This window comes from Canis lupus, chromosome 9 (assembly GCF_003254725.2).
Source record: "Canis lupus dingo isolate Sandy chromosome 9, ASM325472v2, whole genome shotgun sequence".
In the NCBI taxonomy this organism is placed as follows: domain Eukaryota; kingdom Metazoa; phylum Chordata; class Mammalia; order Carnivora; family Canidae; genus Canis; species Canis lupus.
Window position 1 is genome coordinate 22243103 of NC_064251.1, and position 68379 is coordinate 22311481.

At 53.3% G+C, this 68379-nt stretch overlaps 3 protein-coding genes and 2 long non-coding RNA genes across 7 annotated transcripts; all 5 read left to right on the forward strand.

Moving 5' to 3' along the window:
- The first annotated feature begins 2678 nt into the window (after positions 1–2678).
- Positions 2679–7761, forward strand: LOC112655546 (uncharacterized). Of its 2 annotated transcripts, XR_003133760.3 has the most exons (3): positions 2679–2897; positions 6402–6617; positions 6782–7761. It is a non-coding gene; the product is annotated as an uncharacterized LOC112655546 (long non-coding RNA). The 2 variants fall into 2 exon arrangements; XR_007412875.1 differs by lacking the exons at positions 6402–6617; positions 6782–7761 and adding an exon at positions 3546–4030.
- A 26-nt stretch (positions 7762–7787) lies between these two features.
- LOC125755724 (uncharacterized) lies at positions 7788–11771 on the forward strand. Its single transcript, XR_007412874.1, has 3 exons — positions 7788–8398; positions 8987–9072; positions 9173–11771. It is a non-coding gene; the product is annotated as an uncharacterized LOC125755724 (long non-coding RNA).
- A 15355-nt stretch (positions 11772–27126) lies between these two features.
- On the forward strand, positions 27127–38580 carry LOC112655453 (keratin, type I cytoskeletal 42). 2 transcript variants are annotated; one of them, XM_025440566.3, is made up of 10 exons: positions 27127–27318; positions 30622–30715; positions 31360–31902; positions 34171–34253; positions 34377–34533; positions 35667–35828; positions 36427–36552; positions 36813–37033; positions 38098–38147; positions 38271–38580. In XM_025440566.3, the coding sequence occupies exons 2-10, from the start codon at positions 30677–30679 to the stop codon at positions 38366–38368; spliced, it is 1479 nt and encodes a 492-aa protein (XP_025296351.1). In that variant the 5' UTR covers positions 27127–27318; positions 30622–30676; the 3' UTR covers positions 38369–38580. The 2 variants fall into 2 exon arrangements, with proteins under 2 accessions (XP_025296351.1, XP_035577266.1); XM_035721373.2 differs by having other exon boundaries at positions 27161–27318; positions 31712–31902.
- Positions 38581–40419: 1839 nt separating this feature from the next.
- On the forward strand, positions 40420–45537 carry LOC112655243 (keratin, type I cytoskeletal 17). Its single transcript, XM_025440248.3, has 8 exons — positions 40420–40954; positions 42003–42085; positions 42467–42623; positions 43247–43408; positions 43994–44119; positions 44212–44432; positions 44529–44554; positions 45333–45537. The coding sequence occupies exons 1-8, from the start codon at positions 40523–40525 to the stop codon at positions 45425–45427; spliced, it is 1302 nt and encodes a 433-aa protein (XP_025296033.1). The 5' UTR covers positions 40420–40522; the 3' UTR covers positions 45428–45537.
- A 6307-nt stretch (positions 45538–51844) lies between these two features.
- On the forward strand, positions 51845–54783 carry LOC112655242 (keratin, type I cytoskeletal 16). The gene is made up of 8 exons (XM_025440247.3): positions 51845–52462; positions 52927–53009; positions 53132–53288; positions 53382–53543; positions 53635–53760; positions 54061–54281; positions 54377–54423; positions 54528–54783. The coding sequence occupies exons 1-8, from the start codon at positions 51929–51931 to the stop codon at positions 54629–54631; spliced, it is 1434 nt and encodes a 477-aa protein (XP_025296032.3). The 5' UTR covers positions 51845–51928; the 3' UTR covers positions 54632–54783.
- Positions 54784–68379: the final 13596 nt, after the last annotated feature.

A 68379-nucleotide genomic window follows, 5' to 3' on the forward strand; every position in this document is an offset into this window, starting at 1 on the left:
AGAAAATGCTCAACATCACTCGGCATTAGGGAAATACATATCAAAACCATAAGATACCACCTTACACCAGTCAGAATGGCTACAATAAACAAGTCAGGAAGTGTTGTTGGACAGATGTTGGGGATTCTGAGAAAGGAGAACCCTCTTACACTGTTGGTGGGAGTGCAAGCTGTTGCAGCCACTCTGGAAAACGGTTTGGAGCTTCCCCAAAAAGTTAAAAATAGAGCTACGGCATGACCAAGTAATTGCCCTGCTAGGTATTGACCCCAAAGATACAAATGTAGTGATCCAAAGGGACACCTATACCCCAATGTTTATAGAAGCAATGTCCATAGTAGCCAAACTATGGAAAGAGCCCAGATGTCCACTGACAGATGAATGGATAAAGATGTGGTATATATATATATATATACAATGAAATACTACTCAACCAGAAAAAAAAAAAAAAAGAGGGATCCCTGGGTGGCGCAGCGGTTTGGCGCCTGCCTTTGGCCCAGGGCGTGATCCTGGAGACCCGGGATCGAATCCCACGTCGGGCTCCCGGTGCATGGAGCCTGCTTCTCGCTCTGCCTCTCTCTCTCTCTCTCTCTCTCTCTCTCTGTGACTATCATGAATAAATAAATAAAATCTTTAAAAAAAAAAAAAAAAAAAAAAAGAAATCTTGCCATTTGCAGTAACGTGAACAGAACTAGAGGGTATTATGCTAAGTGAAATAACTCAATCAGAGAAAGACAATTATAGTATGATCTCACTCATATGTGGAATTTAAGAAACAAAACAGGATCACAGGGGAAGGGAGGGAAAAATAAGGAAATCAGAGAGGGAGACAAACTATAAGAGACTCTTAATCATAGGAAACAAACTGAGGGTGGCTGAAGGGAAGGGGCAGGGGGATGGGGTAACTGGGTGATGGGCATTAAGGAGGGCAGGTGACGTAATGAGCACTGGGTATTACATAAGAGTGATGCGTCACTGACCTCTACCTCTGAAACTAGTAATACAGTATATATTAATTAAATTTAAATGAAAAAAGAAAATGCAAGAAAAAAAGAATTTAAAACTTATTAAGCTATAAACAGATAGAAAAAAAAATAAAACCAAAGAAATGAAGAAGACATGCTGTCATGTTGGAATAAAATTGGAAATACCAGCATTCACTCATGATTTTAACATAATATAAATCTTTCCAGATCTGTACAATAAAATTACCTACTAAAGATGTCATCCTGGGGCACCTGGGTGGCTCAGTTGGTTGAGGGTCCGCCTTTAGCTCAGGTCATGATCCCAGGGTCCTCGGATTGAGTCCCATGTTGGGCTCTCTGCTTAGTGGGGAGCCTGCTCCTCCTTCCTGCTTGTGCTCTCTTTTTCTCTCACAATCTCTCTCTCTCAAATAAATAAATAAATAAAGTCTTTAAAAAAAGATGTTATCCTACTAGCATTAAAAAAATAGTCATTTATGTGACTTACAAATAAATAACTAAATAAATTTATTTATTTATTTATAGACTTAGAAATTTAAATGCTGACCAGGTATTTGATTATATTAAGTGTGATAGTGTGATGTAAGAGAAATTATATATTTGATCTCTGCCCTCTGGTTCCTGGCAAAGAGATCCTAAAATCCCTGTAATTTCCTGAATGATAAAGGTGCCGGGGCAGAGAGGCTGGAGGTTGAGTTACCGTAAGTGGCCAATGAGGTAATGCATCACACTTACAAATGGAACTTCCGTAAAAACTTTTTAAGCAATGGGGTTTGGGGGAGCTTCCAGGTTGATGAACCCATCCATGTGCTGGGAGGGAGGTATACCTCAACTCCATGAGGTCAGAAACTCCTGAGTGTGGGGGCACTTCCAGATTTTGCACCATGTACTTCTTTATCTAGTTGCTTATCTATGTCCTTTATAATAAACTGGTAATAGTTAAGTGTTTCCTCCCTGAGTTCTGTGAGCCGTTATGGCAGATTATCGAACCCTAGAAGGGGCTTGTGAGAACACTTGATTTGTATGTAGGCAGATGGGACAACTGTGGGTAATTGTGGGGCACTCTAATAAGATGCAAGAGGGCGGGTGCCAAATGTGGGGTTTTCTAATTGGGTGGGGCTGATGCGCTGGTGGCGAAAGGATTCATGCAAGACAGAACAAAAGAGAGGTTTATAAGGAGGGCTCATGTGATATGATGAGCACTAGGTGTTATATGCAACTGATAAATCACTGGACACTACATTTGAAACGAAGTATGTACTTTATGTTGGCTAACTGAATTTAAATAAAAAGAAAATAGGGGCACTTGGGTGGCTCAGTCCGTTAAGCATCTGCCTTTGGCTCAGGTCATGATCCTGGGGTCAGGGATTTGGGATCAGTCTTGTGGAGTTCCCTGCTCAGTGGGGAGTCTGCTTCTCCCTCTCCCTCTGCAGCTCCCCCTGCTTGTGTCTCTGGCTCTCTCTCTCTGTCAAGTAAATAAATAAAATCTTTAAGTAAATACATACATAAATAAAATAGTTACAAACAAACAAACCAAAAGAAGTTTATTGAATGCACTGCAAGGGAGCAGCAAGCAGGACAGGAGAGGAGAGACTGTCTTTGAGGAGGAGGAGGAGGAGGAGGAGGAGGAGGAGGAGGAGGAGGAGGAGGAGAGGCTGTGGTACAGGGTGGAGTGAGGGAGACTGGCCAGTAGGGACCTTTCCCATTTTTGGTAATCTTAGGAACTGTGCCTGCTTGCAGTTGGTCAATTAGGGCCTGAGGTTATTCCGAGGTAGGTCCCTTCAGGAACCTGTTCACACTGCGAGGCTGGGGTCTTTTCACTTTATGCAGGTTTCCAGCACTCAAGTTTGTTGCCTAAAAGCAGCCTTTACAGTGATCTTACGACTTGCTGCTTGGGATTCACATCTGAAATGGGAGGTCAGTGGGACTTGTGGGACTTGATCCCTTAGCCTGTGAGGTCTGTGCTAACGCTGGGTGGTCAGCATCCAAATTGCTTGGCGTGGAACATCCACACATTTGGTGTCGGGTACTGTGAGCGAGACCTAATTTTCCTTCATTAAGGAAGTATTATTGATTATTTTAGGTATGATGATTGTATGTGTTTTTTTAAATTTTTTTAAAAAAATTTATTTATTTATTCATGAGAGACACACACAGAGAGAGAGGCAGAGGGAGAAGCAGGCTCCATGCAGGGAGCCCGACAGGGGACTTGATGTATGCTGTTATGTTAAAGAAAAGGGGCTCTTGTCTGCTAGCTGCATACTGAAATAATATTTACTTATTAAGACTTATATATTTATTTATGAGGGACACAGAGAGAGAGGCAGAGACACAGGCAGAGGAGAAGTAGGCTCCCTATGGGGAGCCTGATGCTACTCGATTCTAGGACCCGGGATTACGACCTGAGCCAAACAAAGGCAGACACTCAGCCACTGAGCCACCCAAGTGCCCCTACATACTTAAATATTTACAAGTGAAATGCTATCATGTTTGGAGTTTGTTTGAAAATGATGTGGGAGGGGTGCCTGCGTGGCTCAGTGGGTTAAGAATCTTCCTTCTGCTTAGGTCCTGATCCAAGGTCCTGGGATCCAGCCTGGAGTCAGAGTCGGGCTCACTGATCAGCGGAGTGTCTGCTTCTCCTTCTGACCCTCCTCCGTCTCGTGCTCTTTATCTCTCTCAATATATAACATCCTTTTTTTTAAAAAAAAAACAAAGAACATTATGTGGGAGAAGGGAGGAGGTGAAGGGGGTGTAGATGAAGACTGTGAGTTGATAATTGTTGACTTGGTGAATGAGTGCATGGGGGCACGTTATATCATTTTTTCTACCTTGGCGCATGTTTTAAACTTTCCATAATAGGGACACCTGGGTGGCTCAGTGGTTGAGCATCTGCCTTTGGCTCAGGTCGTGATCTCAGGGTCCTGGGATTGAGTCGTACGTCAGGCTTCTGCATGGAGCCTGCTTCTCCCTCTGCCTGTGTCTCTGCCTCTCTCTGTGTCTCTCATGAATAAATAAAACTTTTTTAAAAATAAAATTTCCATAATAAAATACATGTTTGAGTCTCTTTCCATGCTAATAAATAGAATTCTACTACAACATCTTTAACGGCTGTGTAACTTTGCTATGGATGTAGCATAAATAATGTAACTCGTCCACTTTTGTTGAGCATCTAAATCATCTCAAACCCTCTGTTCTTGTCAGTACTGGATGAACATCCTTGTGGATAATTTGACGTGCACATCTCTCAGCATTTCTTAGGATAAATTCCTCTAAGTGGATTTTCTGGGTCAATAGAAAAGCATATCTTAAATGTGTTTGCAAAATTACCGTCCAGGGACAAATTGTTCACATTCCCTCCAGCAGCCTGCAAGAGGGAGGTCCTTACCACTCTCTCTCTCTCAGCAATTTCTCAAACTTTTCTCAAACTTCTGTGACCCAGTCTCAATCTTTGTTACTTCTCTCAGCTCATCTCAATACACTATCCTGCTCTCCCCATTCTAGCCATATCGGCTCCCTTGCTGGGCCTAGAACACGCCAGAAGTGTTCCCACCTTGGGTTCCGGAGGCTCCTCCCTAGATATTCACATGACTTTCTTTCCCAAAATCTTATAGGGAAGGAAATAATAATTTTTCCTCTATTCTCCTAAGTTCTTGACTGAGACCCCTGTAGTAAATAAAATACAGGTTAACAAGAGAAAAACAGATGGAAATTTATTATCATGTTTACTTCATGGATACCCAGGAAAAATAAATATTCCCCAAGGTGGCTTAGCATGCAAGCTTGTATACTTTCTTAATAGAGAAAGAGAGGGGGAGGATAGCTTCCCAGGGGAGAGCATAGGATTTTTTGGAAATCTGAGTGGGCCCTTAGAAGAACAGCTGTAATGATGGTCATGAGAAGTCTGTCTGGATGTGATGTCAACTTCTAGACTCTTCTGCTGGCTTCCCTGGTTGATGACTCTCCCTGCTGGGGAGGGGACTGATGATACTTGAGTCCCTTTTGAAGACTCTGTCTTTAGACAGATAAGGGGAGTTTAGAAAAAGCTTGCCCTTGCATTTACTGCTTTTCAAGTGTCAACAACTCAAAATAATCACTACAGCAAAGCTGCCCATTCTGGGTAGGTACATCCTGCTATCCTTCAGTCTCCAGAATTTTTTAAAAAAGATTTTATTTATTTATTCATGAGAGATACAGAGAGAGAGAGGCAGGGACAGAGGCAGAGGGAGAAGCAGGCTCCCTGCGGGGAACCCAATTTGGGACTCAATCCTAGGACCCTGGGATCACGACCTGAGCCGAAGGCAGACGCTCAACCACTGAGCCACCCAGGAAGTCCCCAGTCTCTAGGATTTGAGACTTGAATGTATGCTTTGTCCTGGGGTCCTTTTGGACCATCCTGCTTTAAACTGAACCCCCCTACCCTAGCCCCCTACTCTCTTTTACCTACACTCTTCCTCCCTTTTCTCCCTAGCACCTTCTAATACACTGCATACTATACTTACTCATTAGGCCTACTAGCTAATGTGTCTCCCGCACCGCTCCCCACCCTGGAATCTAACCCTGTTTACTGATGAATAGCAAACCATGTAGCATAGGGCCTGGAACATAGTAGGGGCTCAGTAAATACTAGTCAAAACATGAACAAGCCGAAGTGCTTTCTTTCTTTCTTTTTTTTTTTTAAGATTTTATTTATTTATTCATGAGAGATACACAGAGAGAGGCAGAGGCACAGACAGAGGGAGAAGCAGGCTCCCTGTGGGGAGCCCGATGTGGGACTCGATCCTGGGATTCCAGGATCATGCCCTGAGCCAAAGGCAGACACCCAACCACTGAGCCACCCAGGCGTCCCTGAAGTGCTTTTTTTTACTATGAAGTCTGTGCACATGGGAGCAATTGCTTCCCCTTTTACTCATATATTATTTCTAGTTGCCTAAAGGCATCTTCACTGGGACTCCATTTTTTTTAAAGATTTTATTTTTAAGTGATCTCTACACCCAATGTGGAGCTTGAACTCACAACCCTGAGTCAACCATTGAATGCTTTACTGACTGAACCAGGCAGCTGTAGCTTCACTGGAATTCCTGACAGCAACTCCAAGCCAATTCCTCACCTCTCCTGCTTGGCCCTGGCTTGTCTAGCTGTCAGTAGTACCCTCTTTAGCCCTGAAGTCCTCCCTACTCCTCTCCCAGCACCCTCTCCATTGCCCTGAAACTTCTTCCATTTGCCCTGTTCACTCCTGTCCCCTGCAGCTAGTATTTTTTTTTTTTTTCTTAAAGAGACCCCTGCTCAAGCTTCATCCTTGCCCTAGGACCTTTGTTGGTTCCCCAGCCTAAAATTCTTAGTACAAACTCCCTAGACCACCAGCCAAAGACTGGCCCATTTGGCTCCCAAATGATCATTTCCTCCTTTCCATATCCGACCTAGGCTTGGGACAAACTGGAATCCTTAGAACTGCTGTTTCCCTGTCTCCGTGACTTTGCTCAGGCCGGTGCCTCTCCCTGGAGTGCCTCCTGCACACTTCCTCCCGTCAAATCCTACCTGCTGCCCGCTGCCTCTCCAGATGCCTCCTCTAAAGCATGGGAGAGACCATCTTTTGGACCATCGGTCCATCTTTTGGAAACTTTTCCATGACCTGTTCTGGTGGGTATCCGGCGCTGAGTTCAGTTTTGGACATGCCATTTGGAGGCTCCTCTGCCAGACTGTGGGCTTCTTCAGGGCACCAGCTGGGCTATGTTCCCTTCTACATCCCATGAGTTCCCAGAATAATGTTCAGTTTTGCTCAATCCGTGTTATTTCCAATTTAGAGCCGGACAGGCGCACTTCCCGAAGTGGCCACAAGATGACAGCATAGACCGGGCTTCGGGACGACCTGAGGCTCCAAGTTCCAACTTCCCAGGGTCAGAGCCCTGACAGGTCAGGCCTGGTCCCCCTGAGGTGCTGCAGGAGGCTCCTCTCTGAGGGCTGGGGGTAGTAGGCCTAAGGTGGGGTGCCTGGCAGTGACTGTGTGCCTGTTTCCTGTGCTGGCCCCTCCCAAGGTGTATTCTGTGGTTCCTTTTCCCAGAGAAAGAACACTGGGTGGGGGGTCGGCAGGTTTTGGTCCTGGTCCTGCATTGCAGCCTTGGGCAAGCGTCATCTGTGGACCAGGAAAAGGCCAATCGCAGAGTCCAAATACACACAAAACTTCCTTTTTCTTTTCTCTCCCCAATGGTTGCAGTAATGCTGGGAGGCTCACCACATTGTTTCCCTTCCTGGGATTCAGTGGGGTCCAGAGGAGGGGCAAGGTGAGGCTCATGGGGCACCAGAGGGCCCTGCCCCCATCTCAAGGCCCACTTAATCCCCCTTACTGAAGCAGGATGAGCCCCATCCAGCCTGATGAAAAACACCAGGTTTCTGAAAACTCTTGTGCTGTGACCTTGAGTCAGCCACGTCACCTGTCACCCGCTGGCTGCGGCTGCCCATCTCTGGAGGGACCGGCTGCATTTCCTGGATGGCCTGGCAAACGACAAGTGCCTCGCAATGGTAGCTGTCGTTAATAACCGTAATATAATAGTAATAAAGGTCCCTCCCTGCGCTAACATTTGACTACGCTGAGGCCACCTGAGGGATGGTGGGGATTTAGGGATGCTTGAAGTGTTCGCTGAAGAGCAGGAGAGAGGAGACAGGAAGGACAAAGGTGTCCGTGGAGCCTCAGGGATGATTTGGGGCTTCCCTGTGCGAGAGGATGTGTGGGGAAGGCCCCCCCAGGTCGAGCCTCTCTCCCTGGTCGGGCTGGTCCCTGAGGCCCCGGGGGGGGGGGGGGGGGGGGGGGGGGGAGAGGGAGAGGCGGCGCCGGGCCCGCCCAGCAGAGGGCACCGCGAGCGCGCAGGGCTCAGTCCTGGGTTTACCTCCAGCTCCTCCTGCCAGTGGATTCGTCTTCCTGAGCTGTGGGCCTCTGCACGATCGCCAGGGATGCGATGGGGGTGAGGGTACCGCTGGGGTGAGGGTGCTGTGGTATTGTCACCCCCTGTGATTGTTGGCCTGTGTCCTGAGTGGTAACTGTGGGTTTGCCTGTAATCACCCCATGAATCACTCATACATTCCGCTAATGCTGCTGGGCACCCACCAGCACTGGGTGTCGGGTAAAGTGGCAAAGAAAGAGCACGCCCTGGTCACCACCTCCCATGATCCAGGTGACAGAGGTGGGCCTAGGGCGCTGGGGGAGTGCTCCCCACCATCAGCCTTCTCACTGGCCTCATCTCTCAGGTGAGCTGTTCTGCTGCCTTTACAAAGGAGAGAATCCAGGTTCAGACAGGTTAAGGAACCACCCCAAGGCCACACAGCCAGTAAAGGGATGAGTGGAATTGCATCCAGAGCCAGTTCCAGTCCTTCCACCTGCCCTGGGGCTGCCTCTGCCCAGGAACGGCCAGTGAGGCTGTGACCAGGTGAGTAGCTGGCCTAGAGGCAGGGAGGCTACTCCATCTGTGCATGCCCCCAGCAGGACAGGACCTTGTGGGCAGGGGAGGTTTTAGGGTGGCTGATTTCATCCCAGAATGAGGGAGAACCTTCCAGCAGCCAGAGCTGCCCAGTCACAGAATGGGTGAGCCCAGGGAACAGAAGTGCCCTGCCTCTTCCCAGATGTTGCAGTGCCCCCCTGTTGAACCTGGCATTCACTCAGCGTTGAAGGTCCGCCGGCACAGTCTCTTTCCCCCTCCAGCCTCCTCTTGCTCCCCTGTCCTCATTACCTTCTATGTTCTTGCCTCTCAGACTTCTTTCAGCAACTTGCTGGGTATACTCCTCACCTCTGGGCCTTTGCACATGCCGATCCCCTCTCTGTCTGGCAAGCTCACCCATTCTGCAGGCACCGGAAGCCTTTCCTGATGCCCCATAAGGTCGGGGCACCTTACGTGCTGCTCATTTAGGCTTCTCTGCTACCCCCAAATGTGCTTCATCACGCTGTACTGAAATTACTGGTCTTTTCCATAACACTGTCAGCTCCGTGGCAGGGACTACACGGTCTTGTTCTCTGGTAGTTTTTCCAGTGTGCAGAGTCCAGCGAAATGTCTCCTTTGGTGTTCAAGAAAAGCTTGTTGAAAGGATGAATGAATAATGAGTGAGGGTAAGAAAGAATGAAGGGTGCATGTAAAGACAAATGCATGGGAAGGGAGACCTGGGTCAGCAGGACGTTCCAGTCCTCTCCTACCACCCTGTGCCTGCAGCTCCTGTTCTTTGCTCAAGTCCCCAGGAACTGGACATTCGGAGCCACAGTTCGCAAGCATTTGGTAAGCATCCAGGTACCCCGCTGGGCGCTGTCACCTGTATTCTCACCCATCAAATAAGCAGGGACAGATGAAACGTTTTCAGCGGACACCGGCTGGTAGGTTTCAATCCCTGCCTGGAATAGTTGGCACCTTGGTCCCCGGAACTGGCCATGTGGGTCCCCGCCCTGCGCTCTCGCAGTCCCCGCGCCGGCTGCGCTCCCGGGATGCGCTTCCCGAGAAGGCCAGCAGATGGCGGCAGACGCTAAGAGGCGAGGCTCAGCCCGCGCCGGCCTGCCCCTGACCGCCGGCAGGGGGCACTGCTGCTCGCCCGGCACGAGGCCGGGTCTCAGGTTGACCAACCCGCGGGGAGGGGGCGCGCGCAGCCGGGAGTGGGTCCGAACCGCAGCCCGGGAGCCAGGCTGTGTGGCACCCTCGTTCTTCCTCCCTCGTTCTTCCTCCCTCGGACAGTGCGTTCTTAACCTCTGCTTTATAGGCTTTGCAGGCAAGCTTGATTTGGGAAGGGCCAGATGGCAAGTATTTCAGGGTTTCGCTGGCCCTATAGTCTCTGCTGCAAGTCCTCAACTCTGTCCTTGGCCTGTGACACAGCTCGTGGACAAATGGGCGTGCTCATGTTCCCATCAATCTCCATGGACATCGAAATGTGAATTTCATGCAGTTTTCATGTGTCATGAAATATTGTGCTTTTTAAATCTTCTATAAAGCTACCTAAAAATGTCAAAACCTTTCTTTGCTCTTAGATGGGGCCACCCCTGGTCTCAGTAAAGTCCCAGACTGGTGTGTGGCATATAGTAGGTGCTCAGTTAGTGCTAACTGGTGCCAACCATTCAGGGGCACTCAGTAGGAGCTCCGCCGACCCTCCCCGCACCCAGCAGCCCTTGGAATGGGGCAGGATACTTTCCTTCCAGGTTCGGTCCCTAAATCTCCAACACGCCTCACAGAAGCACTAAGTGAAGGGGGCACCAACCACCTTCCTTTGGCAATAATGGGTGGCGCTTTCACTGCCTCTGCTGTGACCTTTCTGTGCCAATGAAATCCCAACCCTTTTCATCTATCGATACCTGATCTCCTCGGTCACTTGGTAAAAGTCCAATTTTATTGAGCTATTGTGTTCAGCTATTTTAAGTGTGGAGTTTATGAGTTTGACAAATGTGTGTCCCCAAGGAACCACCGCTACAGTCAAGATAGAGAACATTTCCTTCATCTCCAAAACCTCCTTTGTGCCCTTTCCTAATCGGTGTTGGCTTTTATTTTTTTACTTTTTAAAGATTTTATTTATTTATTCATGAGACACACACACAGAGAGGCAGAGACATAGGCAGAGGGGGAAGCAGGCTCCTTGCGAGGAGCATGATGCAGGACTCAAGCCCAGGACTCCTGGGATCACGACCTGAGCCAAAGGCAGACACACTCAGCCACTGCGCCACCCAGGTGCCCCTCAATGTTGGCTTAAAAAAAAAAAGTCTCCCAATGATCAATGTGCTCCCTTAGGAGCTGGCCAGAAATGGAGGCTCAAACCACGCTCAGAAATTCTGGGCCGCCTAGCTGGGGTCCCAACTGTTTCTTACTGGGGAGTGGTGGCTGCATTTGTGTGCACTTCTCTGCCAGACTGTGAGCTCCCAGAGCCTAACTCATGACCTCTACCCTGCAGCCCTCACAGAATTTAATTAGTAAGAGCAGGAGGCCAGCTCACAGGGTGAGGGTTTGGGAGTGGGGACTGAGTATCTCAGGAGCTAGTGGGAGGAGTGAGGTCGGCGAGCAGGAGGGCCATCTCTCTATCCAGAGTTTGGAGGTCTGGCTCTCTATTCACTCTGGCCACTGTCCAAGCTGACTCAGGGAGTCTGGGTCTATTTGCATACATTGTGCATATCATTAGTATATCTTTCCCCGGTGCCTTTCATCCTCTCTTTATGGGGAAGGAGCAGGCTGGATTTGGGGAGTGGGTGGACAAGACAGAGAACTCAGGGTTTTGGGGGAGGCCTGGGTCTGCAGAGCCAGGCCCCAGCTCCTTGCTGATGCCCATTCTGGGAGTTTAAGGGAAGTCAAGTCCTGACCCTTTTTTTGGATGAGGAGGAGGGGCTGCTAGCTTCTGCAAATCTGGATACTTCCTATGGGAGCAAGTCAGGGCTGGGCTCCCCTAGTTTCCCTATCTGGAATGTGCTAGTCATTCAGCAGAATTTTCTACAGCAATGAGAGAATCTTGTAAGATTGAGCAAGAAGACAGCAAAGAAGCCATATTATATGAGCCAGTTATATAAAGCACAAAGTGTGCCAAATGAATCTATGCTGCCAGAAATAGTAGCCAGCCCTGGCAGGGGGCATCCCAGGGGAGGCCGCTGCAATTGTTTTGTGATCTGGGTTCTGGTTACACGGGTGCATTCACTCTGTGAAGGCTCACTGAGCTGTGTATTCGTGAGTTCTTTGTGCATTTTTCTGTCTGCAAATAAAACACTGAAAACACACAAGATCGAAATTCTGCGAAGAATCCTACACGTATTCCCCTGCTAGGAGCCCCTCCCAGGGATGTTTGCCCACCTTTTGCAGCTGTTGAGGGCCTGGCTGCTCTTGACTCACCTTCCTCTCCTGCTGGGCTGTGACCGACCTGAAGGCAGGCCGAGGTCCTGTCATCCTCTGTCCCCTGGCATGGGATTGGCACAGAGCTGAAAACATGGGTGATTGACTCCTTAACACCTCTGGGTGGCCCAAGAGGTCTGGGGCACCAACCAACTTAGGAGGGGGTGTTTCTCCTTACTACTTGCACAGCCCCCTGGGGGTCAAGGGGCTGCCATTAACACGCTTAGCTGTGGCCTAGGGCTAGAAGTGAGCTAAGGAATAGGTTGATAGAACATGCCAGAGGAGAGAGAGGTGGGACTCAGGGGTCCCTGGGTGGGCCTAGGAGTGGGGGCTCTTTACTTAGGTTGGAAAAACTGAAGATATAGCGGAAATAAGGAACAATTACTAAATGAATATATTAGTAACAGGGAAAATGCAAGTTCAAATTGCAACGAAATACTATTTCACATCAACCAGGTAAGCAAAATTAAAAAATTCTGGTATCATTCTGGCTCCCCAGCGCCCTGGCCTCTCGCTGATACTCCTTTCACACAGTCCTGTGTACTCCTGACCCTGAGGCCCCCTGGGCCCCTGCTGAGCCCCCTCTTCAGACTCAGGGATACAGAGGCTGAGGCTTGGCTTCTCTGGCCTTGGCCCTGTGCTGAGGCTGCCCTGAACCGGCCTCACTCATCCCTGCCCTCCCTGCCTTGCAAGCTGGGTTCTTCCTGCTGCTGTCCGAATTACAGGGACCTGCAAGCAGGCAGGCACAGAGACCTCTCCCCACCTTCTAGAAATTGTCACAGAAGGACTTTGGGCAATGGCCTGGCCTTTCTGGCCTTGGTTTCCCTTTCCTGTAGAGTGGGAGAACAATTCCTGGCTGCCATGAGGTGAGACGGGTTGGAGGGTATGGAGAGGACTTGGGAACCCATAGGTGCGGGGAGCAGAGGCCTGTCGGTGTGGAGAGGGGGATGATCCATGAGGGGCCATGCAGCCCAACCCCTTCGGCTGTGCCCCAGTCCGCAGGGTGGTGGCAGGTGAGGGGGTGGGAACCATCCATGCTGCTGCTCTGGGGGTTTCCTGGGAGGTGGTGTGGTGTTGGGAGCATAGGAGAGCCAGGGGCCTAGGTTCTGGTCTGACTTGACTCAGTCTACAGGCCTATTTCCCCTCTGGACCTCAGTTTACCCTTTTGTCAAGGGGACCGTTGTGTTCAGGCCCCCCCCCCATGAGTTCTGAGGCTCTCTTACTTCTATGTTCTGCTAGGCCTGCATTGGTGTTATTTTGGAATCAGTTTCTAAATCTTAAAGATTGAGAGGCTTTCCAATCCCATCCAGAGTTCCCGCTTCCTGCGTACAACTGGGATCTGGCTGTTTGGGAATCCCACATTTGCAGGCACAACCTGGGGCAGCTCCTTGGGAAGGAGCCTCGTTCCCTGCCGAGAGCACAGCTCTTCTCACTGTGCACACACTGGAGGCCACTCTTGCCCACGAGCCTTCGCTCCCAGACCTGTGGGTCCCCTCACGCCCCCCTCCCCAGGCCCAGCGGCCCAGCCCATCACTTGCACGGGCAGGTCCCTTTTCTCTTTTGTTTTGCCAACTTAAGGCTTTGGAGGGCAGGTCTGGATTGGATTGGCATTCTTAGCTCATGTACTTATCCAAAGCGGAGACCTAGGTCTTGGGATTTCCGGGTGGTGTCTAGAGCCTCAGTCAGGGCCGAGGGATGGTGTCTGCTTGTGGGGAGATGGCTGTCTCCCACCTGGGACTATGTCCTTTTCCTCCCCATATTTCCAGTGGCTCATCCTGGCCACAAGGCCCTTAAAGTTAAGCTCCTCGTCCATCTAGGCCTAACTTCCAGGCTCCCCACCCCCAAATGCCCACACACATTGTGTTTTTTATGGCATGGCCTGTCCCCACACTCAAGCCCTTTCCTCTTTGGTCCCTGAAAACCCCCAGACCCTAAGTCTGACCTTTTCCACCCCACTGGAAAGCTTCCCTGCTCTGTGTTATTGAGGCTGGTCTTGGTGCTGTCTGTGGCCTCCTGCACGGGCTGTGTCCCTGATCCTGGGATGGGGCCCAGTCTTACCTCCCCAGTTTCCAGCACAGAGCCAGGGACACAGGAAGGGACTGATGCTGTGACAAGTTGCTGATGAGAAGTTACCAGGGGGCAGGCCCAGATTCTTTTGGCTGTTGCTTGGCCATTGCTGGGAGAGGGAGAAAGGTAGCCCCCACCCTCAGGGCCACCAGGAAAGGAGACCCCCCCCTCTTCTCTAATGCTATTCCTGGCCACGGCTCTGGGTTCCTGGGGTTCCTGTGTTCAGACCCCTCTTGGCACTCATGGGTGCCAGCCCTGGGCTGGGCAGTGGGCCTGCAAAGTGGCAGGAGCCCTCAGGGCCAGGGGCTCTCAGTTGGCCATGCTTCCCCAGCCCATGGCCTGACTCCCCAATCTCTCAGTTCGTGCAGGGAGAGTAGAAGCAGGGGAACCCCCCTGGGACTACCCAGGCTAGCTCCCGACACTTTACAGATGGGGAAACTGAAGTACAAGGGACTCAATCTGGTCCTGGGACCCTCTCCTGGGTTGTCTGGTCTGTCCTGGGGGTCGGGACATGGCAGTGCCTGCCTAGTTGGGGCTCCAGCTCCCCCCAGCCCCAAATCTGAGCAGGGGAGGAGCCTGCCCTACCCCCAGCATGCTTTACCTGGCCTGGCGTGTCCCAGAGCCAGCAGAAAGGTAGGGCGGCAGCAAGTCTGAGTCTGCCCAGCGAGCTGCGAGTCCTGGCGGGCCTTCCCTGCCCGCAGGCCCTGGGAGCCGAGAGTGAGGGCCCCACACCCCAAATCCTCTGCCTTCCCTCCCCACCCACACATTCAGCCTGGGGCCCAAACACGGCAGAGAGCCAGCTTCCCTCCTTGGTAACCAAAGCACAACACCCAACACTAGAGACTATTTGTCCTGCCAACACCGCACCCCAACCTGGGTCTACACACCCGGCTGAAGCCTGGCTTGGGGGGGGGGTGAGGGGGAAGGGAGGGAGCAGGGGCCTTGTGGGTCTGGGGAGACTCACCCCTTCCCTTCCCAAGGCCAGGACAGCCAGGGCTTGTTGCTCTAGCAGCCTTTGATGGATGGTATGGCCCCCAACCCCTGAACTTAGGCTCAGCAGGATGAGGGTCTGGGACTGGGCCTGAAGCACAGGAGAGAAGTGTAGTTCTGAGGACAAAAGCCCTCCTGCGCCAGCTGGGTGATGGAAGGGTTCAGGGGAGGGAAGGTCTGACAGGGTCCATCTGTCCTGGCATGGGAAGGACTGCAGTTTGGCTGGCTCCCGGGCTGAAGCCAAGGGGGGACACTCCAAGGCAGGGGGGCTGGCTGGGTGGCTGAGTGGAGGAAGGTCAGGGCCTAGGGAAGTGTGGGTGGCGCTGGGAAGGGAAGAACGGGTTTTCTGGTCTTCACTGGCTTTGGTCTTTGTGGTCTAGGTCAGGGAACACGGGGAGATCATGAAAAGCAGACAGGGTCTCAGCCCCGGGGGACTGCTTGTCTGAAGAAGAAGTGTGGCTGCAGCCACTGGGGAATCTCCCAGCCGAGGGAAGGACGCAGCCCCCATCCTGGGGAGTTTGGAACATCCACCTGGGATGACAGGGCCAGAGGACTGGGCAGGATCACTCAGCTCTGCTGGGAGCAGCGGCCTAATCAGGATCCCCTGGGACTTGGCAAGTGCTTCTGTGATTTGGGGACAGGTGAAACCCCGGGGTCTTTCTGCTTTTCCTCCCCAAGCGGGAGCACCCTCCCAGAGCCTGGTTAAAGCTGCGGTGACTTGACCCCTGCTTGTCAAATGCTTCCAGGTTCAGCAGTAGCTCCCCCCCACCTTAGCCCTGCACTGTGGGGAAAAGCCAGCTCCTTTAACAGAGGAGGAAACCGAGGTTCAGAAGAATGGCAGGTCTCTCGCAGGAGTCGCAGGGGGGCAGAGCATCATGTTTCGAGCACCTGACACTTGGGGATCTGAAGTGGGCAGACCCCCGGGCAGTGCAGGAGAGGGGCAAGCCTGACACATTCCTAATGGCCCTCTACGTCCTGAGGCCTGATGGGAGCCCCTCTCTTGGGCAGTGTCCCCTGCTTCAGTCCCCAGTAGGGAGGGTGGGGTGGGTGAGGCTCAGGGCCTGCTGAGGCTGCAGCTTCCCGGCCCACCCAGGCTGAGTCAGGGCTGGGCAGGAGCCAGGTGGTGGCAACTTTCCCAGGGCCAGCCCAGGCGGCGTCCACATTCCTCACCAGTCGGGTGCGTCAGGGCTGGGCCCAGCCAGGTGTTCCAGGCCCCGCCTGGGGCCCCCGCCCGCCCGAGCCAGCTCAGCTTCACAGCCTTGTAAGGAACATGTCTGGCCTCCACTTGGAATGGGTGTGGGAACTGCTGGCCTTGCAGGTCCTTGCTGGGTGGGGTGCCGGCTGGCAGGGGCGGGCCTGCGAGAGCCCAGCACCCCCAGGGGCCCAGGCTACTGGGTGCCCCTGCTCGTGCCCTCCTGTAGCCTCTATACTTGGGGAGTTGGGGGCCGAGGCTTAAGACAGTTTGTGGTTTGGGCCTTGGTCTTGCTTGTCGTTCAGCAAATGTTGGTGGAAGAGTGAAGTGTGTCTGAGAGCTTGGGGGTGGCCAGGGCCCCACAAAACCCAGGAAGCAATAGGGTCACATTGTGTTTGTTGTCCTCAGTTTCTCAGGGAGGCTTTGTCCTCACCAGCTTGGAGCTGGGGTGGGGGCCTGGGGCTGGGAGGGGGACATGGGGGGGTCAACCGAGGTCAGTCCCCACCACTCACCTGTGGTGAAATTCTGCCCACAATCCTCTTTCTCTCTCTGGGCCTGAGTCCCCTCTCCTGTGATAATGGAACAAGGCCCTTGAGCTCTTGGTGGATGGAAAGTGACCTTGGGACCTAAGATGGGCTCTGCTGGGCACCCCCCTGCTCAGCTCAGCCCAGCCCAGCTCTGCAACGTTCCCCATTAGACTCTGCAGTGAGGCCAGGCGGGCTCCTGATGGGTGGTAAGGGCGGATAACTTTAAGTCTGGGATTTGTGGACTCTTTCCACTGTTCCCCCTCTTCCTCTGAAGTTGGCTGGCCAAGATAGCATTTCATTCACTCCAGGGAGTGGCTGAGGGCCCCCCCTTGCCTGCCTGCCACCCTGTTCTGCAGTCCTCAGCAGGTCTGAGCTCAGCCTGGGGGACCGGGGCTGGTCTCCTCCATCATGCCCTTGCAGGAGGCAGGGCCTGGCTATTCCTCGGGCGGGCCTAGGGCCGCTTGGGCTGCAAAAATCACTTCCCAGGCTTTGGTGGGAACAATTGGGTCCTGGCCCTGGGCCCGAGTAGGGGGGCGTGGGAATTCTGTCTGCATCTAGAGTCAGGAAGGGTGACACCAGGGTTGTGGGAGGAGAGGCGGGGGGTGGGGGTGGGGGATGAGCTGAGATGTCATGCCTGCACCTGTGCAGGGTGGCAGGCTGAGCTCCAGGCAGCAAGGGGACCTGGGTTGGGGAGAGGGGGAGTCCAGTAGGTGTGGCCCTGCCTCCAGTTAGCCCAGCACTGAGCAGTGGTGGGAAGGGCTGGCCTGGGATGTATCAGGCTGGGACAGGGACCCCTTGCCCGCCCCCCACCCAGCCCTCCTTTGGCTGAGCCCTTGGGCTGGCGTTGTGGGGTGACTTCATTCTCAGGGACCTTCTAGAGACTTTGGCTGCCATCTGTCCTCTTCTGTTCAGGGCCTTATAGCAAGAAGGTAGCACTTTGTCCCTGAGGGTGGTGCTGTTTGCAGAGGAAAAGGATAGCGCAGCTCCCTGAGAGCTCCATCTGTATCCTGAGGCTAAGGATGGTTTGGTGTGTGTGTGTGTGTGTGTGCACGTGCATGTGTGCATGTGTACCTGAGTGTGTATATGTTGGGGGGAGGCAGTTGTCCCAGTGGAAGAGGGATTCTGGACATTTGCACCAGAGTCTCTGTAGTTGTATCCTGAACCCTGAAGGATTCTGGGAGTTGGCACTGAATACTGGGGCCCAGGGCAGCCTGGGAAATCATGGGAACAGGTGAGAACAGGCTGGAGGGGTGTGGCAGCCACTGGAATGTGTGGACTGGAGTTGCCCCACCCTCCCTCCTCCAGGCACGGGTCCTGGCTGGAGGGTCAGTACAGCGCCCTCCCTGAGCTGTCCCCAGCCCTGCTCTGCCAGCCTCCCCGCCCCTGCTCCCTGCTGCGGGGTGCCCCCACGCCCCCTCACTTCAGGCTGGGCTAGAGCAGATGGCCTGGCTGAGTCAGGCTGTTTGGGAGAAGCTGAGGACTTTTCCTGAAGATTGCCAGGTTCTCGGTGCTCTGTGTTTGTTTCTGACCCCTTGTATGGACAGGTCCTTTGCCACTCACAGGGACTCGTTCTGACAAGTTAGGGAAGCATCTGTGGGGGTTCCACGGACCAGTGGATGTGGTTTCGGGGTCAGCTCTGTTCTGGGATGGGGGCTGAGGGCACCTGCCCATCCTGGAGCTTCTGGACACACACCATCGGCCTCAGCACTTTGTTCTCTCCCGTAGTGCACAGTTGATCAGGGCTTCCTTAAGAGGAAGGACACACTCCTTCGCATGGCACATGGGGCCTTCCACAGGCGAACCCCTACCAGCCTCTCCAGCCCAGGTTCCTGTCTCTGTCTCCCTGGCTAATTTCCCTTGTCTGAAATGTCTCACTCTTTCCTGAGGGTGCCAGGCCCCCGCCTGGGAGGCCAGTGTGTGTACAGGTCCTGCTCAGACCCCTTCTCCAGCTGTCCTGCCCCTTGAGCTGTGACAGGGGCCCCTTCTAGGTGCTTCCACGGCTCCACTTGCTTGTCTCTGTGATGCCCTGCTCAGTCAGCTCATGAGGTCTGGGTGTCTCCCCTGGAGACAGAGCTCCCCAAGATCGGAGCCCGCTGCATGTCCCCTGTCATGCCCCCAGGCCCTCCCTCACCTAGGTCAGGGAGTGAGAGAATGAACTAATGAACAGATGCAGGGAGTTTGGGGACTCCCTCTGAGGCATGGGGACTTGCAAAGAGCTGTCACATGAACTGCTTCCTTCATTCTGAGGAGAAACACCTATCTGCCTTGGGATTGGGTCTCCTGGGAAGATCCCAGAAATCTCTCTTGAGAGCAAAGAGAGCACAAGCTTCTTCTCTCTGCCTGCGATGACTCAAGGTTCATGGGCCAGAGCATGAGCAGCAACTGGCTGCTTTGTGTAAGTGTGTGAGAGAGTGTGTAAAGCAAAGCAGTGGGAGGCTGTGTGAGTGTGTACAAGTGTGAAAGCACACAGGCCTGTCCATGAGCGTGGGAAAATGTGAGTGTGGGAGTCTGAATGTGTATGAGTGTGTCAGGCCATGAAAGTCTGCCTGAATGTGTGTGGATATGAGTGAGTGTGCGTGTGTACGTGCGTCTGTGAGTGGGAATGCATGCGAGTCTGTGGGAATGTGCGTGTGAGCTGACTGGAAGTGAGTGTGGGAATCTGTAGGTGTGTATATAAGGTGTGTGACTGTGTATGAATCTACGCGTGTGAGTATGTATATGTCTGTGATTATGAACGTGAATCCATGAGCCTATGTGAGTGTGATTATGTTAAGCTGTGGATAAGTGTGAATATGGGAGTTCTGGGTGCACATATGTGAATGCATAAGTATGCAAGTGTGACATTGTGAGTGCAATTTGTGTGAGAAGGAAAGTGTGAATATGTGTGAGCTGTGTATAAATGTGAGTGTGAATGTGCACGTGCAAGAGTCTGAAGTTGAGTGGATATGCCAGTCTGTGAGCATGTGACCGTATGTGTGTCAGCTGTGAGTGTGTGTCTGATGAGTGTGTGAATGTGCATGTGAGCTCTGTGTAAATGCTTGTCCTGGAGGGAGGTTGGAGGGAGGCCCAGGGCCTCAGAAGCTTGGTTCTCCCCTCCCCCAAGGCCAGGGTCAATCCCAGGGAATCAGCCTCGCAGGAGATCTGGGGAGTCCCAGGGAGCTGGAAAGCATGACTTACTCAGAGGAATGAGGGGTCTTTCCCGTCCTAGAGAATTCTTCTTCAAAAAAGTACTTCTGAATGGATTCAAAATAACATCTACAAAATGCGAGTAGGGTTTAAGAATTAAGATACCGCAAAGGCCTGCGATCCCAACACTCAAGCCTGGAGGCTGTGCGAGCGCCCCTTCCCCCGCCCGGCCCTCGCCCAGCGTGCTTTGCGGACCTGGCCCGGCCCTCGGGGCCCTGAGGCCTGCGAGGCCGGCGGGGCCAGAGCGGCTCAGTGCTGCCCCCTGGGGGCGCGGGCGCCAGCTTCTTCCCCCTCGGAGCCGGCCGGCAGCCCCGGGAGCAGCCCCACCCGGTCCCTGCAGAGACCCCACGGCGGGGGCGGGGCCACTCACTGAGCCCCACGCATAGGGCGCGCCTGGACACGGATGCACACGCTGGGCACCCACAAAGGTTTGCACAGAGAGACGCACCCCATCTATTGTGAACAGCGTGGGGGCCGCACTCTGAGCGGGGAATCCCGACGAGAGCGAGCCAATGGCAGCCGCTGTCCCTACCGAGCTGGCTGCAGGAGGGGAGTGGTCTCCACCGACTGGAGCACGGAGCACGGCCTGGAGAACCTCACTCGGGGCTGGGGAAGTCAACCACTGGGGACTTTGGTTTGATAGAAGTGGTTGAATAACCTAGGGGTGGGGGGGTTGCTTAGGGCCAGACGCAGGGCAGTGTTTTGAGATGGAGAAGCGGGGGGGGGGGGGGGGGGGGGGGCAGGACGAGACGTACAGGCCGGCTTTAGACAGGACTGGGTGGCGGGCACTGAGGGGGGCACTTGACGGGATGAGCGCTGGGTGTTATTCTATATGTTGGCAAACTGAACACCAATAAAAAATAAATTTATAAAAAAAAAAAAAAGGAACTTCGTCTCCCTCGGCCTAGAGGCGGGGAGTGCACGCAGAGGCGCAGCCTGCGTCCGCGGTGCTGAGCGTCCGGGAACTGGAAAGGGAGGAGCCGAGGATGGCGAGGTGGAGGACGCCCCAGGCCCTCCTCCAGCCGCGGCCGCACCCCCAGGACTGCGGGGCGGAGGCGCGCGACCCAGGGAGGCCGGCAGAGGGCGCTCCCGGTACAGATTTGAGGCTCCGGCCCGAGCTCCCGAGGGCGCCGGGGTTTAATCCGGATGGTTCTTGGAAAGCCCTGGGCTTGGAGTCCCGAGAGTCCCGACGTCCCGACGTAAGCATTCCGGCTTCCCCTTTGGGAGCTACCGAGCGTAGGGGTGAGAGTAGATGGCCTTAGGACGTGGGAGCCACAGTGTCCTCTTTCTCCCCGCCCCCTGCTCCTGGGTCAGGCGCTGTGTCTGCAGCCCCGGACAGGGTATCCTCGTGGGGAGCTGGAAACCACGCCCAGAAACGTGACTGGCCGGTCTCGTGGGCCCTGGAGGTCTTCCTCTGGACCACTTTGGTCTGCAGGGGCCAGCCAGTCTTTCTAGAAGGTTCTCAACGGTTCTAGCTCCAGGGCTCTGCCTCTGCAGTCTTCCTGCTTCCCTGGTTCATCTCCAGGTGGAGGACTTCCTGGCTTGGTGTCCGGCGAGGGCCCTCAGCAGGTCATATCCAAGGAGCCGGTGGATTCTAGAGTCCTAGGACCAGATGCAGCCCCTTCTCTTTTGGCACGGGCTGGTGGGCACAGCCAGGTCTGGCTGGCTCAGATGAGGGGTGGCCAACCCCATCAGCTCCTTGGGGGGCAGGGAGGTGCATTACGGAAATAAGTCCCTTGAGTTGTGAGTGTCTCCTTCTGCTCCGGGGCAGAGGCACCTGGCACTCAGCTCATTCATTTATTCATTAATGTCTATAGTTATCAAGCACCACATGCTGTTTCTGTTCCTGGGGACAGAGAGAAGAAGGAGGCAGGGGAGGGTCCCCGCCTGTGTCTAGAGGAGGAGACAGGTAAATAGGTGTGACCACACAGGCTGGTAAATGCTCAGAGAGCAGGGAATTGTTTTCTTCCTCTGAACCTTGCTTTTCCCTCTGACTGGGTGCCTCAGCAGCAGCATTACCCTCCCACCCACTCTACTCAGAAAGTGCAGAGTCATCCTGCTGCCTCCCCCACTTGGGCCTGCCTCCCCATTGGCCACGGGGCCTGTCCTCACCCTCAGCAGCCATCACTTTAGCCCCAGAGCTGACCCTTGCCCCCACCGAGCTTTCACACTGCCCCCAAAGCAAGCCCCTGCTTCAGACTACCTGATACCTAGACGCATCCAAGACGCAGTGATCAAATGTGATCTGAGGGAAATCGCCTGTTTGGAAAAAGACACTGTCAACAAAGTTGGAAGACTACGAGCCAAGTAGGAAAACCCCTTTGCAGCTCATGTGCCAAAGGTCTCATTCCCACATTTGCCAAAAGCTCACATAAGATGGGGAGGAAGAGACCCCACAGAAAAAAAAAAAATAAGTAAAGAGTAGGTACAGTCTGTTGGTAAGAAAGAAGGAAAATAAGGGGGGACCAAAAAATATAGGGAAGGATGACTCCTAATCTTAGGATTAAAGAAATGGCAGCTGGAGCAAGTGAGGACTTCAACCATCAAAAAGACAAAAATCAGAAAAACAATAGCAACAAATAGAGCTTCAAACCTTGATGAGACGCAGTGCTGGTGGACGTGTGAGGAAATGCTCTCAACGTGGCTGGCGGGAGTGAGAATTTGTAGAACTTTACCAAGGGGTCTTTTATTTTATTTTATTTATTTATTTTTTACTGTGGAACATTTGAAATATACACAAAAGTAGGGTGATGAGCCAAACCAATGACCCTTTGTCCATCACTGAGTTTGACAATTGTCCTTGTGCTGTCACTCTTATTCCTTCTGTCTCCTGCTACCATCTTGGGTGGAGGGGGCCAGAGCATCTGCAAGCAAACCCTGTCTCTCATTTCAGTTCCCTCTGGGAAGACAATTTGGGGGTGGCTATCCAAGTAAGTGATGGGTTTACCCTCTAACCTGGTAATCCCACTGCTAAAATTGCCCTCATGGAGGTATTTGCAAAAGTTCACCCTGTTGTACGTTCAGGGAGGTTGATTTCACTGTTGTGTGTAAAAGCAAAAGAAATTCCTGGTGACCAGAGAGGTGGTTGGCAGGGGCAGGAGTAAATAAGTTACAGCTCATAGTCATGAGGCATTAAATAGACTGAGGTGGCTCTCCGAGAGGCATGATTAACTGGGAAACTGAGGCATTGACAAGATTGATACTACTCCTTTTATAGGATTAAAATCTCTATAAATAGACACAATAAAAATAAAACAGAGGACAATGAAGCTTGGAAGACTCTCTAATGCTGCAGGATGAAGTCCAAACTTTTTAGTGTGCCTCTCATGCTGGTCTTCCTTTCCAGCCTTCGTTCTAGTCATCTCTCTCACTTACGTGCGCTAGGAATTGGCCCAGAGATTCCCAAAGTGGGTTCCACGGAACCCCAGCACCATCCGCTCTTCCTGGGTGAAGAAGTTTGAGAAATGCTTAGCGCTTTACCTCCCCGCCCTCCTTGGACAGTCACAATGCACTTTAGCTTGTTAAGGACTCTGGGAAGACTGCGGTAAAGCAAACTAACCAGAAACTGATGAGAATGTGCCCTGGCCTGGCCTACCAGGCTCTCAGCCCACCCATCTCTCATGAGCACCCACTGGGCCCTGCTCTGATGTATCAGGGAATGAGAACCACTGCTCTGTGGGGTTGGCTCTGTCCTTTTCTGGCGTTAGGTAGCTCCATTTTCTCCCTTGCTCACCCACCCTAGCCACACTGGCCCTTCTCTCCAGTCCCCAAAGAGGTACACCTTGATCTAGCCTCAGGGCTTTTGCACTAGCTCTTATCTTGGCCTAGACGGCCTTTCCTGTACATGACTGGCTCCTTCCTCCTTCCCTAATTCAGTTTCCTGCTTGACTGTCACCTAGAAGAGGCCCTCCTTGGCCTCCTGCAACTCTCATACCCCCTTTGTGTTTCCCTAGAGAACATACATTCTCTGGTTTGATGACTGCCCATGTCTCTCGCTAGAATGTCGGCTCCAAAGAGCAAAGATGTTGTGTCTTGTGCTGATCATCATACCCCCCCCCCCAACCCCGAGTCTAGGACAATGTCTGGCACACAGTAGGGGCTCCACTAAGAGTGGTTGAACAAAGGCGTTTCCTTACAAGGTCTGTCTTCCTTCCTATTCCTATGGCACCTTCCTGGCTGCAGCTGTGGCCTCCTGGTGCTCCCCGCCACATCAGGTGCGTTCCCACCTGCGCCTGGATGATTTCTCCCCTTGTCCTCTCTACCTGCAAAGCCCTGCCCTGGCTTTGAAACCCAGCTTTGTTGTCCCTCCCAGTGAAACTGTCTTCAGCGGCCTGGTCTGGATGAGTCGCTTCCTTCTGCTCCTCCCAAGGTGCTTGTACACACATACCTTTATCAGCACACAAGCACCACTGTGCCGCGATGGGCTGTTTGTGCATCTGTCTCTCCATCACCGGCCTGCGCTCATGAAGGGCAGGGCTTGGCTGACTCAGTGTTGAATTCTCAGCACCCAGCCCGGTGACTGCCGCACAATGAATGCAGTCAATGGTGCTGAGTGAATTCCAAGCTTGGGCTCTTACTGCCTGCCTCCATTCAGCAAGCAGCAACTGGGTACCTATGGTGTATACAGAGTGCTGAGTTAGAACTCGTATTGGGCCCGGGGATGAACAGAAAGCTGTCTTTTGGCCGTGAAGGATTATAATTCTAGAAAGGGAACAGGTCCACCCCCAAATAATTCTAACACAAGTGAGAGTGGCTAGTACATGTTGGTGCTAGAATGGGCTAGGGGAGTGATTAGTTCCCTAGTGCTGTTCTAACACATCACCAGGACTTAGGGGTGAAAAGTAACACGCATTTGTTATCTTAAGGTTCTGGAAGTCGGAGGTCCGGAATGGGTCCTACAAGTTGTCAGTAGGGCTGTGCTCCTTCTGGAGGCTCTAGGAGAGAATCTGTTCCTTGCCTTTTCCCACTTGTTTTTTTTTTTTTTTAAGATTTTATTTATTTATTCATGAGAGACTCAGAGAGAGGCAGAGACACAGGCAGAGAGAGAAGCAGGCTCCCTGCAGGGAGCCCGACATGGGACTCGATCCCGGGACTCCAGGATTATGCCCTGGGCTGAAGGCAGGCGCTAAACTGCTGAGCCACCCAAGGATCCCCCTTTTCCCACTTTTAGTGGCTGCCCACATTCCCTGGCTCATGGCCTCTTCCCTCTGACCTTCACTTCTGTTGTCACATCTCTGACTCTGACCCTCCTGCCTCCCTCTTATAATGAATGACCCTTGTGGTGATAGTGTAGTCTCAGCCAGGTCATTCAGAATGATCTCCCCATTGCAAGTTGCTTAACCATATCCGCCAAGTCCCTTTGGCATGTTCTGTGTATATTCCCAGGTTCTGGGGGATTAGGATGTGGACTTGCTTGGGGTACATTATTCTACTTGGGACAAGGAGGGAAGGATCACATCCCACTGCTGGGAGGCTTCACCAGCCAGCTTTGGAGTCATCGAGGCTTTACTGAATCCCCAGTAGGAACGAGGCACAGTGCCAGCTGCCGTGACGTATACCTCATTTCAGCCTCATGAGTATGTCATGGAAGACTTGTGGCCTCATTTTATAGACGATGGAGGGAGCTGAGGTTGGGGGAGGGGATGTGAGTTGCCCAAGGCTACACAGAATCTTCAGAGACCTCAGGCCCTTGGATTTGGGCTTCTGATCACAGATACTTTGTGCCTGACCCCGGGGGCCTGACAGATTAAGAGCTGTGGTTCCTCCCTGATAACACCTTGCTGGGGAAATGTGTCACCCCTGAAATGTTAAATAACAAGGCTTCAGGGCCCCAGGTGCTGAGGCAGCACAGCAGCACAGCAGGCTAAGTTCAGCAGAGGGAGCTGGCTTCTGGCCAGCAGGTTGGGGCAGCTTCAGGGGCCAGGCAGGCCTTGGTGGAGAGGAGCTGGTGGGAGGCCAGGGGCGGAGGTTGGGGGGTGTTGGTGGACAAAGTATTCCATGGAGCCCAGGCCTCTGCACAGGTCTGCTCCTGCTCTGTCCTCCTGTTTTGCCCTTGGAAAGGACAGATGCCCTACCTTCCCAGTGTGACCTCCTCAGTTGGGATCGAAGGCCCCCTTCTACCTCCTCCTGCCTGCCTTTTATCTGCCATTCCATGATTCTTTCCTGCTCTTCCTCTCCCTGAGCTCTCCTTCCTTCATCCTCCCTGCCTTGGTCCTCCACCTCCTCTTTCCTGATCCTCCTCCCCTCATCCTCCTCTCTGATCCTCCTTATCCTCCTCTGTGGTCCTCCTCCCCTCATTCTCCTTCCCCTGGTCCTCTACCTCGTCCTCCCTGAGCCTCTTTTCCTCTTCCTCTCTCCTTTGGTCCTCCTCCTCCTCCCTGATCCTCCTCCCTGGTCCTGCCTCCCCTGGGCTTCCTCTTCTTCCTCCTTATTTCTTCTCCCTGATCTTCCTCTGTGATCCTCCTCCCCCTCATCCTCCCTCCCTTGGTCCTCAACATCCATCTCTGTGATTCTCCCTCCTTTTTGGTCCTCCTTGATCCTCCCTGTCCTCCTCCATGATCCTCCCCATTCTCCTCCTTGATTTTCTCCTGTTCCTTTTTCTATGAGCCTCCCTCCCTCCCTCCTACCAAGGTCATCTTCCACCCCACTCCCCCCACTGCTCCTCCCCCCTTGTTGGTCAGGGTCACAGTGTGGTGGACTGGGTGGTCGGCACAGAGACAGAGAGCCAAGAGACATTGCCCCTCATCCTGCCAGCCTTGTTACGTGAAGGAAGAAGGAGCCAGGCCACGCTCAGAGCATCCCTGGGCTCACACGGGGAGGCACAGTCCCCAACCCAACTGAGCTCCCAGTCTGATGGGGGAGACACAGCTGTTGTTGCGAGGAAGTGTCCAGTCTGAGGGGAGAGACAAAGCCTCTCCCTGGGAGACTGGCCCACACTTGCCCCTGGAGATCACTCTAGGAGCATTAAAGATTAAGTACAAATGGGTGTGGATTGATAGGGAGCAACTGGCCAGTCGGGGGAAGAACAGAGTGGGCAGGTGGGGCAGGGCCTGAGGGTCTGGGAAGGCAGGGAAGGAGCCTGGACAGGTCCCTTCAGGATCTGACTTCTCTTCCCTCAGATTCTAGGGCCACCTCAGCCAGTTTGTAAGATAAAATGGGGAGAGGGTGTGAGCCCCAGGCCTGAAAGGGGAACCCAAGAGGCTGCTGCCCTCAGGCCAGGGAAGGTGGGGTTAGAAAGAGGGAGGGAGAAGAGGAGAGAGGGACAGGGAGGGAGGAACGGGAAGGAGGAGGGTGAGAAGGGCAGAGGAGAGAAGTCGGTCCTGTCAGGCTGGAGCCTTCTAGGCTGTGGGAAGCAGCAAGAGTTCCCACACATGCCTCCCTCAGGCCCAGACTTCCTCTCCACCCATTCCCGCTGGTTCCCTGCCCTCCTCCCTTGCCCTGTCTTCCTACCTGGGTCCTGTCTGGACCCCTAAGGGCTCTGGGTCCTTTTGGGGGAGGGGCCCCGGACAGCTGATGTGGCTCTCCTGGAACGGTGCGGTGTTCTGGGCGCTGTACGTACCCTATGCGTTGGGTCCCCCCCCAGGCTGATGGTTCCTGGAAACCAGTCAGAGGGAGGTGGCTGAGTCTGTTGTCCCTGAGGAGAGCGTACTCAGAGGCCCCTGATGTGTAAAGGGACACTGGGGGACCCCTGCCTCCAACTCCCCTAACTGGGAGGAGAATCAGGAGTCCCAAGAATGTTCCATACTCCCACAGCCCCTGGGGTGGAGGGGAGAGGCTCTCTTTGGAGCTCCACAAAAGTCCTCAGTGGGTGGATCTGGGTGGGGTGGGCCTTGGGCCTCAGGACAGAGGCTGAGGAAATGGTAGAGGAAGAGGAGGCTTCCACCTGAGGGCAGGTGTGGCTGGGCATGGAGGCCCTTCTGAGGGCATGCTGGCCAGGCAGGGGACCCGTGGGCTCCTTCATGGCCCTGCTGCTCCCATCCCAGGCAAGGTTCCCACACAGGAGGGGTGAGAAGGGCTCAGGGTCTGTGGTATGTGGAAAGGAGCAGATAGGTACCTAGTAGCAGGTGTCTGCGGGTAGCATCAAGCTCTTTGGGACCCCTGAAGGATTTAGGGCCCTTTCTTCCTCAGTTCAGCCAAGGTCCCAGTGGGGAGCCCCCCCCCCCCCCCCCCCCCCCCCGCCCGGACTCCTGGGCCTCTCACTTCCTCCACCTTACCTGATATGGACCCTTTCCCTCGGTGGAGAGTGGGAGATAGCCATGTGTTTCCTCTCTGGGCCCGTCTCCACCCCAGTCATGGTCCAGCAAGCACTTTAGAGCTCCTGCCTCGTCCAGGCTGTGCCCCGGGTTCTGGGTGGGGTGGGGGGTGGGCACTGTCCTAGGGGGTGACAGTTAATGCCTGGGGGGTGAGCCGTAGAGCCAAGGTCAGCTGGGATGATGTGGCATGACCTTGGTCAGTATTAATAGGCATCTATTTTTTTTTTAAGATTTTATTTATTTATTCATCAGGGACACACACAGAGAGACAGAGAGAGGCAGAGACACAGGCAGAGGGAGGAGCAGGCTCCATGCAGGGAGCCCAACATGGGACTCGATCCTGGGTCTCCAGGATCACACCTTGGGCCTCAGGCGGCCCTAAATCGCTGAGCCACCCGGGCAGCCCCGGCATCTATTTTTTTTTAAAAGTTTATTTGTTTATTTAAGTAATCTCTACACCCAATATGAGACTTGAACTCATGGCCCTGAGATCAGAGTTGCAGGCTCTTCCAACTGAGACAGCCAGGGGCTCCTTAACATGCATTTATTAGACATCAACTGTGTACTGGGGCCCCCAGTTACTCCACACTCTGAGCCTTCCATCAATATCACAGGGGTGATATCACAGGGGTGGTTCCAGGGACGCTCTCCCCACCCCCTGGTCCTGCTCAGATCGGAGGCAAGGCCTGTGTCTACTCCACCGGTGAGCACACTGGCTTCTCAGCAACCTCTGGAGATGAGACCCAGGGCCTGTGGGCTTAGGCAAGCCTCAGGCTGGCCTGACGGCCCTGGGGACCCTGGGGGTGATCCCAGCCACTCCCTGACTTCCTCGTCTGGTCCCCTCCCGCACTGTGCTTGACTCCCAGCAACCTCTGGGGCTGGAGCTCTTCCTCCTTTTCTTCTCATCCTCCATGTGGGCCAAGCTGCTGATGACTGCGGGGGCTGTGGGCCTGGTGCTTGGCTGCCAGGGGCCTCTCCCTGCCGGGGGTGGAAGGCAAGCCTGGGCAGGAGGCGTCATGGCCGAGAGGACCTCTGTGCAGCCCTCTGGCTGGCTCCTGTCCGACCTTCCTCCCCTCTCGCAGGGAGAGTGGGAGCTGCTGGGGCCCTGGCTCCGGGCCTGGCTCTGTTGCTAATGCCGGGCCACCCCACCTGGCCCTGCCTGCCTGCCCGCCTGCCACTCAAGTGTTGTGTGCCTCAGTTTCCTCTCAGCACTGCTGGGAAGGTGTGGCGAGGGCTGTCCCTGAGCTGTGTAGGTCTCCTTGGCCAGGGATAGTCAGGTCCTGCAAAGTGTCAGGGAGGCTTCCCTGGGGTCTAACTCTGCCCTTTCACTCAGCCTGTGAGGCCTTCCTGGGTTGGGATGCCCTTGGGGGATCCGTAGATGGTGGATCTCTCTCCAAAGAGCGAGACAAAAGGCCTGGGAGTCACCAGTGTGGGGAGACAAGCCCAGACTCTGGCATGCAGTCTGATGTCAGGGGTGAGGGAGCTTGAGGGGCCCAGGTGGTGGTGATGGTAGGTGGGGCCTTGGTGATTTGGCAGGGAAGAAGGGAGGTTCATGAACTCTCTGCCCCCTGACACTGGGGCTTGAGCCTAAGATCTGGGAGCTTTGGAGGTAGGGTGAGGGCTGAGCTGTGGGCTCCAGGGAGAGGCATGCAGAGCCCCTGGCTGTGCTCCAGGTTCTGTGTGGAAGGCAGACGCTCAGCCTAGGGAGGCCTGCCTGGAGGGGACAGGTCAGTCGGCTCCTGGAAGACGGGGATCCCTGGGAGTGTGGTTCCCGTGGGGAAGGGAAGGGTCTGCTTTGCGTGTCCTCCTGTGAGAGGGCGATGGGCTGGTACAGGGCCTGTCTCTGGCCCACTCAGGTGACCCTGGGTCTTCCCGAGGTCCTGGATGGCCAGGAATTCCTCCCTGATGTCTATCCTCATGTGAGAACCCTGCTGGTCTGACCTGGCTCCTGTACCTTGGCTTCGAGCCCCCTCTCAATCCTCCCACCCTAGCCACACTGGGAGCCCCCAGAATTCACAGGCAGGGCCAGAGTAGGGTTAGGTTGGGGTTCGTCCCCTTTCTCCCAGATAGCTTGAGCTGTTCCCACTTCCCCAGAGAGGAGACATCTTCACCTGAGAGGCCCCCCCACTTTCTAAGCAAGACGTCCTTCTGGAAGTCTAGCCTCAGCACAGCAACCTGGCTTACGAGGAAACCCTGATTCCCACCCTGTCCCCGTGTGTGGGCTGAGAGCCCAGGCCACCCGCATGGGCTCCAGGTTCGCCCTCACCTGCCTGTCCCTCAGGCCCTGGGCGCCCCTGGGAGCTCCCCATTCAGACAGGCCCGGTGCAGACGCCAGTGTCCTGGCAGCACCTAAATCGTTAGCGCCGAGGAGATTAGGCTGTAATCTCTTGTTGGGCGGCGGGCGGGTGCCAGCTGCCAGGATGTGGGATGCAGCTTCCTCACTGGGGCGGCCCTTCCCTGGGGCGCAGCACACTAGCTAGGGGAGGCACCCTGCTTCTCCTCCTCCAGGGGGGCCCTCAGGAGTGGCTTTCCTTTGCTCTGGGGGCATGAACAGAAGTGGTCACCCTAACTCTCTGCTTCATTTTTTCCCTCTGGTTTCAGACCTCTGACCTCAATTTCCCTGATGGCACCGCCTCTCTAGATTCCATCAAAGACCATGGGAGACAGGAATTACCCCATTTTACAAATGAGGAAGGTGAGACTTGTAAATTGACTTCCTGGCAATTTGCATCCAAAGCTCCCTCGGGCCAGAAGAAATGTCTGTTCCGCTTAGATCCCGATCCCCCAGGCCAGGAGCTGTGTCCCCTCCCACAGCTGTGGACTCTTCAGCTGGAAGATCCCCCTCAGCCTGGGGGGCCCTCGCAGGGCCATGTTGTACCTGGGAGAGGGTGTCACCCTGAATCTCTCTACCCTCTCTCCCTGGGGCCCAGGAATGCTGGTTGGGGGGCCAGACCAGCCTCGGGGCTCCAGGCCTGTGGAGCCTTGTTCCAGGCCCCGTCTGGCTCCCAGGGCTGGGTTCTCCGGACTGCCCCCAAGAATGAGCTCAGCTGCTTAATTGTGGCTGAGGATGGAGGTTCACCCTACCCTGGGGCTGTGGCTCCAACACCACCTTTGTTTCTGAACAGACAATGGGCTGCTAAGAGGCCACCTGCCCCGGCCCAGATCAGGCAGGGGAGGGGTCCCCGGGGATGCACTCAGCATGTCCAGCCTGAGCCCCGGGCCCTGGGCGGCTGGTACCGAAGCAAATTACATGGCTGGGTTTTGGCTCTGACTTCAAGGGCCGGGGGCCCAGCCTCCCTTTAGCCTGGCTATAAAGGGCTGCCCGGGGTCTCTGTCCAGACCAGACCCTGCTCCCGACTCGTGGACACCATGGCTGCTACCACCACCAGCATCCGCCAGTTCTCAACCTCCGGCTCCGTCAAGGGCCTGTGCGGGCCCGGAGGGGGCTTCTCTCGGATGTCCTCAGTTCGTGTAGGGGGCGCCTGCAGGGCCCCCAGCCTCCTGGGAGTCGGCAGCTGTGGCACCATGTCGGTCACCTCGTCCCGCTTCTCGGCGGGCTTGGGGGGTGGCTACGGTGGCGGCTACACCTGCAGCCTGGGTGGGGGCTTCGGCTCTGGCTTCGGCTCCGGCTTTGGAGCGGGCTTCGGCGTGGGCTTCGGCTCCGGCTTCAGCTCCTCGGACGCCCTGCTAGGGGGCAGCGAGAAGGAGACCATGCAGAACCTCAACGACCGCCTGGCCTCCTACCTGGACAAGGTGCGCGCCCTGGAGGAGGCCAACGCCGACCTGGAGGTGAAGATCCATGACTGGTACAAGAAGCAGGGGCCCGGGCCCGCCCGCGACTACAGCCACTTTTTCAAGACCATCGAGGAGCTGCGGAACAAGGTGTGTGGGCCAGGCAGTTCCCTGCCCTCTGCCCTCTGTCCTTACTTAGTGCCCTCTCAACTTTGGACCTTTTGGTACATTTCTTCTCTGCCCTGGGTCTTCATTCATTCATTCACTCTTACTCGCTCAGGAACCCAGCCCTGTGCCAAGGTGCCAAACCTGGAGGGCATCCCATGCAGGGAGACTGGAGTTCTCCCTTTGTGGGGGGGGAAGTATTTGTGGGTGAGTGATGGAGGAGTGGGTGGGGAAGGCTTCAGAGCTTTGAAGGCAGCAGACGGCATTCCTGGTACAGAGAACACTGTGGGCTCAGGCACAGAGGTGGGGGAGTTTGGTGTGGCTGCTGGGAGATGAAGCCGGCCGTCTCCTTCTCACTATTCCATTCGTCTCTGGTTGTGGCTCTCTGCCTGTCCCACCTCCTCCAGGGAGCCCTCCTGAATGGGTGGCACTTGCTTTCTATCCCCAGATCTTGAGGTCCCTTCAACATTCTGTGGTTCAGTCAATGCCCTGTTCACTGCGCTGGTTTCACGGAGTCTGGCATATTCTCACAGCTGGTTTCACTGTGGGTCATCCTCAGTCTCTCCGTGATGGTGACTCTGAGGGTCCCAGAGGGAAGGAGCTATGTATTCCTACTCAGACTGGAAGCTCCCAAGGGCAGGAATTACTCTAAGTCCGAAGGAGAACACAACACATGCCCACATGCTCATGACCTCTGAGAACATGGCCTTGGGCTTCTGTGCATGAGGCATCTGGGTCTTCTACACAGGCCTTGCCCTTGGAGGGTCCTCGGGGGGCTGTAGCCCCCAGAGGTATGTGAGACCTCAAAGAAATGTGGAGCTGTTTAGGGGAGGCCACGCTGGGGCCTGCTGTCTTCTGGTGGAAAACCAGGTCTGGTGCTGCCCTGTGAGGGGCTTTGCCCGTTCCTGCCCGGGACCTCAGCCAGGAAGGGAATTCCTGCAATTGCCCCCTGGAAGCCCAGCTAGTGGGAGTGCCAGATCAGATAATGGGCTTGGTCTGGGCAGTGGGGAACCCAGGGGAGCCCTGGTGAGTCAACGTTCCAAGCTTTGGGGTCAGCCAGCTCCTCACCACCAACCCCCAGTGCACCACATCAGGCCTCTGCCCTTCTGAGTCATTGCATCCCTCGGGGGTTTGCACAAGGGCCCCTTGCTAGGCCCAATCAGCCTCCTGAGCAGGGAAGTGACTGGGAGGCCGGTCTGTAGGCCACCGAGGCCAGGGATGGGTAACAAACTGGCCCTTGGGCTTGCTCTAGAAATAGGGCCTGACCCAGGGTCACTTCACAGGGCCCTCAAGGGGGCTCAGAGGCCCAGAATGAGGCTATTGCGGCTGCTTTTCCCTGCTGGGGCTGTCTCCTCTTATATGGTTCTGTGTGTCTGCCTGGAGCCTTAAAAACATCCAGAGGTTTCCTAGCTCGTCTGCCACCTCCACGGAGTCCTCCTCTCTCCTGCCTCTGGGTGGCATTTGGGGGCCTTCGTGTCCTCCCACCCACATGGCACTTGAGTAGACCCTCTCTAGGCATTTCTCACAAAAACAATGACAGTAGTAGTAATAATACCCAACCCTCTGCTCCCTCCAGAGCCCATTCCCTGTTCTCATTTAAACCTCTGAGATGATCCTGCGGGGGGGGGGGGGGGGGGGGGGGGGGGGGGGGGGGGGGAGGAAACTTTGTTAAAGGCTTGAGGTGGGGCTGGTCATAATCTTATAAATAAATAAATGAATAACTTAATTGCTTAATTAAACTAATGTTTCCTGGGGGCTGACTGTGGGCCAAGTACTTTGCTCAAGGCTAGGGATTCTGAAGAGAATGACCTTGACCTCCTGGAGCTCAGAGTCCATTGGAGGAAATAACCAAATAACTCATGGAAAAGTCACAGTTGTGAGAAGTGTTGTGAAAGAGATGGGCAGGGAGGAGGTGTGACTGGAAGGAGGGATCCAGAGTCAAGGAGCGCTTCCTGGAGGAGGTGGCAACTGAGCCTTGAGGTCAATTTAGTTGGGGAGGAGAGTGTGAAGTCCATGCAGCTTGGCCAGTAGAGGGGTGAATATGTGTGGGTCTATCTCCTGGCCTTATGATTACCTGTGGCTAGGCTTTGTGCCCCCATCATTCTGGGAGCCCTCCAGCAGGGTGCTCAGAGGGGGAGACTGCAAGGAAGGACCCTCACCTCCTCTGTCTGGTCTACTCTCCAAAGGGCTGCAAGGAGGGCATTGCAGGGCTTTCCCATAGTGCTTGTTTATCTAGCCCACTATGCCCCCCAGATCCTGGCGGCCACCATTGACAACGCTAGCCTGGTGCTACAAATCGACAACGCCCGCCTGGCAGCTGATGACTTCCGCACCAAGTGAGTCTGGGCCTCCAGGTCTGCCCCTGGGGCCTGGTGGTGGGTCTGTGCACATCAGAGCTCTCTGTGTGTACAAGGGGGTGTCCTGGGGTACTCCTTGGCTCATGCCTCCACCCTTTCCAGGTATGAGACAGAGCTGAACCTGCGCATGAGCGTGGAGGCTGACACCAATGGCCTGCGCCGGGTGCTGGACGAGCTGACCTTGGCCAGAGCTGATCTGGAGATGCAGATCGAGAGCCTCAAGGAGGAGCTGGCTTACCTGCGGAAGAACCATGAGGAGGTGAGGCTGACCCTGGGGAATGCAGGAGAAACTCCTACAAGGAGCAAGGCTGGGATCCTCAAATCTTCTTGGGCCAGGGCCATACTCTCAATCCAGTTCCCATCTCTGGTGCGTTCCTGGTTCTGATCCTGAGAGACCCTTGGAGGGGCCTGCATGAAGCCTGGAGGGCTCTCTCCCCTCAGAGATATTTCCCTTGTCCCTTGAGGCACAGCCTCTTGAGTGGTGGCAGTTAACTATCTAATGAGCAAATCAGCCTAAGAACATGCATGCTAATTACTCTAATTAATTGTAATAGTGATAGTCATAACAACAACCAAAATCTGCTCAGCACATTACAAGTGATTCATGGCAATTATCTCAGCTGATCCAGTGGCGCTGGGGGTAGGGAGCTCTGTCCTCCCTTTACTGGTGAAGAAACAAGCTCAGAGAGGTTCAGAGATTTATCCAAAGCCACACAGGTCTACCTGACCCATATCCACACCCAGGCCACCACTTTGCCCCCTCTCCCACCTCCCTTTTTCAGAGGGTCTTGGGGCCCTGGGGACCCTAAGACTCAACCCAAGGATGGGGATCCCAGGCCCTATAGGGGGACAGCAGCTTCCTTCTCAGCTGACCTTTGGGCTGGCCTGAGATTAGGGGAACCTAATCTTAGAGTAGCAGGAACCCAGAAGATATCTCCACTTGGCTTTGAGGCTGGTCATAGGGATTGCATCCCCCCAGCAGATTAACATTTCCTAATGAGGTTTGGCTCCTCGCTGATACCAACATGGGGCTGCTTCCCCTGTGCCCATACTGTGTGGTTGGTGGTGGGGGATAAAGCAGGCAGTCAGGGTGGTGAGCAAGGCTGTCCTGGCTCATCCCCTGACATGTTGCGGAGTTGCCATCTCTCTTTGCCTCGCATACATTGGAACTGGGCAAAGTCCATCCCCGAGGACACGTTGAGGGAGATGGTCCATATTCACAACCCTGTGTGTTTGAGACAAGATCACATCTGCCTCCATCTTCAAGGGGAGGAGCCATTGAGCTGTTTGTGTCTGTCTGCCATCTGTGCCTGTCTCCCTGAGGCTGAGAAGGCAGGCCCTGGGGTCTCTCCCCCAATGGCCTTGGTGAGCTCCTGCTCTCCTCTTACCTAGGAAATGAATGCCCTGCGAGGCCAGGTGGGTGGGGATGTCAGCGTGGAGATGGACGCCGCCCCTGGTGTGGACCTGAGCCGCATCCTGAATGAGATGCGCGACCAGTATGAGAAGATGGCAGAGAAGAACCGCAAGGATGCCGAGGACTGGTTCTTTAGCAAGGTGGGTGGCCGTGGGTGAGCAAGTGTGCACATGTGTGCATGCATGTGCTGGGTGTTGGGTATGGGCTGGAAAACTTGTAGATCTACAGGCAGTCCCAGCTGGAAGGACCTTTGGAAACCAGTTGGACCTACTGCTCATGTCTGATGCATGATGTGAGGCTCAGGGAGGCCTCAGGCTCACACAAGCCATACTGCAGCTGGGGGAACAGATCCAGATCTCGTCATCCCTGTGTAGGGCTTCTCCCAGCACATTTGTAGGTGTGTGTGTGTTTGGATGAATAATTCATGCCTGTAGTAGATTCACACTGAGTAGCTACAGCGCCCAGGATGGTGACAGGCACAAAGAGAATTGAACCTGTCTTTGAGCCGTGCTCGGTAGGAGTATGGGATGCAAAGCAAGGTGCATCTGCTAAGTTCTAGGGTGGACAGAGAGGGTGTCTGTGTGCACTGAGTCTGTAGCCCCACAAAGGCCAGGGAGAGGCAGGGGGTGGAGTGGGGTGGGAATTGGATCCAGCAGGTCAGGGCTCAGGGGCAGACCCTGTCCTCTGCCGCACCTCTGCAAGCCTTCTCAAGCCCCTGTGGCCCACCCTGCTTTTCAGACGGAGGAGCTGAACCGGGAGGTGGCCACCAACACCGAGGCTCTGCAGAGCAGCAGGACGGAGATCACGGAGCTCCGCCGCTCTGTGCAGAATCTGGAGATTGAGCTGCAGTCTCAGCTCAGCATGGTAGGGCCTTGACCCAACCCCCAACCCCGGCCTGTACCTGTCACCCCAGGGTGGGCTCAGCCTAGCAGACTTCCACTTGGAAAACTCGAATTCCCACCCACCCCCAGCCTGTCATTCACACTCAGTGACACGGGCCCCACCCTGCCCCATGGCACCAGCAGTACCCATGACCCCACACCGGTGAGTCCTCCTTCTGGGTCCTTGCCCTGGAGAAGGGCCCCAGCTTGGTCTCACCCAGCCACCTCTACTCTGGCCCACAGAAAGCCTCGCTGGAGGGCAGCCTGGCGGAGACCGAGGCCCGCTATGGGGCCCAGCTGGCCCAGTTGCAGGGGCTCATTAGCAGCATCGAGCAGCAGCTGGGTGAGCTCCGCTGTGACATGGAGCGCCAGAACCAAGAGTACCAGGTCCTGCTGGATGTGAAGACGCGGCTGGAGCAGGAGATTGCCACCTACCGCCGCCTGCTGGAGGGCGAGGATGCCCAGTGAGTGGGGGCACTGGGGCACATGCTTGGTTCCGCTGGAGCCACTGCATCCAGACAGGGACATTTGTACTGAGGGGACAGCACAAATGGTGTAGGAGGTGTAGGAGGACAGGAGGTGTAGAGGTTTGCAGGAGGTGGAACTGAGAACACTGGCTGGTCCCACTGCTGAGGAACACTGAAGGCCAAATTAAAGCATCTAGACTAGATTGTGTGGAAAGTGGGGAGCCACGGAGGGATTTTGCACAGAGGAGAGTTTCTATCATCAAGATGTCTTAGAACATTCACTCTGGCTGCATCAGAGGGGCTCCAGTGGGGTCAGGGAGACCTGTCAGGAGGCTGGAGGGGGAAGTCAGGCCAGAGCAGCCCTACTGTAAGGCAGGGGTGGAAGGCAGGGAAAGGAAGGTGGTGTGTGAAGAAGATGTGTTATAGTTAAAAACAGCAGGGCTAGCTGTCTGAGCGTGGGAGCAAGCGTGGCTCGCTGGCAGCATGCAATACATGTTGAGTGAGCACATGAAGTAGTGGAGAACGATGACCCTGGGTTTCTGGTTTTGATGACTGTGTGGTTGGTGATGCCATTATCCGGGATAAAGAGCAAGGTGGGTGGAGCTGGGCAGGTAGATCAGGGCTCTAGGGTAAAGTGGCTGAGAATGTCCTGGAGTCTCCATGCTAAGTCACCCACCCCAGCTTTTTGCTCCCTGACGATAGTGAGGTCCATGTATAGTCTAACCACAGTCCTTCCTGCTTTAATAGAGTCTATCTGTTGGGCCCTTTGGGATATGGAAAAACCACTTACTCAGCTTCTCCTTGTAAATCCATGGTTAGCCACAAAGTACCTCTGGGCCCTCTTTTGGGGTGTCCCCTTTCCTTAGTCCTGCCTACTGGGCCTTGACATTTGACCCTTGTGGTTGCTAATCTTTTCCATGTATTCTCAGCTGTGAGTTCTCTCTGGTTTGCTGGGGACCTCTCTCCCATGGTCCCAGGCCTCCCTAGCTGCTCCTCCCCCAGGGGGCCAGGCTCCGTGCCAGCACCCCTGAACTGACGGGTCCCCCTTTCCCTCCCTGCAGTCTGGCCACCCAGTACTCCTCTTCCCTGATTTCACAGCCCACCCGGGAAGGTAAGAGCCTGCCCCATCTGGCCCAGAGGGAATGGGGAGAGACTGAAGACCCTTCTGTGGTGGGGGGACTAGGGGAGGGGCTCCAGCCTGAGGTTCTCTGTGGCCCCCCTCGTCCTCCCACAGCCACAGTGACCACCCGCCAGGTGCGCACCATCATGGAAGAAGTTCAGGACGGCAAGGTGGTCTCCTCCCGCGAGCAGGTCCACCGCTCCACCCACTGAAGCCCCTTCTGACCTGTGACAGCCTGGCCTTGAGGGTCATGGGGCAGCCATCGCCTTGGGCTCCCAGCATGCTACTGCCGCACCCTGAGTGCCCATCTGGGCCACCACCCAAGAGCTGTTGCCTTTCTGTAACTGGTTCCTGCAGCCCCTCACTGAGGGGGCCTCCTGGAATTGCCCTAGTAACTGCTATTAAAGCTTTGCCTGAAGTTCAATGCCTTGTGTAATTTGGTCTGATCATTGGCTTAGGGCAGTGTGTGCTGAGGGATTGGGGAGGAGGACAGCTTGTTAAGTGTTTGGGTGCCACTTGTCAGCTGCCGGTCCATTCTGCCCACATCATCCAGGCCTGGGACTCCTGGGAAGGCAAAAGAGAAGGCAGCAGATCGAGGGCAGAGGGTTGGGAGAGCCCATCAAGCTGGGACAGTTTCCAAGAATCAGCCTGTGGGTCCCTGTGGGTCCCCATGGATTGGTCCCTAGGAGGGCCCCATAGACTTTCAGGGGAGCCACACCTGTTACAGGGAACTCCCTGCCTCAGCCTGGGGTAGGTCTGGGTTTAAGATCAGAGTGAGAGGGGCTGAACAGGGGGTTTTCCAAAGGTGTGGTCCAAGGTGTTGATGGATGAGAGGGGGTGGCAGTGGCACAGCTGCCAGCCCCGGAAACCAGCTCGTCCCGGTCAGGATGTGTGTGGGGCGGGGTTGCTCCTGTGCATGTGAGCGTGGGGGGCGTCCTGTTTGCTTTGGTGGCTTGGCAGCTCCTGGGCTGTTGGGGAATCTCTCTCAGCTGCTGGCTGGGGCTGTCTGGGCCTGTCTGGGAAGTGGAAGCCATCCGCATTCTAAGACATGAGCACATTCTATCCAGCAGGCCTGTCGGGACCCTGGGACCCAGGTGGGCAGGGAAGGGTGGGGCTGTGGGTGGCACAGGGCCAGTCTTGAAGGGCCTCATCAGGGACCTGGTGTGGGCCTCTGCGGGAGATGGGGGATGGGGGGGAATGCTGGCTGGGGGTTCCCAGGAAGACCCTTAGACAGTGTCCTCTACATTTCCAGCGGGCTCAGACTTGAGTATATGCCCCTCACCTCACCCTGAGGCCTCTTCTGGCATAGGAGGACTAAGACGGGTGGTGGGCGACATGGCCCTCCCCGTTTTTTCCAGTCCCCTTTTACCAGGATGCTCTCCTGCCAGGCTGTCATGTCCCATCTATAGCCAAGCTCTTCTTTGCCCACCCTGGTCCAGGATACTTCCCTACAGGAGGATGGTGGGGGGAGATTAGAGAGGAGCCTGGGTCACCAGGGTTTCCAGGGATGGGGGTCAGTGTCAGAAAACCGGCCAGGTGGAATCACAGCTCCTGGAGTACTTCCTTGGTATCAGGGTTCTGCAGAGAGTGGGAGCAGTGTGCTGGGGCCCTGGGAGGAGTGTGGGTGCTGTGGAATAATGGGGACAAAAGATGCAGGAACCCTGCCAGCCCAGTTCTGCAGTTAGGTGGGGCAGTGGGGCACTGTCCCTCTCTGAGCCTCAGTTTCCTTATCTGTAAAATGGGGTGGTAAATTGAGGGTCATTGTATTGTATGATGAGCCCAGTGGATTTAGGTCCAGTTTCCAAGGTGGGACAGGGTCTCAGTCTGTGTGTGTGTGTGTGTGTGTGTGTGTGTGTGTGTATGTGTGGTGGAGGAGAGCACCCTCAGGCTGGGGGCTACCTGGTTCCCCAACCAGTTTCCCCACCAGACACAGGGGCCAGGTGGGCTGAGCTGGGGTGGCAGCTGCCTGGGAGGGCCTGGTGACGGTGACGTCCTATCTCTCCTCTTCTCCGTATTAGGTCATGGGAAAGCATAGCTGGAGGGCCTGCCTGAATCACAGATGACAGGCTTGAGACCAGAGACACGCACATGCGTCTGCAGACACCCAGCACGAGGGTTCGGAGAAGGGAGGCACAGCCCCGATGGTGGGAGGGGAGGGGGCCCACAGCCACCTGGGAGCTGGCTGGCGGCCAGCAGTGATGAAAGCTCAGGGGAATGGAAACAGAGGAGCGATCCTGTTGTAATCGCTACGCCCACTTGGCGGCCTATAAAGGACGCGGGCGAGCCCCGGCAGCAGCACGCACCTTGGGTCTCCCTCCTCACCAGCCCTCTCGCTCTGTGCCTGCCTGCTGCCCGCTGCTGCCACCATGACCACCACTATCCGCCAGTTCACCTCCTCCAGCTCCATCAAGGGCTCCTCGGGGCTGGGGGGCGGCTCGTCCCGCACCTCCTGCCGGCTGTCTGGCAGCCTGGGTGCCGGCTCCTGCAGGCTGGGGTCTGCTGGGGGCCTGGGCAGTGTCCTGGGGGGCAGTGGCTATTCTAGCTGCTACAACTTCGGCTCTGGCAGTGCTTACGGTGGCAGCTTTGGAGGTGTTGATGGGCTGCTGGCGGGCGGGGAGAAGGCCACCATGCAGAACCTCAATGACCGCCTGGCCTCCTACCTGGACAAGGTGCGCGCCCTGGAGGAGGCCAATACCGAGCTGGAGGTGAAGATCCGCGACTGGTACCAGAAGCAGGCCCCGGGGCCTGCCCGCGACTACAGCCACTACTACCAGACTATTGAGGACCTGAAGAACAAGGTAGGGCCTGCTGGTGGGGCAGGGCCTGTAGGGCGTATGACTTTTCCTTCTCCATCTCCTCCCCTTGACTGTGGCCCAGAGTCAGCCTGGATGGCTGTCACAGGGTCTCAGGGAGCCTTGGTCTCAGGGAGCCCACCTTGGAGCCACTGTGTGGCATGTTCCCCTTTGAGGGGCAGCAGCTGGACCAGGGAAAAGCAGGCCTCGTGGAACTGCTTTGAGCCTTGGTTTCCCCATTGTGGGGCTTACTGCCACCACCTCAGGTAATTGGATAAGATGCGTGGATGCATGTAGAGTCTGGGCTCCGGGGGCTGCTGGATACGTGGGTACTTCTCTTCTTGAAGCAAGGGGGGTATTTTGGGCCATGGTGGGGTGAAGGCAGCTAGTGAGTTCCTGATGGCACCTGCTGGAGGAGGAGGTGGAGAGAGGGGGCGGGACCTCGGAAATTCCTCTGTGTGCCTTATTTGGTGATTTTTCTGGCTTCCCCATCCCTCCCACTGCCCCCCTCAAGAATAGGACTCAGCAAACCTCTAAGGGCAGAGCTGCCTGCTGGAGTCTGGGGTTGAGGCCTAGCCAGGGTCATGACTTCTGATTTGGAACTCTTCTTTGGTGAGGGGTCCTGTAGGGCCCCTTCTGAGGGAGCCTCTTAGGCACCATCTCCCCAACTGTAAAATGAGGGGATTGTTTACCTCTCCTCCACTTTTTGGGATTCTGGGACATCTACTGCCCCAGGGACCATTCTTGTCTCCCTCGTTGGGCACTCCCGTCTGTCCACCTGTTCTGATTGAGGGCAAACCCCAGCAAGGGGGTCCATGTGGGGGGAGGCAGGGTCCGGGAGGAGGAGAGGCAAGTTTTCGCCTATCAGACTCCTGCTGGCCCCGCCTCTGCCAATAATTGCTGCCCAGTAAAGGTGAGAGGCTGGGCAGGAAAGAAGCCTTCCTGGAGAAGGCAGCCACATCCTGGCCTCCGGGCAAGAAGATCCATCTCATAACCCTGGTCCCGGCTGAGCTCCTCCCCACCAATGACCTTACCACTCTCCTGTTCTCCCCAGATCCTCACGGCCACTGTGGACAATGCCAATATCCTGCTGCAGATCGACAATGCCCGCCTGGCTGCTGATGACTTCCGTACCAAGTGAGCCCTAGCCAGTGGGCTGGGGGGAACTGGGGCATCCCTCCTCACACTAGGACCACAGTTGCTGTGGGAAGGGTCAGGAGCTGGGGGTGGAGGAGTCCACCTCTTAGTCACAGATGTGGCAAATGCAGTAAATTCTGAAGGTCACTGGGCTTAGGCAGGGAGAAGGAGGAGAGAGAGGCAGGGGGCATAAGAGAGAGAAGCAGGAAGCCAAGAGTGGTGGTGGGGCTTTGCCTTACATGGTCCTATGGCCCTGGGGCTACAGTTTGGTTCCACTCCACCCCTTTGCCCCTATCAACCCTCACAAGCTCTTAGAGCCTTGGCCAGGACATGGACCTGCACCACCAAGCATCAAGACTAAGTCTCTGGTTCCTTTTGCAGGTTTGAGACGGAGCAGGCTCTGCGGGTGAGCGTGGAGGCTGACACCAACGGCCTGCGCAGGGTGCTGGATGAGCTGACCCTGTCCAGAGCTGACCTGGAGATGCAGATTGAGAACCTCAAGGAGGAGCTGGCTTACCTGCGGAAGAACCATGAGGAGGTGAGGTGGTAGGGCAGCAGGTCATAGAGGCTGCAGGGGGTCACAGGACTCTGGGGCTTTGCCAAGCCTGAGACCATGGGAAGAGCACAGAGCAGGTGCTCCAGGGCTGTTGCCTTATGGGGCTGCCCTGTCTGCGGAGCCATGATCCCCATGTAAGGTAGCCTCCTCCAAGTACCATCTTGCTTACCTGCTTCTGGGGATCCTCCCAGCGTCTGCAGAGGCCTCTTCTGCCCATCCTGGCCTCCCTCATGAGGACAAGGGATAGGTGAGGAGGTCTCTTTGCTTCAACTCAAGCCTTTGAACCTGGACCCTATGTGGGAATTTGGGAATTAGAGGGGATATTTTAAGGGTACAGGCCTAAAAATTAGATTTTATCTTTGGAGAACCCTTGGTCTAATGGAGGAGACATAGAATCTGTCCTCAGGGAACCCCCAGTCTGATGGTAGGGACAGAGCCCATACAGAGCAGATGAACAAGAGTCAGCAGGAGGGGCAGAGGGTAGAGGATAGGCAGAATGAAGGAGAGCTCCTTGGGAGGGGTCTGGAGAGCTTGCCTGGGAAGGTTTGGAAGTAAGAGATCAGGACAGGCCGAGTGCCCACACCCACAACCCTCTCCCCCCACAGGAGATGAATGCCCTGCGAGGCCAGGTGGGTGGTGAGATCAACGTGGAGATGGATGCAGCCCCCGGTGTGGACCTGAGCCGCATCCTGTCTGAGATGCGTGACCAGTACGAGAAAATGGCAGAGAAGAACCGCAAGGACGCCGAGGACTGGTTCTTCAGCAAGGTAGAGGCTGCAGCAGGCCAGAGGCCTCTCCCAGGGGGTGGGGAGCAAAGACCGAGTCCTGGCTTATGCCTAGTACCTGGCATCTTGGGGTGCTCTATCCTCAGTGAGCCACATGGATCCCAGGGGACCAGGGTCACCCATTGCATCAATAGGCTAGGAGCTTGGCCAGAGTTGGGATCTAGGGGTGGGAGGAGAGCCCCCCGCAGGAATAAAGACCCCAAGAGCTTCCAACTTTTCACGAGGTCAGGAACTGGCAGCAGGGGACTGGTTGATATCTTGGCTGGTCCTCAAGTTGCCTATTTTAGGACCTTCTACTTGGAGGGACTAAAGATAAAGCTTCACATCATTTCAAAGGTTTCTCTCATTTCTGGAAGTGGGATGCCGGTGAGAAGGCACTGCTCCTACAGTCAAGTTTGGGAAGGGGCCCAGGGGAGGTCAGGAAGGTGATCACATCCAGGGGAGTTATGTGGAGTGAGGAGAGACTGGGATGCCCATTTGGGCCGAGCATATGGAGACCATGGGGGTCATCTGACTCAGAGAAGAGATCCCAAGCTAATGCTGCACTGTCCTGTGTCCTGTCTGCAGACAGAGGAGCTGAACCGCGAGGTGGCCACCAACAGCGAGCTGGTACAGAGCGGTAAGAGTGAGATTTCCGAACTCCGGCGCACTGTGCAGGCCTTGGAGATTGAGCTGCAGTCCCAGCTCAGCATGGTAGGGGAGCTGCTAAGCCTGGGGCACATCTGGGACCCTGGAGGGGGCACTGAGCATCCTTGGTGACCCCTGGTCCTCCTGCCTTCCTGCAGAAAGCATCCCTGGAAGGTAGCCTGGCTGAGACAGAGAACCGCTACTGCGTGCAGCTGTCCCAGATCCAGGGGCTGATCGGCAGTGTGGAGGAGCAGCTGGCCCAACTGCGCTGTGAGATGGAGCAGCAGAACCAGGAGTACAAGATCCTGCTGGATGTGAAGACAAGACTGGAGCAGGAGATCGCCACCTACCGCCGCCTGCTGGAGGGCGAGGACGCCCAGTGAGTTGGGGGTCAGGAGCCAGGGCTGTGGACCTGGGGTAGGGGTGGAAATCTCAGACCCAAATCTAATCTCCTCTCTGTTTTTTTTCCCCCCAGCCTGACTCAGTACAAGCCCAAAGAACGTAAGGATCTCGGTAGCTGAGGGTGGGGGTACATGGGGCTGGCAACCCATCTGCATATTGTTGGGGAGGATCCCCAGGAGCTCCAGGAAATGATGGTTGATCCTTAGCAGGGGTGGGGGAAAGGACCTGTTAGGGTCCAGGGGGTTGATATTCAGGGGAATCAGATGAGGGGGCAGGACAGAGAGATGGTCCTTACCTAGAGATCCTAATCTGATGTGGAAGATGTGGTCCTAGCTCTGGAGACTCTCTTCCGACGGGGAGATTAGGGATGTGGTCTCATGGTCTTTGTTCTTGAGACCCTACAGATGCACAAAGGCAGCCTTGTCCCTGGGGTCTCTAGTCTGATGGGAGAAAGGGACATGTTCCTTGTCCTCCAGACCCTGGTCTGATGGGGAAGATAAGATCCTGGCCCTGGGTATCTAATCTAATGAGGGTGATGTGGATCTGGTTCTTGTCTTGGAGATCCCAGTCTGGTGATGGGGGAGACCAGAGACAGACTCCATTGGGAAGTGTCCAACCTCACAGAGGGACACAGTGGGTCAGGATCATACCACCCATCTGGGCGGCTGGATTCACACAGGCGCAACAGCACAGGGATGGGATGGAAGAGGGAGTGGCAAGAGCAGGAGGGACACAGGTCTGGATGTGGTATTGAGAGGCGAGTAGAGGCATGGACAGCAAGCAGCGGCGGAGAAAACAGCTGGTTCCACCCGGGGGGCTGGGGGCTGAGCCAGGGTCTCCTGGCCCCTGCCCACCTCCAAGTGTCTGTCTCGTACAGCCGTGACCACCCGCCAGGTGCGCACCATCGTAGAAGAAGTCCAGGACGGCAAGGTCATCTCCTCCCGGGAGCAGGTGCACCAGACCACCCGCTGAGAGCTCTGCCTTCCTGGTCAGCCGCTCAGAGTTCCCCTGCAGCCTCAGCTCCTGGCTTCGGTCCCTTTCCCATACCCCTCCGCCTGACCAATAAAGCTTGTTGACTCAGATATGGAATGTGTCCTGATTATGGCCACTGAGGTGGGCCCTAGTGAGCAATGGGTGAACTGGGGGAAATGAGGGCAGGAGAGGAGTCTGTGGACACAGACTATTGTTGACTTGGAGGTTAAGGGTCATCTAGGATCGTGGTAAAGAGTAGGTCTGGGCAGAGCTTGGGGAACCATTTGTATCTCCTAAGGGTCAGTGATCCTTGGGACAGTGGTCCAGGCAATACCAGAACCAGGGTGGGGCCAGCATATCTGGGAATGTCTCGGGTGACCTCTTCTTGCCCGGTAAGGAGGTCCATTACCTTGGGCAGTGTGGCTTTGCCTTGCTGAACTTCATTTCCTCATCTATAAATGGCCGAGGAGATGTCAGGTGGGAGCCGGAGTCCTAAAGGATGACACATCCAGTCAATTGCTCTGAGAGGGGGCAGGGGATGGGCAAGGATGGGAGTCAGGATCCTCCTGGAAAAGGCACGAGCATAGGGAAGGTGAGGAGGCAGGCTGGGTGGTTAGGGCTCAAGTTCCTTTGTGAGTCTCAGGAATCCCCCCAAGGGAATTTGGGGGCTTCCAGGGGTACTTCTATTTCCTCACTCCAGGACTATGGGTTGCAGACTCTGCTTCTAGAGAAGGCTGTGGGCCTCGGCAGGTGTGGGAGAAAGGGTGGGACTTACCTCAGGGATATTTCCTCAAATGGTCAGCCCGTTGTTCAGGATGGGGTGGAAAGGGGGCTGTGCCAGGGTAGGGCAGGGAGAAGCACCGCCTCCCTGGTAGCCTGGGAGAGGGGAAGGTGGGAGGAGCAGTCCTGCCCTAGCCACTCCCAGGACCCTCTGGGCCCCAGCCCTTTTCACTCTGGTGTCAGGCAATGGGCCAGTTGAGGAGGAGCCCCAATACCTGGAAGTCTTCCTTTGAGTAAATACGGAAGCCACAGAGCAGGGCGAGCCTTCCCGGTTTTCTTCAGGAAATGAGGGTGGGTGGAAGGGGTTAATGAGAGGAAGGGCGCTCCCACCCCAATTCACTGACAGGTCAGGCTTCTGTTGTGGAATCAGACTAGGGCCCTCCTGGTGCCGGAGACTGAAGGTGGGGATCAGACCCTCATATGGGCCAGAGCCGCGAGACCTGGCGGGGTGCAGGGCTCGGGACTAGTGGTGGTTAGAGCATGGTCTATGAGGTGTCCAGGTGGGTGTGGGACTTTGGACAGGTCCCAGGCCTGCTCTGGACCTCAGAGACTTCAGTAACTGGGGAGGGAGATGAGCCCAGCTGATGGTCCTTCCAGCCCTGATCCCGGCGCGATGAGGACAGTGAGTTCCTTGCCTTTGGCAGGGACTGCTGGCTGGAGTCCAGAGCCCGTGTCTCAGAGGCAGCTGCAGTCACTCAGGGCAGCCTGGGAGTGTGGACTCCGCTCGGCCAGCAGCTGGCGTCTCCCACCTGCCTGAGCAGCAGTAAAGGATGGAGGGCAGGGGGAGGCACTGTACCCACCAGGCCCCACTGCATTTCCAGCTACAACCAGAAGAACCAGCCCTGGGTTGAGGATGGCTCATTGAGAGAGTGATCTCATTTGTCGGAATGACAGTCCCAGGAAGTGGGGAGGGCCTGGGAAGAGGTGCCCCATTGTGTGGATAGGGACACTGAGGTTCCAAGGAACAGTGACTCAGCCCTTGTCTGGGTTGTGCTGGGAAGAGGAGATGAGAGTCTCACCTCCTGCTCTGCCCCTGGCTCTTAGGCAGGGGGCTTCTCTCTCTGCGGATTCTGGGGGCCCACCCCTACTGATGGCGTTAGTGAGGAGGGGTCACAGCGTGGGCGTGGCCAAAGATAGCTGGGACTTGGCTCTTCTGCCCAGGAAGAAGGTCCTGCCCACAAAGTGAGTGGGTGGGTGGCTCAGGAGGCCAGATGGAGAGAAGGCAGGTGCGGAGAGCTGGGCCAGTAGAGGCAGAGGTTGCCTGCTAAGGATGGGAGTCCCCAGGGGGTGGTCCTGGGCCCAGAGAGGGGAAGCCCCACTCTTTCCAAGAGTGCTCAACCCACACCTGGGTAGGTAGAGCCACAGGATGGTGTAGTGACTGGGGGCTGAGACCTATGGTCCCTTTGGGGATGGTGTAGGGGAATTTTGGTGGCTGGAATTTTTTTGTCCAGGCACCCCAAGCCAACCCAGGTTGCTGGGGATGTGTGCCTGTGGCCAGACTGGGGGACCCAGCTGTGGGACTCCACGGTTCATCCATATCCACTCATTAGCCTGCACAAAATATTTCACCTCCATCAGGGAACCGGTCTATAACCGCCCTTGGCACTGCTTTACCCGCTCTCATGTGATGGACACACACACCTGATTTCCAGGCCCAGGCCAGGCCCAGCAGTAGCCAGGCCCTGTGACTCTTTCTATGCCATGCCCACACCCTGAAAGTGTGACCAGGCAGTGCTTTCCATAAGGAGACCAGGCGGCGGTAACCCTCTGTCCATGACATGGCATCACTCTGCGCTTCTGCACTGGCCCTGGGGGGAAGGAGGAGACACATGCCCTGGCCTGGCGGGACCCTGCAGGACCCAGTTTAGAGGTGGTGGGCACAGTGCTGAAGCTGACAGTACTCCTTCAGTCCTTATGCAGTGCGGTGGGGGTGGGGGTAGGAGGTTGAGGAGAACAGGGGGACTGGAGCCACCAGGCGCAGAACAAGGCTCTAACTGAACTTGATCTGGTTCTGCTGAGGGCCCCTGGGTGGTGCAGACCAGCATGATGGGCTGTGATAGTCCCCACCCTTGGAAAGGGGGCAGGAAACACACGTGAAATGAGAGGACCACCTGCCATCTGGCACTCACAGATTCACCCAGAGCCTGGGACCAATAGTGGGGCCAGAGCCCGGGCTGGGGACACCTGTTCATCCCCAGGGAGCCTGCCCCCTCCCTGCAGGCCCCCCGCACTCCATAGTGGCTTGGCCACACAGCATTGGGGTGGTTTATAAGTATGCCCCGAGGGCTTCTCTGTCTGGTTCTTTGTATCTGAGTGTCCAGTCCAGATCTAGCTCCTGCTTGCCTGACCCCAGGCCACTCTGTCCTGGCTCCATCGGGGATCTTCTCTTTCTTTACCCTGCCCTGAAGCCTGTGGTTCGGACTGCCACTGGGGGCTGGGGCCCTGCAACAGCCCCCTCTCACCCTTCAGTCTCCTTAGGGTCTCCCTACCTTTCCTTCCTCCCCCAGGCTGCCTCCTGCCTCCCAGCCTGGCTGGTCACCAGAATTTCCTGGGAGCTCATAAAATGTCCCTACGACCAGGCTTGTCCTGGGCTATGCTGAGACTGTGGGTCAGAGCAGGTCGGGAATCTGTATGAAGATCCTGGTGATCAGTCAGGTTGGGGAATCACTGCAAGTTGAGGCATGCCAATAATATTTCCCAGCCAACTCAGGTATGAGATGACCTCATACCTGAGATGGGGCGGGTGAAGGAGCAAAGAAAGAGGCCCCGGGTTGGGGGAAGGAAGCCACTGCCTGGAGGGATGCCAGTTTGGTGGGACTCTGTGCCCTGTGCCCACAGACCTAGCGATCCCAACTCTCAGCAACCTTGGGCAGGTTTGCCTCGCTGGCATGGAATAAATGTCCCCTGCTCTTCTCTGTCGGTTCAGATCTTCTGAGGCCCAGCTGGAGCCTCTCCTGATTACTCCCTCCTTTACTGCTGAGGCTCAGGGTCGGGTAATGCTCACCCAGCTGCATTCCTTGGGCCAAGCACCCCAGGGTTTCTTGCCACGTGGTGCCATATTCCAGGCCTTAGCTTTCTCTCTGGGATCAAATGGTAGGTTCCAAGGTCAGAGACTGTGTCATCATCTTCCCCCATCTTGCTCAGGCTGGGTGCTGGGCACACGGTGGTGGGTGCTTGGTCTGCCGTATTGCCTGAGTGGTTGGATGGGTTGGTCGGCAACTTCCTGTAGCTTCTCAGCCTCAGAGATGTGCGGCCATCAGTGTGGGGCCTGTGCGTGAGGCCACTCCGACTCCAGGAATGATGGCAAGGGGCAGAGCTCCAGCCAGAAGGGAGGGAGGTGGAGAGCATGCCGAGGCAGGGGAAGAGGAGCTCCCAGAGACCCCTGGGAGAGTCTGTGTGAACCTCAGGAACTGCACTGGAGCTGGGTTCAAGTTTCTGCTCCTCTGTTTCTGTACTCATCAACCTGGGACAAGTCTTTCTCTATCTCTGCTTGGTGGCCTTTGGCGGCCTCAAATGTGATTTTTAGTTCTGATGAGTCAGTCTGTAGTTGGACTGAAATCCAGACCCATCTGGACACCAGAGATGGCAGGGGTTTTGTTCAAGATTCTAGGACCCATTTTTGGGGGTTAGGAGAGGGGAGCATTGGGTCCTGTCTCCCAAGCCTGGCCCTGAAGGTGTGTGTTGGGCGCCAGCTCTGCTCAGACCTCTGGGCCCTGTTCCTACAAGCTGAGTGACTGACAGGGTGCGATGTGGCAGCAATAAAGTTCTGGTTATGCTGAGACAGAATTTCCTGTCCCTAGGTTCCAGTAGTATCACCCAGCAGTGCTCAGGCTGGGACAAGCCCTCTCTGGGCTCCTCTCAGGGCCACAGAGACACTTCACAGCAAGGACCGTGGCCAGCTCAGGGCACCCCGAGGAAGCTCCTGTTTGGGGGTTTAGATCCCCTCTAGCCCTCAGGCCCAGGTCATGCCCACTGTGGACAGAGCTCATTTCAGGCACTGTGGGGAGGTAGAAGAGAAGAGACATACTGGTCCCAGCCTGCAAGGCATCATGGGAAAGTGGAGACGTCCTGAGCCCAGGGTTCCAGTCTTGCCTCCACAATTTGAAACTGAGTGACTTTGGGCAAATCACCCCCTCACTCTGGTTCTCCCTCTCTCCTTCCCAGTTCACAGGGTTTATTCAAGACAATTATGCATGTTGGTGATACATGGATAAGGTGGTTCAGGATGGTGGGAAGGGCTCCGACTGGGCCAGCAGATAGGAAGGGGTTCAAGCCTCATCTCGCTGCTTGGCTGGGGTCCCACTTAACCTACCAGTTCCCCTGTCTGTGAACCTGTAGCAGGAATATTGGCCCTCACAGAATTGTGTGGCACACATACAGCATTCTATCCAATACCCAAGCATGGCAGGTGACAAGAGAGGTCACCTTCCCCCGCCCCTTGACTGAATGAATGAAGCTGCCAAGCGCAGTCCAGCATCTGGGGACACTCGAAAGAAAACTTGAGAACAGAGCCCTGGATACAGTGTGGGAACTTAGAGGGCTGTGGTGGGGTCAGAGGTCACACATGGCAGTAGTGGCAGGATGGAGACTCCTTCCCACCCCAGTTTATGGTGGGTGTCCATGATTAGGTAGGGATATGCACTGGGGGTGGGCTGCTCAAAAGGCAGGAGTGTTGGGGTACAGAGGAAAGGGCAAGGTTGTGGGAGGGAAGTGCCAGAGTGCAGAGGTAGGTGTGGGGAGGCAGGTAAGGGGGCAGCTGGCTGCAGAGGAAGGATGAGGAAGCTGAGGGGCAGAGCCACCACTGGAGAGGCACAAATGGGGTCCTGTGTACATGTTCCTCTGTGGCATGTCCTCCCCTTTTACAGATGAGAAAACCGAGGCCCAGAGGGGCTAAAGGGCTGGCTGCTATGCTACATAGCTTGTAAGGGGCAGCGTGGGGAGCTGTCACCTATCTGGCCCAATGGTACACGCCTGAGTGACTGACTGGTACACAACACTTCTGAGGACCTGGGGTCTCAAAGGCAGCCTCTGAAGCTGGGATTGGATCCAATTAGGGAAAGAGAATCAGAGGATTTTTAGAACAAGAAAGGATTCTAAGATCACCCAGTCCAACCTTTGTCACTTTGCCGAGGGAAATCAGAAGCCCAGAGAGGGGAAGCAAGGGGCCTCGGGTCACGCAGCGAGCAAAGCAGAGCGAGACCATGAATCCAGCTCTGCTGTCCTGAGTCGGGCAGGTAGGATCCCCACAGCACATCCCGAGACAGCCCCAGGCTGGCTGTCCCGTGGGGCAGGGAGTCCTTCATGGGCTGACTCACTGCCTGGGGACGCAGGCGCCACAGAGCTGCTGGTGCCAAGGCCCCGCTGGCCCCTGAGGCTCCAGGAACAAGAGCCCAATTCCTGCCGCCCAGCCTGAGTCATGACCGACTCGCGTTTGTGTGTTTTTCTCTCGGCCCCACACCCCCAGAGCTGGGTGGGAACTCCAAGCAGCACCCAGCAAAGTGAGTCGACCCCGGGCTGAATAATCCTGATCTGGAGTGGGGAGTTGGACGGGACCTGGCGTGATGAAATCCAGAGGGGAGCCCGCAAGTCAGCAGATGGGAGGCCCCGCCTGCCCTGGTGCATATAAAGGTTCCTGGGAGTTGAGCAGCCCCAGCATCCTCCCAGCCTTCCTGAGCACCTTTCTCTCCTCTCTGCTCACTCGCTCACCTCCTTCCCGGCACCATGACCTCCTGCAGCCGCCAGTTCACCTCCTCCAGCTCCATGAAGGGCTCCTGCGGCATCGGGGGCGGCTCCAGCCGCATGTCCTCTGTCCTGGCTGGAGGGGCCTGCCGGGCCCCCAGTGCCTACGGGGGCCTGTCGGTCTCCACCTCCCGCTACTCCTCCGGGGGGGCCTGCGGCCTGGGGGGCGGCTATGGCGGTGGCTTCAGCAGCAGCAGCAGCTTTGGTGGGGGCCTGGGTAGCGGCTTTGGTGGAGGATACGGTGGTGGCCTTGGTGCTGGCTTCGGTGCTGGCTTCGGTGCTGGCTTTGGTGCTGGATTTGGTGGTGGTGATGGCGGCCTCCTCTCTGGCAATGAGAAGATCACCATGCAGAACCTCAACGACCGCCTGGCCTCCTACCTGGACAAGGTGCGCGCCCTGGAGGAGGCCAACACTGAGCTGGAGGTGAAGATCCGCGACTGGTACCAGAGGCAGCGGCCCAGTGAGGCCAAGGACTACAGCCCCTACTTCAAGACCATTGAGGACCTGAGGAACAAGGTGTGTGGGCCAGGTGGGCGGCACTGGGGGGTGGAGCATGGAGAGGTCACGACTGCAGTGGCTCTTAGAGAACCACTTTCTAGCATCTTTATTTTACAAACAGGAAGATTGAGCCCACCTTGGGGAAGTTGGCCAAAGGCAACTCAGAATTGGTGGCAGAGGGTCCCTTTTCAGCATCTAGGTTTCTGAGCTGGGACTGGAGCCCTGAGGCTCTTATTCCCTGCAAGTGTGCTTTGTACCCTCAGCTTCTCTCAGCCTGGGGTGGAGGATGGGGTGATAGGAGACTGGGGTGCGTCCCTCACATCTGGGTGGAAAAGACACCCAGGCTGGCTGGGGGAGCATAGGGCCTGACCTGCTAGCCAGGTGACCCTCCCATTTGGGGAGATACCTTTCTCCCCTCTCTGCTCTTCCCCCTTGAGCAGCTGTCTTGACTAACCAGGCCTGTCCTTCTACCCTCTCTGTAGATCATCACAGCCACCATCGAGAATGCTCAGCCCATTCTGCAGATTGACAATGCCAGGCTGGCAGCTGATGACTTTAGGACCAAGTGAGCAACTATGGTGGTGGGCTGAATGTGGTGTAAAGGGCGGGAGGCAAGCAGTGGGGTCGTTGGTCTTCCCTCAGAAGCCTCACAGATGGTACCTGATGCCTTGACTTCTGTCCTGCCAGGTATGAGCACGAGCTGACCCTGCGCCAGAGCGTGGAAGCCGACATCAACGGCCTGCGCCGGGTGCTGGATGAGCTGACCCTGTCCAGGACTGATTTGGAGATGCAGATCGAAGGCCTGAAGGAGGAGCTGGCTTACCTGAGGAAGAACCATGAGGAGGTGAGGTTGCTGCTGGCGTTGGCAGTGGGAAGCTGGTTCAGGGGCCAGGAAAAGGGTCCGCTGAGCTGACCACCTCCTGCCATCCCTTCCTAGGAGATGCTTGCTCTGCGGGGTCAGACTGGTGGGGACGTCAGCGTGGAGATGGACGCCGCCCCTGGCGTGGATCTGAGCCGCATCCTGAACGAGATGCGTGACCAGTACGAGCAGATGGCGGAGAAGAACCGCAGAGACGCGGAGGCCTGGTTCCTGAGCAAGGTGGGGCCCAGGTCCTCAGCCCTCCTGCAGGACTTCCCAGCTGGGGAGCAGCTCAGGAACGCCTCACACCTGCTCTTCTTTCCAATCGCAGACCGAGGAACTGAACAAAGAAGTGGTCTCTAATAGCGAATTGCTGCAGAGTGGCCGCAGTGAGGTGACTGAGCTCCGGAGGACGCTCCAGGGCCTGGAGATTGAACTGCAGTCCCAGCTCAGCATGGTACGAAGGACCCCACCCAGCCCCAGTCCCCAAGTCACCAGTAATGGCCACAGCCCTGTAACCCTGCTGCAATAAGTTCTGCCTCTCTTATCCCATAGCAGGATGGAAGGGATCATTATACCCATTACATAGACACAGAAATTAAGGCCCAGCACAGTAGAATAACTTTTTTCCACATTGTCTGGCTCATCAGTAGTCCAGCTGGGGTCAAAATCCATGTACCTCTCGGGAAAGATGCCCAGAGGTCTGAGGGGACAATAGCGACCACCTCTGTTGACTCTTTCTTTCTCCCACCCACAGAAAGCATCCCTGGAGAGCAGCCTGGAGGAGACCAAAGGCCGCTACTGCATGCAGCTGTCCCAGATCCAGGGGCTGATCGGCAACGTGGAGGAGCAGCTGGCCCAGCTGCGCTGTGAGATGGAACAGCAGAGCCAGGAGTACCAGGTGCTGCTGGATGTGAAGACAAGGCTGGAGCAGGAGATCGCCACCTACCGCCGCCTGCTGGAGGGCGAGGATGCCCAGTGCGTGCCCCCTCTTACCCTCCTGCCCCCACAGAACCTGCGGCCCCACCGTTGCTCCCAGCACATCTAACTGTTCTGCCTTTTCTCCCCCACAGCCTCTCCTCCCAGCAAGCATCCAGCCATTCCTATTCTTCCCACAATGGTAAGGCTCCTGAGGCTCTTCGGTGCCTCAGAGACCCCCAGCCCTCCCTCTGTGAGGCTTCTTAGCTCCAGAGCCCTTCTCATGCCCTCTCCTCTCTCCCACAGTCTTCTCCTCCTCCTCCTCATCCTCCTCTGGCCTCCAGACTCGGCCCATCCTCAAGGAGCAGGGCTCTTCCAGCTTCAGCCAGGGCCAGAGCTCCAAGCACTGAGCTGCCTGTTCCAGAGCCTCCTGCCCGCCTACCGGCCCCAACCTCCTGAAGGCCTGGGCCACGGCCCTGCTCTCCCAGCGCGGTTTCCAGCTGTCTCCCCTCCCCCTCCGCTGGTGGTGGGCTAATAAAGCTGACTTTCTGGTTGATGCAAACCTGTGCGATCTCTGTTTTTGAACTAGTGGGAGGGGGTTGAAGGTGTCTTCCAGGGACCCTCTGGGATGTCTCAGAAGCACTGGTAGGGTCTTCCTAGAAGAACCTTCTACTAGTGAGGGTGTGGGAGGTGGGACACAGGATGGGAAGGAGCTCCCTCGTGTCGACAACCACTCTGTGAGGAGGGTGTGGTCAGACCTGTTTTGGAACAGAGACAACCCTGCCTTTCAGAGAGGTTAAGTAACTTGCATAAAGTCATGCAGATAGTAAGAGGTGTGACAATGGTTCACACTGGGTCTGTCTGGTTATGAAGACCATGACTTTTTTTTTTTAATGCCACTCTCTCTTTTTAGGTATTTTAACCCTAAGACTCCAAGGCTTGAGCTCTTTACCCTTTGGCACCTTACACTTGCCCAAGTTCTGTGTTGGATGGTGGGAAAGAGAGCTTTCTGCCACGGGGATGGGCTCCATGGTTAGAACTGAAGTTTCTTCTCCAAACCTGCTCCTCATCACCCCTTAGTAGACCCTTCTTTCTCATCCCCCTTGGGCAGGGGACTGAGTACTGTGGAGTTCCCTAGGAAACATCTGTCTCTCATGTCCTCCTCTTTATCTCCACACAACCACCCCTGCATTCAAACTTGCTACCTCTCTCCCTACAACTGGGTACAGCCCCCTAGGTAGGCCTTTTGCTGTTCATTTCTCACATTTCTGCCTGATGGCCTTTCTAGCAATAATATGGTCAAGATCAAGAACAAGGACATCAATCAGGACTCCTCTGGTTAACTTTTCCCTTTCTCCTCTGATGCTCAGCCCTCTGTCTCAACCTGCTTTGGTGCTTTCCCACCCTGCCCTCTTCTGCCCCCAAGAGCCAACCATCCTGTCCCACACCTCTCACTTGCTATGGGTGCCTTCTATATTAAAAAAAATTAATTAACAGAAGTTATTCATGTATCATATTCATGTATCAGCCTTTTTATGAAAAAGAGCTATCCCCAGGCTGTGTCACATGCCTCTCTTCCCATCTCCCATTTTCAGCTCTTAGGTGTTACTTTTGGCATTTGCCTTATTTCTAAATCATAGGCTTATACTACCATTTCTTAATTTTTTTTTCAATTTTAGTTTTTTTTTAAGATTTTATTATTTATTTTGGGAGAGAGAGAGAGAATTATGAGAGCATCTTGGGGTGGAAGAGGTAGAGGGAGAGTGAGAGAGTGAATCTCGAACAGACTCCACACTGAGCCCAGAGCCCAATTCGGGGATTGATCCCATGATACTGGGATCATGACTTGAGCTGAAAACCAAGATGCTCAGCCATCAGAGCCACCCAGGTGTCCTTCTATTTTAATTTTTAATTGCTTGACTTCCTGCTGTGGAGGAGGGAGGGTCAGCTCTTTTTTACAGTATTACCCCTCCCTTCTTCTTCCTATCCTCTCAATGTATCCATATTTCACTAGTTACTTTTACATCATGACAATTTAACTATTCTTTATAGTCAAAAATATTTTATACTGTATTATATTTCTTGGAAATAAATATCTTTTTGAATTTGTTGAGGTTTTCTATGTACCTCTCCTAAATGTATTCCCTCGTTCAGTGCCAGAAGTATAGATCTCCTAAAATGTTAAATCACTGAGTATTCCATTAGTTTTATCTTCTTGAGAATATTTCTCTGGAGCCCATTGTCCTGCTCCAGCATGTTCTTGGTGCTATCTGTGCCACCTGTCATCCTGAATCTTCCTTTACTCTCCTCTTGGATATCCCTTCTTTCTGCATTGCTTCCATCTTTCTGGATCCCATGTCTCCCCTTTTCTTTTTCTTCTTTCTTCATTTTAGTGAAAAACATCCTCTGGCAGTTTCCTGAGACAGGATTCATAGACTTTTCATATCTGAAAACATCATTAGTCTACTCTCATTCTTGACTGATAGTTTGGCTGGGTATGCAATTCCAGGGTGCAAATAATTTTCCCTCAGCACTTTGAAGGTATTGTGTCACTATTTTCTGGCTTCCAGTTTTGCTACTGAGAAGTCTAATGTTGCTTTGATTCTAGACCTTTTATGCTATCTGATTCCCACCCCTTTCCCCAGAGCTTTTAGGCTCTTCTCTTTCTCTCTGCAGGCTGCAGTATCACTTGTCCTGCCTCAGTGTGGCTGTGTTGGCTCTGTTGGGCACTTGGCAGAATCTTTCAGTGTAGAAATTCATGTTCTTCAGAAAATTTCCAAGAAATTTTCTATTTATTTCCTCATTTCCTCCATTTTCTCTCTCTCTGGAACTCCTCTTTTTCCTATGTAGTTCATTCTATTTTTCATCTAACTTCTCTTTTTTTTGATGTCCTGAGATTTTCCTAAACTTTACCACTTAATCTTATTATTTAATTTTTTTTTTTATTTATGATAGGCACACACAGAGAGAGAGAGAGGCAGAGACACAGGCAGAGGGAGAAGCAGGCTCCATGCACCGGGAGCCTGATGTGGGATTCGATCCCGGGTCTCCAGGATCGCGCCCTGGGCCAAAGGCAGGCGCCAAACCGCTGCGCCACCCAGGGATCCCTTATTATTTAATTATTTAATTTTTAAAACATTTTCAGTACCCTATAGCTCCGGATACTTTTTTTTTTAAGGCTTTATTTCAGTTTTCTCTTAGCTACCTTTTTCCTGGTTTGTCCTGTCTCTTTCCTTTATGCCAGAGGCTTCCCTCCAATGTCTGTGGTTCTTGGTCATCAGTTAATATTTAAGAGTAAGTCACTAAGAAGGTGATTGGAATGTGAGTGTGTGTGTACTGCAGGGGGACTTTTCCCTTGGTGAGGCTCACTATAGAATAATCTAGTGGAGAATATGCTGTTTTATTGGAGGATCTCAAATGTCAGTATCTGTAGGCATTTTCTCTTGGGTAGGGTCTTCCTCAAGAAAAACGCCTCTAATTTCCTGCTTGGCTTGTAAAAATCTACCAGTTTTAGGAAGCTATGTGGGGGAAGGAGATGGAGTGGGTCTCAGTCTCAATTATCTGAGTTAAGTCAGTTTATTACCCCACACTTAGCTGTGCTTCATCCCTCAGGGTTTAGTCCCTCTGAGTAAATTCTCCAGAGTACCCCTCTAGTTTCTTCTGAGGTAAAGGAGGAGTGGTTGGCATCAGGCAGGATTGGGGTAGAAAGGAGCTCTGAAAATATCTCTGCTTTTTATACAGACATTTGACCCATTTATCCTTCTATTTCTATTCCACTTGCCCTCATTTTCAGAGGTACTTGGTGCCTCCTATTCCAGAGGCTTCCCAAGGTCCTGCTTGCTTCTGGCTTCTCCCTGGGAAATACCACAATTACTTTTTTGTTTGTTTTCTAAATTCCAAAATTTTGTTACTGTGATCCCTTCTCCTGTTCTCTTTGTCCAATACAGGTTTTATCTTACACTAATTTTAGGGGTGCTTATAGGGGTGGTGATAAATGACACATTTAACCTCCAGTGTCATATGAAGTCCCTACTTCACATGGCAAAATATTTTTCATCTTTCAAGGCTGTCAAGCCTGATTCATCACTCTGTAATGCATAATCATTGTTGGTTGTTCAGCAAACATGTCTCCTTTCTTATGGTCAACAATCCTGTCTTCTGGGCCATAAGTGAGCTTATGATTCAGATTGGACCCTAAATCCCAATACCCAAAGGCAACCACTAATAACATTTTGATGAGTTTCTTTCATATATATATTATAGGTCTATTTGTCTACCTACCCATCTGTCTATCTACAATGACACTATATCATTTTGTATTCAGTTTTTATTAATATTTTAAGAGAAGCATTTCTCTGTGTTATTAAAAGTGTTATACATTTCAATGCTGTTTCTACTGGTTTTTGTTGTTGCAAATTAAAATAATAAAGAAATAACATCTTTCTGCATAAAGCTTTTACAAATATTTTACATTATTTCCTTAGGGTTGATTCCCAGAAGTATAATTACTAGGTGAGAAGATAACAAATATTTTAAGGGTCTTGACTTGAAAAAAAAAAAGGGACTTGACTTGCACTGTCAAATTGATTTAAAGAAAAGTGGTACCAATTTACATATTTTGCCAGCCTATTTCAAAACTGCTCACCAACTTTGAGTACTATCTTTCAAAGATCTCTTTTATTAATTAATTCATCTGTCACTTTTAAAGCTGACCTTATGAAAGGACCCTCACACAGAGAGAGTCCTGGCCTGGGTTGCTAAAACCTCTTGGGCTGGAACACATGCTTATGAGTTGTTCAGTAACGAGTTGTCAGAGTAGAGGATGCAGAATGCCCTCTAACTAACAAAGTTGTCCATGCCCAAGTCTTCACGATGAGTATCACCCATCAGTGAATCTTCTGGAAGCTCCATGAGAAAGGCCTCCATTTGACAGATGGGGAAACTGAGGGCCCAACTAATTAAGGGGAAAAAAAATTTGTAAGGGTCTGGTATCTTAGCTAGTTATAAAACTACCTGAGCGCAGGAAGCGTGTTTCTGCCTTTCATTGTTGTATCCTGTGGAAACAAAACACAAACTCCTTTTTAAAAGATGATTATCAAGGCAGAAATGTGAGTTTCTGTTTCACTGGGGGAACTAGCTTTTCCATCTGGAAATGTCTTACTGCTTGGCTTCCCCAAGCTAAGATTCAAGTCCCAAATCAGACATCAACTTGCTCTTGTCTGGCCTTTCCAACTTCCTAAGATCTTGGCCCTGAGATGAGGAGGTTGAGTGCTACCGAATGTTCCTTGTAGCTTTATTTTGAACACACCCTTAGATTCTTTATGCTTGAGTTAGTGTCAAAGTTTGTGAAATATTGTTTTAGATAATTGCATAAAGAGCTAAAACAATGGCTGGAGTGAGAATTAATGATAGCCCATAAAGTGTATCTGCTGATGTAAATAAATGAGTAGTAAGCTCATCAGGTTTTGCCTTCTTTGGGCCCATTGTTTCTGAAGGCTATAAAAAACATGGTGTCACTCCTAGTGTCTGAGATAAGCCATTTCTTATGTTTGCCTTCCCACCTCTGAGGCTTGTTGTTTAAGACCTTCTGACAGCTCCCTGAGACATCAACACAAATGAAGCTTTTTGTTTTGCTGGTCTGTGCAACCCTCAGACAGCACCCAGTGCATTTGGTATACTCAGTAAGGATTTGTGGAATCAGGCCTTGGGTCTGGGGTAGAGACCTTACCTCCTTCAGGTTTCCATGGAATCTTCTCAGAAACAAGCTTGCTTTCTTTCTTTCTTTCTTTCTTTCTTTCTTTCTTTCTTTCTTTTTTATTTCTGGTTTTATTTATTTGAGAGAGAGCATGTGAATGAGCAGGGAGGAGCAGCTGAGGATGCAGGGCTCGATCCCAGGACTCTGAGATCATGACCTGAGCAGAAGGCAGATGCTTAACCCACTGAGCAACCCAGCCATCCCAGAAGCAAATTTCTTGAGGATAGACTTCTCTGGATTCCATGTGCCCCTTGGCAGGTTGGCACGAGGCAGCCACCATGGTAGGTGTTGATGAGCTGCATGGAAGAGAAAGCGTCTTCCTGAGTCGTTGAAGGATGGGAGCTTGATCTTGCAAAAGCTGATACACTGAGACAGGAGAGTGCTTTATATGGCCCTTCCTCTGATGTGTTCTGTGCCCACTGTCATGGGTGGATGGAGCTCTGCATCTCCCTTTCCCCAACAGTCCAGGACCCCTGCAGGGCTTTGAGCAGGTCAAGGGGTGTTAAAGTAAAGATGTCAGCTATTTAGAAAAGAGAGTCCATTTCTGACTTAATTCCCTGTGAACACATTGCTGGAGTCTGGGGTCCCTTTCTGTCCTACAACTGATTATATTGTTACACATAAAACAGGTAGCTTTTATTTGGCATATGAATCATGTGACAATGTAAACAGAAATATAAAAAACAAACACATTCATCCATGGTTCTGTCCCTAGAATTTTTCTTCTCTTAGGCTCCTTTCTGGCTTCATTATGTGTGAGTACATGTCAAAGATGATTTTCAAATGATCAAAGGGCTTTATTATTAAGTGAATAAACTGATAGAAATAAGAGACCAGTGTAAAAGGACATAAGTGCAAGAATATCTGTTATTGCATTATTTACAGTGACCAAAAAGGGAAAACAAAGTGATTACTCATTGGTAGTATGTAGCTGAGTAAATAAGGATCCACTCATACAATGGAATGTTAAGCAGCCACCACAATCCATAAATTGGAGCTATGTCAGCTGGCAAGATGAGATTCTTCAGGGTATTGGGGAAAGGGAAATAAATGCACGATACAGAACAGCACAGGTAGTATATTGATCTCACGTGTATGAATAAATAAATGAGGAAAATATCAGTTCAGAAAAAAAAACATAGAAAATTTGGTAAATTAATTTTACTGGCAGTTATATTGAGTTGAAAAATGGTGCTTGGCCCACTGGTTAGGTCAAAATTATTGAACTAATTGTTTATAGAGACATAGTTTCACTAAGCTTTACTGTCCCCTATTTATGTAAATGCATATGTGTACATCTATATACAAGCACCAAAAATATGAAAAGGTATATATGTTTTTTTTTTTTTGAAAAGGTACATATGTTATTAACATGGGTTACCTTGGGGGTAGAATGGGAGGCCAAGGGGGTGTAGGGGATAGTAGAGGGAAAGAAGAGATACAAGAAAATAGGAAAGCAAAAAAAGACTGTACCCACTTTCATTTTTTTTGTATATTTTTTTATTGGAGTTTGATTTGCCAACATACAGTATAACACCCAGTGCTCATCCTGTCAAGTGCCCCCCTCAGTGCCTGTCACCCAGTCACCCTGTCCCCCCCACTCACCTTCCTTAAACCACCCCTTGTTTGTTTCCCAGAGATAGGAGTCTCTCATGTTCTGTCTCCCTCTCTGATATTTCCCACTCATTTATCTTCTTTCCCCTTTATTCCCTTTCACTATTTTCTATATTCCCCAAATGAATGAGACCATTTAATGTTTGTCCTTCTCTGACTGATTTACTTCACTCAGCATAATAAACTCCAGTTCCATCCACGTCAAAGCAAATGGTGGGTATTTGTTGTTTCTAATGGCTGAGTAATAGTCCATTGTATACAGAGACCACATCTTCTTTACCCATTCATCTGTCGATGGACACCGAGGCTCCTTCCACAGTTTGGCTATTGTGGACATTGCTGCTATAAACGTTGTATACCCACTTTCATATATAACGATAGAATTGTGTCTGTGCATATATGAACAAAGAAAATAAATAAAAAATTTAAAGACCATAAAATCAGTTCATTTTTTGAATCCCACATCAACTTCCTAGTTAAAAACATGGGTGCCTGGCTGACTCAGTCAGAAGAGCCTGCAACTTTTGATCTTGGCGTTGTGAGTTCAGGCCCCACATTCAGTGTAGAGATTACTTAAAATAAATAAACTTAAAAAAAAAAGAACTAAAAAACCTATATTGCACACACCAATATCCTGGACTGTCAGTTTTATATTACCACGTAATAGATTCTTTTTTCCTTTTTTACCATTTTAATAATTTTTAAGTGTTGCGTTCTGTAGTGTTAAATATATTCACAAAATTATACAACAGATCTAAGCTCTATACTCTCTATATCCCAATTCCCTTTTCTCCCTTGCCCCAGCCCTTGCTAATAAACTTTCTACTTTGTTTCTATGCTTCTGCCTACTTTAGGTACTTGAAGAGTGGAGTCACACAATATTAATCCTTTTCATGACTGCCTTATTTAACATAATGTAATGTCCTTAGAGTTCATCTGTGTTGTAGCATGTGATACTATCTAATAGACTTTATTTATTTATTTTTAAAGATTTATCTATTTATTCATGAGAGAGAGAGAGAGAGAGAGAGAGGCAGAGACATAGGCAGAGGGAGAAGCAGGCTCCATGCCGGGAGCCCGATGCGGGACTCGATCCCAGGACTCCAGGACCGTACCTTGGGCCAAAGGCAGGTGCTAAACTGCGAGCCACCCAGGGATCCCCATCCAATAGACTTTATTTTATTTATTTATTTATTTTTAAAGATTTGATTTATTTATTCCATGATAGTCACACACAGAGAGAGAGGCAGAGACACAGGCAGAGGGAGAAGCAGGCTCCATGCACCAGGAGCCCGATGTGGGATTCGATCCCGGGTCTCCAGGATCGCGCCCTGGGCCAAAGGCAGGCGCCAAACCGCTGCGCCACCCAGGGATCCCCAATAGACTTTAAATTAACTTTTAATTTAGATAAAAATATGACTACATAAATCAAAAGTGATAACCAAAAGGGGGGAAAAACCCTAAAGTTAAATTGTAGTCCCTTGCAGAAGGTAATGTGGAATAGTGAAATGAGGCAAGAGGTCAACCAGGGGTTGAACCTGGAGTATGGTCCCTTCATCCCTGAATTTTGGCTCCTTCTTCTGTGAATTTAGGGTATTAGTATCTACCTGAAGAGGACCAGTTATTACCTTTGATTCTTGTGGCTAGGATGGGAGCAGGCAGTTGTGTCCTGTCTCCTAAGGATGAGTGGGATCAAATGTCTCCTTCCTGCCCACTTTCTGCTAAGACTCCTTGTTATGTCCCTGCACCATACTCATCTCATTTTACAGGTGGGGAGACTGAGACTCAGGGAGGCTGAGCGACCTGCTGAAGGGTGCATGACTAGTAGGTAAGCTATCAGAATTGGTAGGTACACTTTCAGGTAAGTTGCTACCTCTATGTTGATCTTTCAGATGAGCAGATTCCTGGCCTCACTGGACTTGATCAAGGTTGCAGAGAGGGCGAGTTCCTGCGAGAGTGAAGTGAACTCAGCCTTCATCGACTAAGAGGTTACTCAGGGCTAGGAGTTGTGTTGGACTCAGGGTGGGTGGTGCCTATGGTGGCCAACTTCTTCTTTGTCAGCCCCTCTCCGACCCCTCCTCCTCCCCCCCTAGGTGATGGTAGGGTATTTACAGAGTGGAAATAGTAAATGTTACAAATCAGGCCCATATTTGTTGTGTTTTATTGATTGTCTAGACTTGAGAAAAACTAGACTTATGATTTAAAGAAAAATTGTTAAAAATAATGACGATTAATCTTAAAAGTGTGTCGTGTCTCTAGCTGTTGCATAGTTAATAGCAAAAACTATAAGAAAGTAAGCTTTCTGTATTTTATTTTATTTTTTGCTTTCTGTATTTCAAATCTGCAATCTGGTTCAGCAAAGCAGACACTTGTTTCAATGATGAATGGCTCAAGTTAGGGCATATGTCTGTGCTGCTTCTCTTTTTTTTTTTTTATTTATTTATGATAGTCACAGAGAGAGAGGCAGAGACACAGGCAGAGGGAGAAGCAGGCTCCATGCACCGGGAGCCCGACGTGGGATTCGATCCCGGGTCTCCAGGATCGTGCCTGGGCCAAAGGCAGGCGCTAAACCACTGCACCACCCAGGGATCCCTGTGCTGCTTCTCTTTGATCTTCCTCTCAACATAAACAAAAATTTCAACTATATTCATGTCAGAACTATACTTGCTTGTCGATTGCCACTACAGGTTGCAAGAGGTGGCAAAAATCAATGAAAGCATTCTATGGAGATCTATGGAATTTACAATTAAGAATACTCTTCTTATTTGTAAGTTAAGTGCTATATATCTTTTATATTAGTACAATTTATAGTATTTGTTATATTATTATAATGTCTATAAGATAATATATTTTATATATTAGTAAAATATATTCTATACAACATATATATTTCCCCTCTTGGGTGCCTTGGTTTGGGTTCCAGAAGCAGACCCTTTTTTTTAAAAAATAAATTAATTTTTTATTGGAGTTCAATTTATCAACATACAGAATAACATCCAGTGCTCATCCCGTCAAGTGCCCCCCTCAGTGCCCGTCACCCATTCACCCCCACCCCCCGCCTTCTTCCCCTTCCACCACCCCTAGTTCGTTTCCCTGAGTTAGGAGTCTTTTTCTTCTCCCTTCCCTTATATTCCCTTTCACCAGAAGCAGACCCTTAAACAAAAACTCAAGTGCAAGAAGTACCCTTGGATGGAGTCTCATGAAACATCATTAGGGAATGGGTAGGTGAGATGGGGAAGGGGAGGAAGCTAATAAGGGATGTATGATCAAACAAGTGAACACTGTGAACCACTGTAGTCTAATTCTTAGGGACACTGAAAAATAAGAACCTCAGAGTTCCTCCCAGAGGACAAGGGAATTGAGGTATTTACCCTCATCCTGATAGGTTGAGGGAACTCTCAGGCAGGGGAGTGGTGTTAACTCTCCAGCACTACAGCCTGCCCTGTGCACAGGCACGATGGGCTCTGATGGCCGGAGAAGGTCCTCAGGCAGAGGTCTCTGGTGCTGACAGTTGGAAGTCTGGCCAGTAAGTGCCCAGGAGAAGTGGCTGGAGATTGGTGCTTACAGGTGGCATGCTGTGATGCTGCCAGTGTTAGAGAACCTGGCTTTATGGAGCACCTCAGTACCTTTGAGACACCTCCATATTCAGTGGCACCTGGGAGGTGCCTGGCTCTTGGGGAATGAGGCTCAATGGGGCTTCCCTACCTTTAGTTCTCTATGTCTATGAGTTGGACACAGTAACACCTTCCCCAGAGGGCTTCATAAAATTAAATGAGAGTATCACTATCAGTATTCAGGGTCTAGCATAGTGTCTGACAGAGCAAGACTCAGTGAATAGAAACCTCTTTGCATCCTTCAGAATCTCTGAAGAAAGATCCTTCTCAGCTCTCAGAACTTAGAAGACATTTGTGTCTCTGGACAGGCAGACAGGCCTCCTTGTTAGTGAAGTTTCATATCCATTATGTTTTCCTTTTTGTCTTGGCCGCTGGGAAACCCAGACAGATGTCAGGTATAGGCAGCCTCTCCCCCTTTTTTTTTTTTTTTTAAAGATTTTATTTATTTACTCATGAGACACACACACACACACACACACACACACACACACAGGCAGAGACACAGGCAGAGGCAGAGGAAGAAGCAGGCTCCATGCAGGGAGCCCGATATGGGACTCGATCCTGGGTCTCTAGGATCACACCCTGGGCTGAAGGCGGATGCTTAACTGCTGAGCCACCTGGGCATCCCAGACAGCCTCTTCCGTATAGTTTGGTGGTGGACACACATGGGGTAGCTGCTTCACTTGTAAAGATTGGAGCCACGTCTGTGTCTTCCTTCTTCTAATACCAGATCTCTTTTCCTTGGTCATGGATAGAGGACTAGTATGCCTGCTGGGTTGGTCATGTAAGATTCTAGCCACTATCCGTATCAGTCCTCCCTGAGATTTGTCAAATTTGAGCTGTTTCTCTCAGGCCTTGAGACTGAAGGGTGAGTGCAGGGCTGCCTCAGCTATGGCTGCAGCCTCATAGGGGTGGCTGGTCTGTGCAGGTGAAGTCAGGAGGCAGATCAAGGCAGGTGTGTGTGTGTGTATGCGTGTGTTTCTGTGCATGTGTTGGGGCAGGAGGGGAGAGTGGGAGAGAACAATGAGTCAATGAATCGCCTCTTTTTGAAACGAATTCAAGTTACTTCTATTGCTTGCAATCAAAACATGTTTATCAGTATACCTTATTACCTAATTTTGATTTGTCTTTGGCCCTTGCTGGATATTTTCAGTTTTATTATACATGTGTGTTTTGTCATAAGCTGATCCAGCTCTCTGTTTTGGAAATGAGTGACATAGAAATAGTGTGTGTACGTGTGTGTGCGCGTGCGTGTGGGCACTCAGATGTCGCCCCCATTGCACCAATAGCCAGGGCTGGGAGGAGAAGAACCAGGCCTTGGGTGATGCTGAGTGGCTAATGGGGCTTCCCTGACCTTGAGACCTCATTGGAACACCTGAACTGCTCCTTCCTTGTCCCCTTCTCTCCCAGTCCCTCTTCAGAATGTGGGCCTCACAGCAGCTCCCATGCCTTCTCCCCTCACACCCAAACCATCCTGCTGACTCTTCCCCAACAGGGCTTCCGGGCCTGCCCATTCCCATCCGCTCCACCCTAGCTGGGCCCTCACAGACTCAGCAGCTCATCATCTGTGTCTGCTGGCCTCAGCAGCTCTCCTGAGGCCTCCCTCCTCCTGCCACTCCACTGTCCAGCACTATCCTAGACCCCTCTTTGTTCTTTGACTCTTGTTGCCTGAGTTTTGACACTGTTCTCCATTTGAGTTTACCCCCTACCCCCATTGGTCAAGCTCTAGGGCTTACTTTAAGAGAACTTTTTGCCAAACATGTTCTCTGTGCCAAGTACCATGTTGGCCACTTGCCATGAATAATCTGGTCCTCTCAATAGTCCTGTGACATGGGAACTGCTATGTCCATTTGATAGGAAATAGGCTGGGGGAGCTGCAGTGACTTGTCCAAGGTCACATGGCTGGTCAATGGGGGAGCTCAGCCTGGAACCCTGATCTGACTGATTTGGGAGGCCCTGGGCCTTCCCCAGTCCCATGTGATGGCTCAGTCTGGGGGAGGGCAGGACGGCACTGAGAATGCCACCTGACTTCTGTCTGCTGGAGGTCCGTTTCTTTCTACTTGAGAAGCTGGAACTGCAAGGGGACCACTTTCTTTTCCCTTCCCTGCCCATATTTCAGGACTCCTGACGCAGCCATTCCAGCTCAGGTGCTGACTTTCCTCTCGACTCACCGCTGGCACTGGAGTTCCCACAGCCACGCCCCTGCCTGGGAATGCCCTGTCCCCACTCCACCCATGCAGGGCTCTTCTTTCTTTCAAAACCTGAGTCAAACGCACCCTTTCCAAGAAGTCTTCTATGTACTACCCACCCCACCTGGTGGCTCCTCAGCTCTGGGCTCCCCTCAGACAGTAGAGAAAGTTCTACACCCATTTACCCTCCCCCATCAGGTTGGACATCCCCAAGGACAAGGGCTGTGTCTCCCCCATCAGGCTGGAGCAATTACAGTAAATTGAATGCCAAGCACCTACTATGTGAGAGATACTTTGTGACCCTCTCAGGCAGTAAGGTAAGCTCTCCTGAGAGGTGGGACACATCACAGAGGCTGTGGGAAGGTTGAGAAGGGGAAAGCCAGGTGATCCAAAGTGATGGGGTAGGGCTTCCTGGCAGAGGAGAGGTCTGAGCCATCCCCGTCCCTTACTTGGATAATGGCAAGGCAACATCTTCCTGGTTTTCCCTTTTACCAAAGTATGTTCCACATGGAGTCCAGAGGGCCTTTGTGAAACACACCTAACAATGTCACTCCCTTGTGTAGAAGCTTTGTCCCCCTAGTGTTGTTACGATAAGGTCTATGATCCTCAACTCCACGTGTATCCCCAGCCGCTGTTCTCAGTTTTGTCAGGCAGTGCAGCTGTGTACAGCAGCAACTCTTAGATACTGCACTTTCCTCAGTTGCATGCCACTGAGTCTTTGCTCAGGTGAGCAAATGGAATGTCCTCCCTCACTTCCTTTCTTGCTCAGTATCTATTCATTGTCAAGGTTCAGCTAAGTTGAGAACTCCCATAGGATGCTTGCCCACCCTGGGATGGGTGAGATGACTGCCTTTCCTGTTTTCCATCCATCCTTTGCACACGTTTCCACCCACCATCTATCCACCTTCCATTCTTCTATTTCCATCCATTTTCCTTCCTTTCAACCTTCCATCCATCCATCTGCCCAACTACCGGCCCATCCATCC

Bases quoted from the DNA above. Each gene is read 5' to 3' on its own strand.
- LOC112655242 (XM_025440247.3), top strand. From the start codon at position 51,929: ATGACCTCCTGCAGCCGCCAGTTCACCTCCTCCAGCTCCATGAAGGGC. The intron at 53,010-53,131 runs GTGAGCAACTAT...CTGTCCTGCCAG, and splicing joins GCTGATGACTTTAGGACCAA to GTATGAGCACGAGCTGACCC. The intron at 53,761-54,060 runs GTACGAAGGACC...TCCCACCCACAG, and splicing joins TGCAGTCCCAGCTCAGCATG to AAAGCATCCCTGGAGAGCAG.
- LOC112655453 (XM_025440566.3), top strand. From the start codon at position 30,677: ATGGGAGACAGGAATTACCCCATTTTACAAATGAGGAAG. The intron at 31,903-34,170 runs GTGTGTGGGCCA...TATGCCCCCCAG, and splicing joins TCGAGGAGCTGCGGAACAAG to ATCCTGGCGGCCACCATTGA. The intron at 36,553-36,812 runs GTAGGGCCTTGA...TCTGGCCCACAG, and splicing joins TGCAGTCTCAGCTCAGCATG to AAAGCCTCGCTGGAGGGCAG.
- LOC112655243 (XM_025440248.3), top strand. From the start codon at position 40,523: ATGACCACCACTATCCGCCAGTTCACCTCCTCCAGCTCCATCAAGGGC. The intron at 42,086-42,466 runs GTGAGCCCTAGC...TTCCTTTTGCAG, and splicing joins GCTGATGACTTCCGTACCAA to GTTTGAGACGGAGCAGGCTC. The intron at 42,624-43,246 runs GTGAGGTGGTAG...CTCCCCCCACAG, and splicing joins TGCGGAAGAACCATGAGGAG to GAGATGAATGCCCTGCGAGG.